Source organism: Lolium perenne, chromosome 2 (assembly GCF_019359855.2).
Source record: "Lolium perenne isolate Kyuss_39 chromosome 2, Kyuss_2.0, whole genome shotgun sequence".
Classification (NCBI taxonomy): Eukaryota; Viridiplantae; Streptophyta; class Magnoliopsida; order Poales; family Poaceae; genus Lolium; species Lolium perenne.
In genome coordinates, this window is record NC_067245.2 from 184,433,176 (window position 1) to 184,505,264 (window position 72,089).

The following is a 72,089-nucleotide window of genomic DNA, read 5'->3' on the forward strand; positions in this document are numbered from 1 at the left end:
AACTAGTGCACCTATTAGGTGTGTTGGGGACACAAGAGACTTCTTGCTTTGTGGTTGCAGGGTTGCATGAGAGGGATATCTTTGACCTCTTCCTCCCTGAGTTCGATAAACCTTGGGTGATCCACTTAAGGGAAAACTTGCTGCTGTTCTACAAACCTCTGCTCTTGGAGGCCCAACACTGTCTACAGGAAAAGGAGGGGGAAGTAGACATCAAGCTATTTTCTGGCGCCGTTGCCGGGGAGGAAAGGTAAAAGGTACTCACACTCCGGATCTCGGCTACTAAGCTATTTTCCGGCGCCGTAAGTACTCGAAGCTATTTCCTTTAGATCCTGCAATTGCAACTTTTTGTTTCTTGTTTACACTAGTTTGGCATAATGGACAACAGTGAGCTTCTTATTCTATTTCCTGATTTAAGACATGGATGGTTTGATCCGAAAATTAAAAAACCCATGGAACATGTTAGTATGAACACTTTGAATACCATTGTTGCTAATGCTATGGAAAATTCTAAGCTTGGGGAAGCTGGTTTTGATGAGCATGATCTTTTTAGTCCCCCAAGAATTGAGGAGAAAATTTACTTTGATGATACTATGCCTCCTATATTTGATGATGAGAATAATAATGATAGCTACTTTGTTGGATTTGCTCCCACTACAACTAATAAAATTGATTATGCTTATGTGGAGAGTAATAATTTTATGCATGAGACTCATGATAAGAATGCTTTATGTGATGGTTATATTGTTGAGTTTTCTCATGACACTACTGAAAGTTATTATGAGAGAGGAAAATATGGTTGTAGAAATTTTCATGTTACTAAAACACCTCTCTATGTGCTGAAATTTTTGAAGCTACACTTGTTTTATCTTCCTATGCTTGTTACTTTGCCCTTCATGAACTTGTTTATTTACAAGATTCCTATGCATAGGAAGCATGTTAGACTTAAATGTGTTTTGAATTTGCCTCTTGATGCTCTCTTTTGCTTCAAATATTATTTCTTGCGAGTGCATCATTTAAACTGCTGAGCCCATCTTAATGGCTATAAAGAAAGAACTTCTCGGGAGATAACCCATGTGTTATTTTGCTACAGTACTTTGTTTTTTTTGTGTCTTGGAAGTTGTTTACTACTGTAGCAACCTCTCCTTATCTTAGTTTTGTGTTTTGTTGTGCCAAGTGAAGCCTCTAATCGAAGGTTGATACTAGATTTGGATTTCTGCGCAGAAACAGATTTCTATCTGTCACGAATCTGGGCTGTTTTCTCTGTAGGTAACTCAGAAAAATATGCCAATTTACGTGCGTGTTCCTCAGATATGTACGCAACTTTCATTTGTTTTGAGTTTTCTGATCTGAGCAACGGAAGTATTTATTAAAAATTCGTCTTTACGGACTGTTCTGTTTTGATAGATTCTGCCTTTTATTTCGCATTGCTTCTTTCGCTGTGTTGGGTGGATTTCTTTGTTCCATTACCTTCCAGTAGCTTTGAGCAATGTCCAGAAGTGTTAAGAATGATTGTGTCACCTCTGAACATGTGAGTTTTTGATTATGTACTAACCCCTCTAATGAAGTTTATGAGAAGTTTGGTGTGAAGGAAGTTTTCAAGGGTCAAGAGAGGAGGATGATATACTATGATCAAGAAGAGTGAAAGCTCTAAGCTTGGGGATGCCCCGGTGGTTCACCCCTGCATATATCAAGAAGACTCAAGCGTCTAAGCTTGGGGATGCCCAAGGCATCCCCTTCTTCATCGACAACATTATCAGGTTCCTCCCTGAAACTATATTTTTATTCCATCACATCTTATGTGCTTTGCTTGGAGCGTCTGTTTGTTTTTGTTTTTGTTTGTGTTTGAATAAATTGGATTACATCATGCTTGTGTGGGAGAGAGACACGCTCCGCTGGTTCGTATGAACACATGTGTTCTTAGCTTTTAATTTTCATGGCGAAGGTTGAAACTGCTTCGTTAAATTGTTATATGGTTGGAATTGGAAAATGATACATGTAGTAATTGCTAAAATGTCTTGGATAATGTGATACTTGGCAATTGTTGTGCTCATGTTTAAGCTCTTGGATCATATACTTTGCACCCATTAATGAAGAAATACATAGAGCATGCTAAAATTTGGTTTGCATATTTGGTCTCTCTAAGGTCTAGATAATTTCTAGTATTGAGTTTGAACAACAAGGAAGATGGTGTAGAGTCTTATAATATTTACAATATGTCTTTTATGTGAGTTTTGCTGCACCGCTTCATCCTTGTGTTTGTTTCAAATAGCCTTGCTAGCCTAAACCTTGTATCGAGAGGGAATACTTCTCATGCATCCAAAATACTTGAGCCAACCACTATGCCATTTGTGTCCACCATACCTACCTACTACATGGTATTTTCCGCCATTCCAAAGTAAATTGCTTGAGTGCTACCTTTAAAATTCCATCATTCACCTTTGCAATATATAGCTCATGGGACAAATAGCTTAAAAACTATTGTGGTATTATATGTACTTATGCACTTTATCTCTTATTAAGTTGCTTGTTGTGCGATAACCATGTTCACTGGGGACGCCATCAACTACTCTTTGTTGAATTTCATGTGAGTTGCTATGCATGTTCGTCTTGTCTGAAGTAAGAGCGATCTACCACCTTATGGTTAAGCATGCATATTGTTAGAGAAGAACATTGGGCCGCTAACTAAAGCCATGATCCATGGTGGAAGTTTCAGTTTTGGACATATATCCTCAATCTCATATGAGAAAATTATTAATTGTTGTTACATGCTTATGCATAAAAGAGGAGTCCATTATCTGTTGTCTATGTTGTCCCGGTATGGATGTCTAAGTTGAGAATAATCAATAGCGAGAAATCCAATGCGAGCTTTCTCCTTAGACCTTTGTACAGGCGGCATAGAGGTACCCCTTTGTGACACTTGGTTAAAACATGTGCATTGCGATGATCCGGTAGTCCAAGCTAATTAGGACAAGGTGCGGGCACTATTAGTATACTATGCATGAGGCTTGCAACTTGTAAGATATAATTTACATGATACATATGCTTTATTACTACCGTTGACAAAATTGTTTCATGTTTTCAAAATCAAAGCTCTAGCACAAATATAGCAATCGATGCTTTTCCTCTATGGAGGACCATTCTTTTACTTTCATTGTTGAGTCAGTTCACCTATTTCTCTCCACCTCAAGAAGCAAACACTTGTGTGAACTGTGCATTGATTCCTACATATTTGCTTATTGCACTTATTATATTACTCTATGTTGACAATATCCATGAGATATACATGTTACAAGTTGAAAGCAACCGCTGAAACTTAATTTTCCTTTGTGTTGCTTCAATGCTTTTACTATGAATTATTGCTTTATGAGTTAACTCTTATGCAAGACTTATTGATGCTTGTTTTGAAGTGCTATTCATGAAAAGTCTTTGCTATATGATTCACTTGTTTACTCATGTCATATACATTGTTTTGATCGCTGCATTCACTACATATGCTTTACAAATAGTATGATCAAGTTTATGATGGCATGTCACTCCAGAAATTATCTTTGTTATCGTTTTACCTGCTCGGGACGAGCAGAACTAAGCTTGGGGATGCTGATACGTCTCCGACGTATCGATAATTTCTTATGTTCCATGCCACATTATTGATGTTATCTACATGTTTTATGCACACTTTATGTCATATTCGTGCATTTTCTGGAACTAACCTATTAACAAGATGCCGAAGAGCCAGTTGCTGTTTTCTGCTGTTTTTGGTTTCAGAAATCCTAGTAACGAAATATTCTCGGAATCGGACGAAATCAACGCCCAGGTTCCTATTTTCACCAGAAGCATCCGTAACACCCGGAAGGACCAGAGGGGGCACTGGGCCCCCGGACCATAGGCCGGCGCGGCCTGTGCCCCGGCCGCGCCGCCCTATGGTGTCATCGCCCCTTCGACCCTCCCGCGCCGCCTCTTCGCCTATTTAAAGCCTCCGTCGCGAAAACCCTGATACGTTCGACGAAACCCACAGAAACCTTCCAGAGCCGCCGCCATCGCGAGGCCAAGATCTGGGGGACAGGAGTCTCTGTTCCGGCAAGCCGCCGGAACGGGGAAGTGCCCCCGGAAGGCTCCTCCATCGACACCACCGCCATCTTCATCAACGCTGTTGTCTCCCATGAGGAGGGAGTAGTTCTCCATCGAGGCTCGGGGCTGTACCGGTAGCTATGTGGTTCATCTCTCTCCTATGTACTTCAATACAATAATCTCATGAGCTGCCTTACATGATTGAGATTCATATGATGATGCTTGTAATCTAGATGTCATTATGCTAGTCAAGTGAGTTTTACTTATGTGATCTCCGGAGACTCCTTGTCCCACGTGTGTAAAGGTGACAGTGTGTGCACCGTGTGGGTCTCTTAGGCTATATTTCACAGAATACTTATTCACTGATGAATGGCATAGTGAGGTGCTTATTTATATCTCTTTATGATTGCAATGTGTTTGTATCACAATTTATCTATGTGCTACTCTAGCAATGTTATTAAAGTAGTTTTATTCCTCCTGCACGGTGTAAAGGTGACAGTGTGTGCATCCGTGTTAGTACTTGGTTTATGCTATGATCATGATCTCTTGTAGATTGCGAAGTTAACTATTGCTATGATAGTATTGATGTGATCTATTCCTCCTACATATGCATGAAGGTGACAGTGTGCATGCTATGTTAGTACTTGGTTAGTCGAATTGATCTATCTTACACTCTAAGGTTACTTAAATATGAACATTGAATTGTGGAGCTTGTTAACTCCGGCATTGAGGGTTCGTGTAATCCTACGCAATGTGTTCATCATCCAACAAGAGTGTAGAGTATGCATTTATCTATTCTGTTATGTGATCAATGTTGAGAGTGTCCACTAGTGAAAGTGTAATCCCTAGGCCTTGTTCCTAAATACTGCTATCGCTGCTTGTTTACTGTTTTACTGCGTTACTACTGCTGCAATATTACCACCATCAACTACACGCCAGCAAGCTATTTTCTGGCACCGTTGCTACTGCTCATATATATTCATACCACCTGTATTTCACTATCTCTTCGCCGAACTAGTGCACCTATTAGGTGTGTTGGGGACACAAGAGACTTCTTGCTTTGTGGTTGCAGGGTTGCATGAGAGGGATATCTTTGACCTCTTCCTCCCTGAGTTCGATAAACCTTGGGTGATCCACTTAAGGGAAAACTTGCTGCTGTTCTACAAACCTCTGCTCTTGGAGGCCCAACACTGTCTACAGGAAAAGGAGGGGGAAGTAGACATCACACCACTAGTGAACTATGGACCCCGGTCCATTCTTTTACATCTGAAATACAACCTACTGCAATCATTGTTCTCTTTTGTTTTCTGCAAGCAAACATCATTTTCCACACCATACGTTTAATCCTTTGTTTTCAGCAAGCCGGTGAGATTGACAACCTCATTGTTAAGTTGGGGCAACGTAGTTTGATTGTGTTGTGCAGGTTCCACGTTGGCACTGGAATCCCTGGTGTTGCGCCGCACTACACTCCTTCACCAACAACCTTCACGTGATCTTCATCTCCTACTGGTTCGATAACCTTGGTTTCTTACTGAGGGAAAACTCGCTGTTGTACTCATCATACCTTACTCATGGGGTTCCCAACGGACGTGTGCTTTACCGTCACAAGCAGCTACTTTTCTGGCGCCGTTGCCGGGGAGATCAAGACACGCTGCAAGGGGAGTCTCTCACACCCAATCTCTTTACTTTATTTATTGTCTTGCTTTATTTTATTTTCTGTCTTGTTTGCTTTCTTTATATCAAAAAACACAAAAAAAATAGTTACTTGCATTTAATTTATTTTGTTATCATGTCTAGTCATGTACTTGTTACTCTGTCACCTGAGGAATTGATCTTTACTTTTAAACAAGGGGATGAGGAGAGTTTTAAAGAAGCTTGGTCTAGAATTTTTTATTCTTATGGTAAAACTGAACCTAAAATGACTCTAAGCCTGCTTCTTAGTAACTTCTATTTTGGGCTTATTCTTCGCTATAGATATGCTTTGGATGCTGTAGTGGGAGGAGATTTCCTTCACTGCGATGGGAATCAAGCTTTTAATGCCATAAAAAAATTGGTTGCATCATCTAGCTCAGCTAATAAATTTGATTCATCTCTTGCTAGCATTCATGATAGATTAAACACTTTCGAGAAAAATATATCTATTTTAAAAGAAGGGTATAATCAGATTTGTGAATATTATGATTATGTTCCAGTAAACTTTGAACCTTCAATGTGGGTCCCTACTATTAAGGTTGCTATTTGTGGTGAAACTTATGCCCGTTGTGATATCATGTCTTAGTTTTGCCTTATGCCTAAAAGTATTTATGAATCTTTGAAACTTTGGGGACTTACTGAAGGTGGAGAAGGAATAACTCTTGCTGATAATTCTGTTATAATTCTTAAGGGGATAGCAGAAGGTGTGTTCACAACCTTTCTTGGAAGAACGGTATCCACTGATTATCTCGTTATTGAATGTGTAGGGACAGGACAAATCACACTTGGAAGATCCCTGCTGAAACTCTTGGGAGCAACCATAGATGTGGGAAAAAGACACTCTAAATTTTACCGCTACACCCGGATGCGGTCATGTATTCCCTAGACCAAAGAGTAAGAGGGGTAGGCGTCAAGCCCTTGGTAATAATGTTAATGCTTCTTCTCTTGATGTTACTTGATTTTCACTTTCTGCGCCTAGCTGAAAGGCGTTAAAGAAAAGCGCTTATGGGAGACAACCCATTATTTTATTTCTGTAATTTTTGTTTTATATTTGAGTCAAGGTGCTTTCTACTACTGTAGCAATATCTTTGTATCTTTATTTTCTTGCATTGTTGTGCCAAGTAAAGTCTTTGATAGAAAGTTGATACTAGATTTGGATTTCTGCGTAGAAACAGATTTTTAGCTGTCACGAATTTGAGCTTTTCTATCTGTAAAAAAATCTAAAAATTCTGAAAAAATTCATGAGTTATCCTCAGATATGTACGCAACTTTCATTCAACTAGAGCTTTTCCATCTGAGCATCTTAAGTGCCTCGAAAAAATTCGTCTTTATGGACTATTCTGTTTTTGACAGATTCTACCTTTTATTTCGCATTGCCTCTTTTACTGTGTTTGAGTGGATTTCTTTGCTCCATTAAATCTCAGTAGCCTTGGGTAATGTCCAGAAGTGTTGGAAATGATTGTGTCCTTGCTGAACATGTGAATTTTTGATTATGCACTAACCCTCTAATGAGATTACTTTGAGTTTGGTGTGAATGAAGTTTTCAAGGATCAAGAGAGGAGGATGATATAATATGATCAAGAATAGTGAAAATTCTAAGCTTAGGGATGCCCCCGTGGTTCATCCCTGCATATTTCAAGAAGACTCAAGCGTCTAAGCTTGGCGATGCCCAAGGAATCCCCTTCTTCATCAAACTTATCAGGTTACCTCTAGTGAAACTATATTTTAATTCCGTCACATCTTATGTGCTTTACTTGGAGCGTCTGTGTGCTTTTATTCTCGTTTGTTATTTTAGTTTTCTTAATAAATCGGATTCTAACATGCTTATGTGGGAGAGAGACACGCTCTGCTTTTTCATTTGAACACTTGTGTTCTTCGTTTTATTTTTCATGTTCATGGCGAAAGCTGAAAGCCGCAGGACTTATTGTTATTTGGTTGGAAACAGAAAATGCTTCATGTGGTAGTTGGTATATTGTCTTGAATAATTTGATACTTGGCAATTGTTTTGAGCTCTCAAGAAGATCATGTTTAAGCTCTTGCATCATGTAGTTTAAACCTATTAGTGGAGAACTACCGTAGAGCTTGTTGAAATTTGGTTTGCATGATTGGTCTCTCTAAGGTCTAGATATTTTCTGGTAAAAGTGTTTGAGCAACAAGGAAGATAGTGTAGAGTCTTATAATGCTTGCAATATGTTCTTATGTAAGTTTTGCTGTACCGGTTTATACTTGTGTTTGCTTCAAACAACCTTGCTAGCCAAAGCCTTGTACTTAGAGGGAATGCTTCTCGTGTATCCAAAACCTTGAGCCAAAACCTATGCCATTTGTGTCCACCATAACTACCTACTATGTGGTATTTTTCTGCCATTCCAAGTAAATACTTCATGTGCTACCTTTAAACGATTCAAAACTTTATTACTCCTTATTTGTGTCAATGTTTTATAGCTCATGAGGAAGTATGTGGTGTTTTATCTTTAAATCTTGTTGGGCAGACTTTCACCAATGGACTAGTGGCATATACATCCGCTTATCCAATAATTTTGCAAAAAGAGCTGGCAACGGGGTGCCCAGCCCCAATTAATTAACTTTCATTAATAATTCTCTTCACATGTTTTGCCCTGATTTATCAGTAAGCAACTTAATTTTGCAATAGACACTCCTCCATGGTATGTGAAATGTTGGAAGGCACCCGAGGATTCGGTTAGCCATGGCTTGTGAAAGCAAAAGGTTGGGAGGAGTGTCATCTATAAATAAAACTAAAATACATGTGTAAACAAAAGAGAAGAGGGATGATCTACCTTGCTGGTAGAGTTAACGTCCTTCATGGGAGCCGCTCTTTGAAAGTCTATTTGACAAGCGGGTTAGAGTGCCCACTACCATTCGTTGACAACAACAAACACCTCTCAAAACTTTATTTTTATGCTCTCTATATGATTTTAAAACTTGAAAAGCTCTAGCACATGATTTAATCCCTGCTTCCCTCTACGAAGGGCCTTTCTTTTACTTTATGCTGAGTCAGTTTACCAACTTCTTTCTATCTTAGAAGCAAACACTTGTGTCAACTGTGTGCATTGATTCTTACATGCTTGCTTATTGCACTTATTATATTACTTTGCGTTGACAATTATCCACGAGATATACATGTTGAAAGTTGAAGGCAATTGCTGAAACTTAAATCTTCCTTTGTGTTGCTTCAAAACCTTTTATTAAGAATCTATTGCTTTATGTGTTAACTCTTATGCAAAACTTTTTGATGCTTGTCTTGAAAGTACTATTCATGAAAAGTTTTTGATATACGATTTAGTTGTTTAGTCATTATCTTTTTGTTAGCAAACTATAGACCATTGCTTTGAGTCACTTCATTCATCTCATATGCTTTACAATAGTATTGATCAAGATTATGTTGGTAGCATGTCACTTCAGAAATTATTCTTTTTATCGTTTACCTACTCGAGGGCGAGTAGGAACTAAGCTTGGGGATGCTTGATACGTCTCCAACGTATCTATAATTTCTTATGTTCCATGCTAGTTTTATGACAATACCTACATGTTTTATTCACACTTTATAATGTTTTTATGCATTTTCTGGGACTAACCTATTAACAAGATGCCACAGTGCCAGTTCCTGTTTTCTGCTGTTTTTGATTTCAGAAAAGTTTTTTTACAAATGTTCTCGGAATTGGAAGAAACAAAAGCCCACGGCCCTATTTTCCACGGAGTATTCCAGAAGACCGAAGAGGAGTCGAGGAAGGCCAGCAGGGGCCCCTCTCCATATGGCGGCGCGGGGGGCCCCACTGCCGCGCCGTGACGTGGGGAGGGAGCCCCCTGGCTCCCCCGACGCTGCCCCTTCGCCTATTTATTCCTTCGTTCCCGAAAACCCTAGTACGGAAAGCCAAAATACCAGAACAGTTATAGAGACGCCGCCGCCGTCAACCCTAACTCGGGGGTTCAGAAGATCTCCTCCGGCACCCTGCCGGAGAGGGGAATCATCACCGGAGGGCTCTACATCACCATGCCCCCTCCGGACTGATGCGCGAGTAGTTCATCCTTGGACTACGGGTCCATAGCAGTAGCTAGATGGTTGTCTTCTCCTATTGTGCCATCATGTTTAGATCTTGTGAGCTGCCTATCATGATCAAGATCATCTATTTGTAATGCTACATGTTGTGTTTGTTGGGATCCGATGAATATGGAATACTATGTCAAGTTGATTATTGATCTATCATATATGTGTTGTTTATGATCTTGCATGCTCTCCATTGCTAGTAGAGGCTCTGGCCAAGTTGATACTTGTAACTCCAAGAGGGGGTATTTATGCTAGATAGTGGGTTCATGTCTCCATTGAATCTGGGGATGCTGACAAAGAACCCCTAAGGTTGTGGATGTACTGTTGCCACTAGGGATAAAACATCAATGCTTTGTCTAAGGATATTTGTATTGTTTACATTACGCACAGTACTTAATGCAATTGTCTGTTGCTTGCAACTTAATACTGGAAGGGGTGCGGATGCTAACCCGAAGGTGGAATTTTTAGGCATAGATGCATGCTGGATGGCGGTCTATGTTCTTTGTCGTAATGCCCTAAATAAATCTCATAGTAGTCATCGATATGTATGTGCATTGTTATGCCCTCTATATTTTTCAATTGCCCAACTGTAATTTGTTTACCCAACATGTTATTTATCTTATTGGAGAGACACCACTAGTGAACTGTGGACCCCGGTCCATTCTTTTACATCTGAAATACAACCTACTGCAATCATTGTTCTCTTTTGTTTTCTGCAAGCAAACATCATTTTCCACACCATACGTTTAATCCTTTGTTTTCAGCAAGCCGGTGAGATTGACAACCTCACTGTTAAGTTGGGGCAACGTAGTTTGATTGTCTTGTGCAGGTTCCACGTTGGCACTGGAATCCCTGGTGTTGCGCCGCACTACACTCCTTCACCAACAACCTTCACGTGATCTTCATCTCCTACTGGTTCGATAACCTTGGTTTCTTACTGAGGGAAAACTCGCTGCTGTACTGATCATACCTTCCTCTTGGGGTTCCCAACGGACGTGTGCTTTACCGTCACAAGCAACGGGGTGTTCGGAGATGGCTGATACGTCTCCAACGTATCTATAATTTCCGATGTTCCATGCTTGTTTTATGACAATACCAACATGTTTTGTTCACACTTTATATCATTTTTATGCGTTTTCTGGAACTAACCTATTGACGAGATGCCGAGAGGCCAGTTGCTGTTTTCTGCTGTTTTTGGTTTCAGAAATCCTAGTAACGAAATATTCTCGGAATCGGACGAAATCAACGCCCAAGTTCCTATTTTCATCGGAAGCATCCAGAACACCCGGGAAGGACAAGAGGGGAGCCCTGGGCTCGGAATCGGACGAAATCAACGCCCAAGTTCCTATTTTCATCGGAAGCATCCAGAACACCCGGGAAGGACAAGAGGGGAGCCCTGGGGGCCCCACACCACACCCCGGCGCGGCCAGGGGGGGGGCCGCGCCCCCCTATAGTGTGGGCCCCCCAGAGACCCTCCGACTCCGATTCTTCGCCTATTTAAGCCGTCGTGACCTAAAACTTCGATACCAATTGACGAAACTCCAGAAAGACTCCAGGGGCGCCGCCACCGTCGCGAAACTCCAATTCGGGGGACAGAAATCTCTGTTCCGGCACCCTGCCGGACGGGGAATTGCCCCCGGAGCCATCTCCACCGCCGTCTTCACCGCCATCTTCATCACCGCTGCTGCTCCCATGAGGAGGGAGTAGTTCTCCATCGAGGCTCGGGGCTGTACCGGTAGCTATGTGGTTAATCTCTCTCCTATGTACCTCAATACAATGATCTCATGAGCTGCTTTACATGATTGAGATTCATATGAGTTTTGTATCACTACTATCTATGTGCTACTCTAGCAATGTTATTAAAGTAGTTCTATTCCTCCTGCACGTGTGTAAAGGTGACAGTGTGTGCACCGTGTTAGTGCTTGGTTTATGCTATGATCATGATCTCTTGTAGATTGCGAAGTTAACTATTGCTATGATAATATTGATGTGATCTATTCCTCCTACATATGCATGAAGGTGACAGTGTGCATGCTATGTTAGTACTTGGTTTAGTCTGTTGATCTATCTTACACTATAAGGTTACTAAAACATGAGCATTATTGTGGAGCTTGTTAACTCTGGCATTGAGGGTTCGTGTAATCCTACGCAATGTGTTCATCATCCAACAAAAGTGTAGAGTATGCATTTATCTGTTCTGTTATGTGATCAATGTTGAGAGAGTGTCCACTAGTGAAAGTCTAATCCCTAGGCCTTGTTCCTAAATACTACTGCGTTACTACTGCTTGTTTACTGTTTCACTGTGTTACTACTGCTGCAATACTACCACCATCAACTACACGCCCGAAAGCTATTTTCTGGCACCGTTGCTACTGCTCATATATATTCATACCACCTGTATTTCACTATCTCTTCGCCGAACTAGTGCACCTATTAGGTGTGTTGGGGACACAAGAGACTTCTTGCTTTGTGGTTGCAGGGTTGCATGAGAGGGATATCTTTGACCTCTTCCACCCTGAGTTCGATAAACCTTGGGTGATCCACTTAAGGGAAAACTTGCTGCTGTTCTACAAACCTCTGCTCTTGGAGGCCCAACACTGTCTACAGGAAAGGAGGGGGAACGTAGACATCAAGCACTTTTCTGGCGCCGTTGCCGGGGAGGAAAGGTAAAAGGTACTCACACTCCGGATCTCGGCTACTAAGCTATTTCCCGCCGTTGTAAGTACTCGAAGCTATTTCCTTTAGATTCTGCAATTGCATCTTTTTGTTTCTTGTTTACACTAGTTAGGCATAATGGAAAACAACAAAAAAATTGGTGAGCTTTTTAGTCTTTTTCCTGATTTAGAATTGTTTGATGCGAAAATTAAAAAACCTATGGAACCTTATTTGCATGCTAGTAGCGATGTTATTAGTATGAATGCAATTACTGCTAATGCTATGAAGAATTCTAAGCTTGGGGAAGCTAGTTTTTGTGATCTTTTTAGCTTCCCATCTTTAGGGGAGAAAATTTGTTCTGATAATGCTTCATCTTCCATATGCGATAACTCTAATGATGCTCCTGATATTTTGAATCCACCTGCTGAAAGTATTCCGTATAAAATACCTATGAAAATTATTGAACGTGTTATGGATAATCACTATAAAGGGGATGGAACTGTCCATCCTAGAGATCATTTACTGTTTTTGCACGAATTATGCGGGTTATTCAAGTGTGCAGGTATCTCTATGGATGAAGTGAGGAAGAAGCTATTCTCTGTTTCGCTGTCTGGTAAAGCGGCGCATTGGTATAAATTGTTGGAGAATAGACATTCTCTTGGTTGGAAGGAAATTGCATCTCTCTTTTATTCTAAATTTTATCCTCCTCATGAAGTGCATATTGATAGGAATTATATTTATAACTTTTATCCTCGTGATGGAGAGAGTATTTCTCAAGCGTGGGGAGATCGAAGTCACTAATGCTCAAATGTCCCATTCATGAGCTCCCCGTAATGTTATTGTTAACAATTTTTATGCGAGGCTTTCAGGACAACACAAGGACTATCTGGACGCGTGTTCGGAGGGATCTTTCACAAGCAAGGAGGTTGAAGCTAGGTGGGATCTTCTTGATCGGATTGAGGACAACGCTGAAGGATGGGAGAACAATGAAGGTAAAGAGTCAGGTATAAATTATGATTATGAATGCATTGAAGCTTTTATGGATACCGATAAATTTCGAAATATGAGTGCTACTTATGGTCTTGACTCTCAAGTTGCTGCAAATCTTTATAAAGCCTTTGCTTCTCATTTTGAATTGCCTAAAAATAATTTTGATAAGTATCATGAACCTTTTAAAGAGGATTGCATGAAGAATGAAATTGTTGTTAATTATTGCAATAAGCATGCTCAAACTCCTAAGAATGCCATTTCCTATAAGCATGTTAATTTTTGTGGAATACATAGACCTTGTGGAATTAATCAAATCAAAGATGAATATTGTATCCATCATGCTAATGAAAAAACTAGAAAGTGGTTTAGGGCTCTAGATGATCTTGGTAAAAAAGTTTGCGCCCTCTATCCTTTTATTTGTGAAGTTTGCCATGAAGTGGGTCATTTTAATTTTCAATGCTCCTCCAATGATAATTTGAACCCAATGAGTGCTGCAAATTTGTATTGTGATGATGAAATTACTCCTAATCAGCATGATGAACTTACTCTATTCTTGGGGTGTGAAGAACTGTCGAGAAAAATCTCTTTGTTACATATGAGTGATCTTGATATTGATGATGTCCTGCATGGGTGTTTTTCTTATTGCATTGATAATAGCCATACAAATACTTACATACAAAATATTTTAGAAGATGACACCTTGCCAAAATATGATAGGACCGCTGTGTGTTTTCAACTAATTAATGAAAAGGAGGGATCCTCCCAAGTTTCTTCTATTGTTTCTGAAAGTAAATCAGGTTATGCGGACAAGCCACCCTTCAAGCCTCTCACTCCTGAAGAAGGGAACGAGGAAAAGGAGAAGGAGAAGAAGAAGAAGGGAACGAAGAAGAAGAATAAGGGGAATAAAAAGAAAGAGGTAACAGCATATCCCCGCGTATATGAGATAACGATAGGTAACCGTAAGTATGTTGCTCCTGATGATTATTGTGATAATGAATCTGAATACGATGATCTTCCTATGCCCTTTACATACATTAGCAATCATGATTTGAATGAGCACACTACTTTTGATATTGCAAATCTCTGGGAAATTAATTCTGAAAATGATGATGATAATGATTGCCATAGTGTCAGTGCTATCCATGCTTCCTCCCATAATGATATAGAAAGCTCTAAGCTTGGGGAAGAGGTGTTTGCAAATCCTTTAGCTACTGGTCATTATGTTCTTGATACATCTCCTTCTAATAACAATAATGGCGTGGACACAGATAAACCGATTGTGAAGGATAACTATTCTATTTCTTATGATGACACTATGCCTCCGATCTCTAATGATTATTATAAAGAATGCTATGATATAGGTTCTAATTATCCTTATGAAACTTGTCATAGTCATGATTGGGTTACCAAAAACAATTCCCTTAATAGGCAACTTGTTTACCATGTTCAAATTCTTGATAATAATCTTGCTCCAATTACTACTAATGAGAATAACTCTTCTTATGCCAAATTTAATGATACTTCTATGCATATGAACCATGATAAGAATGTTTTAAGTGATGGGTATATTGTGGATTTTATCAATGATGCTACTGAAAGTTATTATGAGAGAGGGAAATATGGTTATATGCATCTTAATAATATTAAGTTTCCCCTCTTTATGTTGAGAATCTTGAAGTTACTCGTGTTTTATCCTCTTATGCTTGTCACTTTGTTCTTCATGAATTCATTTGTGTACAAGATTCCTCTTCATAGGAAGCATGTTAGACTTAAATTTGTTTTGAATTTGCCTCTTGAAGCTCTCTTTTGCTTCAAATACTATTTCCCGCGAATGCATCATTAAAACTGCTGAGCCCATCTTAATGGCTATAAAGAAAAGAACTTCTTGGGAGATAACCCATGTGTTCTTTTGCTACAGTACTTTGTTTTGTATTTGTGTCTTGGAAGTTGTTTACTACTGTAGCAACCTCTCCTTATCTTAGTTTTGTGTTTTATTGTGCCAAGTGAAGCCTCTAATCGAAGGTTGATACTAGATTTGGATTTCTGCGCAGAAACAGATTTCTATCTGTCACGAATCTGGGATTTTCTCTCTGTAGAAAAATCAGAAAAATATGCCAATTTACGTGCGTGTTCCTCAGATATGTACGCAACTTTCATTAGTTTTGAGTTTTCTGATCTGAGCAACGGAAGTATTTATTAGAAATTCGTCTTTACGGACTGTTCTGTTTTGACAGATTCTGCCTTTTATTTCGCATTGCCTCTTTTGCTATGTGGGATGGATTTCTTTGTTCCATTAAACTCCAGTAGCTTTGAGCAATGTCCAGAAGTGTTAAGAATGATTGTGTCACCTCTGAACATGTGAGTTTTTGATTATGTACTAACCCCTCTAATGAAGTTTATGAGAAGTTTGGTGTGAAGGAAGTTTTCAAGGGTCAAGAGAGGAGGATGATATACTATGATCAAGAAGAGTGAAAGCTTTAAGCTTGGGGATGCCCCGGTGGTTCACCCCTGCATATATCAAGAAGACTCAAGCGTCTAAGCTTGGGGATGCCCAAGGCATCCCCTTCTTCATCGACAAATTATCAGGTTCCTCCCCTGAAACTATATTTTTATTCCATCACATCTTATGTGCTTTGCTTGGAGCGTCGGTTTGTTTTTGTTTTTTTGTTTTGTTTGAATAAATGCTTGTGTGGGAGAGAGACACGCTCCGCTGGTTCGTATGAACACATGTGTTCTTAGCTTTTTATTTTTCATGGCGAAGGTTGAAACTGCTTCGTTAATTGTTATATGGTTGGAATTGGAAAATGCTACATATAGTAATTGCTATAATGTCTTGGGTAATGTGATACTTGGCAATTGTTGTGCTCTTGTTTAAGCTCTTGCATCATATACTTTGCACCTATTAGTGAAGAAATACATAGAGCTTGTTAAAATTTGGTTTGCATGAGTGGTTTCTCTAGAGTCTAGATATTTTCTAGTGAGCTGTTTGAACAACAAGGAAGACGATGTATAGTCTTATAATGCCTGTAATATGTCTTTTATGTGAGTTTTGCTGTACCGGTTTATACTTGTGTTTGCTTCGAACAACCTTGCTAGCCTAAGCCTTGTATCGAGAGGGAATACTTCTCATGCATCCAAAATCCTTGAGCCAACCACTATGCCATTTGTGTCCACCATACCTACCTACTATGTGGTATTTCCTGCCATTCCAAAGTAAATTGCTTGAGTGCTACCTTTAAACAATTCAAAATTTATCACCTCTGATTGGTGTCAATGTTTTATAGCTCATGAGGAAGTATGTGGTGTTTAGCTTTCAACCTTGTCATTTACTTTTGACGGACTTTCATATGGACTAGTGGCACATCCGCTTATCCAATAATTTTGCAAAAAGAGCTGGCAATGGGATTCCCAGTCCCAAATTAATTAACAAAAATAGACACTCCTCCATGGTATGTGATTGTTGGACGGCACCCGAAGGATTCGGTTAGCCATGGCTTGTGTAAGCAAAGGTTGGGAGGAGTGTCATCATAATAAAACTAAAATAAAAAGGCACTCCTTCATGGTATGAGATTGTTGGCAGGCACCCGAGGATTCGGTTAGCCATGGTTTGTGAAAGAAAGGTTGGAAGGAGTGCCACCCAAAAATAAAATAATTCATGGGAGCCGCTCTTGGAAGTCCGGTTGGCGAGGTAGTTAGTGTACCCATTACCATTCGTTGACAACAACAAACACCTCTCAAAACCTTACTTTTTATGCTCTCTATATGTTTTCAAAACCAAAGCTCTAGCACAAATATAGCAATCGATGCTTTCCTCTTTGAAGGACCATTCTTTTACTTTTTTTGTTGAGTCAGTTCACCTATCTCTCTCTACCTCAAGAAGCAAACATTTGTGTGAACTGTGCATTGATTCTTACATACTTGCTTATAGCATTTGTTATATTGCTCTGCATTGACAACTATCCATGAGATATACATGTTACAAGTTGAAAGCAACCGCTGAAACTTAATCTTCCATTGTGTTGCTTCAATGTCTCTACTATGAATTTATTGCTTTATGAGTAACTCTTATGCAAGACTTATTGATGCTTGTCTCGAAAGTACTATTCATGAAAAGTCTTTGCTATATGATTCAATTGTTTACTCATTGCATTTACATTGTTTCGAATCGCTGCATTCATCTCATATGCTTTACAATGGTATGATTAAGATTATGTTGGTAGCATGTCACCTCAGAAATTATCTTTTATCGTTTACCTACTCGAGGACGAGTAGGAACTAAGCTTGGGGATGCTGATACGTCTCCAACGTATCTATAATTTCCGATGTTCCATGCTTGTTTTATGACAATACCAACATGTTTTGTTCACACTTTATATCATTTTTATGCGTTTTCCGGAACTAACCTATTGACGAGATGCCGAGAGGCCAGTTGCTGTTTTCTGCTGTTTTTGGTTTCAGAAATCCTAGTAACGAAATATTCTCGGAATCGGACGAAATCAACGCCCAAGTTCCTATTTTCATCGGAAGCATCCAGAACACCCGGGAAGGACAAGAGGGGAGCCCTGGGGGCCCCACACCACACCCCGGCGCGGCCAGGGGGGGCCGCGCCCCCCTATAGTGTGGGCCCCCCAGAGACCCTCCGACTCCGATTCTTCGCCTATTTAAGCCGTCGTGACCTAAAACTTCGATACCAATTGACGAAACTCCAGAAAGACTCCAGGGGCGCCGCCACCGTCACGAAACTCCAATTCGGGGGACAGAACTCTCTGTTCCGGCACCCTGCCGGACGGGGAATTGCCCCCGGAGCCATCTCCACCGCCGTCTTCACCGCCATCTTCATCACCGCTGCTGCTCCCATGAGGAGGGAGTAGTTCTCCATCGAGGCTCGGGGCTGTACCGGTAGCTATGTGGTTAATCTCTCTCCTATGTACCTCAATACAATGATCTCATGAGCTGCTTTACATGATTGAGATTCATATGAGTTTTGTATCACTACTATCTATGTGCTACTCTAGCAATGTTATTAAAGTAGTTCTATTCCTCCTGCACGTGTGTAAAGGTGACAGTGTGTGCACCGTGTTAGTGCTTGGTTTATGCTATGATCATGATCTCTTGTAGATTGCGAAGTTAACTATTGCTATGATAATATTGATGTGATCTATTCCTCCTACATATGCATGAAGGTGACAGTGTGCATGCTATGTTAGTACTTGGTTTAGTCTGTTGATCTATCTTACACTATAAGGTTACTAAAACATGAGCATTATTGTGGAGCTTGTTAACTCCGGCATTGAGGGTTCGTGTAATCCTACGCAATGTGTTCATCATCCAACAAAAGTGTAGAGTATGCATTTATCTGTTCTGTTATGTGATCAATGTTGAGAGAGTGTCCACTAGTGAAAGTCTAATCCCTAGGCCTTGTTCCTAAATACTGCTGCGTTACTACTGCTTGTTTACTGTTTCACTGTGTTACTACTGCTGCAATACTACCACCATCAACTACACGCCCGAAAGCTATTTTCTGGCACCGTTGCTACTGCTCATATATATTCATACCACCTGTATTTCACTATCTCTTCGCCGAACTAGTGCACCTATTAGGTGTGTTGGGGACACAAGAGACTTCTTGCTTTGTGGTTGCAGGGTTGCATGAGAGGGATATCTTTGACCTCTTCCTCCCTGAGTTCGATAAACCTTGGGTGATCCACTTAAGGGAAAACTTGCTGCTGTTCTACAAACCTCTGCTCTTGGAGGCCCAACACTGTCTACAGGAAAGGAGGGGGAACGTAGACATCAATGGCACCCAAGACTTCGACGAAGAAGAATAAGACCAGGCCGACACCGAGGAGGAGGACGCGCCTAATCCTACAACGACTGGGAAGGGGAAGAAGAAAAGGAAGAAGAACTCGTCGACGACCAAGTCGCAGATCAATTGGACGGGCAAAGAAGAGGAGTGCCTCGCCGAAGCTTGGAAGACCGTCTCCATGAACGACATTACCGGCGCCAATCAAAACTATGAGACGTATTGGCAGCGGGTCAAGTTGGCGTTCGATGAACGCAAGATCGTCGATCCCTACTTCAACAAGATGGTGATGGTGCACATCGACAAGGCCATGGGCACCCATTGGAGGATCATGTAGGCGGCGTGCAGCAAGTGGCACGACATACAGGAGGAGATCGAAGCTCGCCTGGTGAGCAGCGCCGACTTTGAGCAAAATGTGATCTTACTCGCCTTGTCGTCCGTCGATCATGGATCACCGAGGTTTAATCTTGATTCGCCGGCCTGGCTCACCGAGGTTTAATCTTGATTCGCCGGCCTGTCCTGCAGATGCGTGGTGCTTTCGACATATACAACGACGACACCGACATCCAGACGTTCAAGTAGCTCAACGAATTCACCCGCATCGAGAATTGCGGCAAGTGGGCGGACGTACGCCGAAACCTCGCGAAGAACAAGGACGAGCAGTACAACCCCGACGCTCCAGCCCCTGCCGCGTCGGCGGGCCGCCCCGAGCCTGGCCAGAAGAAGCTAAAAGAATTGAAGAAGGCGGGCCATCCCGCCGAAAGGTTGCAGGCGTCTTTCGACAAGTGTTGGGCCGACGCGAGGGTGCACACCACCGATAGGGATGACAAGTACGACGTCAGGTGGAATGAGATGCTCGCCAACCAGGGCGTCCGGATTGCCTTACTGAACACAACCTCTGTGGCGAAGATGAGACTACATGAGTATAGGTCTCTTCGTTCCATCAACCCCAATGAAGCGGCAAGGTTTGCTCGGGTCCGCAATCCTCACTTCTACACCGACACTCAAGAGAGAATATTCAATGATGACTACCCTCGTCCCAAGACCAGAGTGGTTGATCAACGGTATATCAACATTGGCCATATGGAGAATGAGGCATATTTTCATGAAGCCCTGGAGATTTGTGGGGAGTTTGGATTGCTTCCCATTATGGCTCTCAAATGCAATTATGATGAATCTCTCGTGACTCAATTCTTTGCAATGATGTATTTTCATGAGGATAAATCTTGGTCCATTACCTGGATAACTCGTGATGTGGTGCTCATTGCCACTTGGAGTGAATTTGGATGTATTCTGGGTTATACTATTCCGGAAGAATGTGAGAAGGAAACTAGTGGTTGGAGGTTCCATGATGATCTGAATGCAAGCTCCAAGGATGTGCTAGCTCCTCTGTATATGCATGGTAAATGCAAGCTTGGGTACACTTCCCGTTTTCAGCCAGTATATGATATCATGCTACACATCTACCGTGAGACCATTACCGCCAAAGTAGGCAACCTTGATGAGATTCACTCTTTTGTCATTGACTTATTGCTTCAAACACACCTCCAGAGGGGCAAAGGGATGAAGATGGATGTGATGGATTGCTTGTCGAATCAGATTTATTTGTGTATGGTGGAGAAGAGGTCGCCTTCATTTGCTCCGTATATCATTAAGTTCATTTGCTCGTCTCATTTCCAAATCTAAGCTACATGCAATATAAGCTACATGCCTGGCTGGTGCTGCGGCATCGATGTTGGACGGCGGATCGAAGGCTGCGCTGCGGCTTGCCCACCCACACGTTGTGCCCCCTTTGTAATGTCGTCGAAGAAACTCTCGACCATCTCTCGCTCTATTGCTTGTTCGCCCAGGGGGTGTGGGACGGTTTGGTGGCTCGACTAGGTCTTCGGGACATCGTTCCCGCCGGGAACGATGGCATCAATGACTGGTGGCTCCGGGTGGTCCATCGGTTCCCGCCGGTAGATAGAAAGAAGGCTAACTCGCTCATCATGCACATGCTTTGGTTCGAACGCAACGCCAGGGTATTTGGTGAGAAGATGTCGCCGGTGAATGTTACTTTGAGCCTAGTCTTTGAGGAGTGGAGGATCTGGTGTGAGTGTAGAGGTAGGCAGCTAAGGCTGGTGCCAATGAATCACCGGTTATAGCCTCGCCACGTCAGCTTTTGCCCTCACTCTCACCCCACTCTCACCCCATGGTGCCAGTGCACGGGCTATAGTCCCAGCTCTCACTTCTCCCTCCTCCACATCACCCAACAGCTTGCTGACGTGGATGAATCAAATCGCGCCACCCGCTCTCGCCCCGCTACCGCCCCCACCCGCCAGCGCGCCGCTCCCGCTCTCGCCCCCTTCTCGCCCCCCTCTCGGCGCCAGCGCGGGCGGCAGCGGGCGCTACTGCCGGGCGGTGGATCCACCGCCCCGCGCTGCCGTCTCACCTCACTATCGCCCCGCTCTCGCCTCCGGGCGGGCGGTACCGCCCGCTCTAACGCCCGCGTTGGCACCAGCCTAAGAGATGTTCGACAGCTATGCCCTTGTTAGTTAGGGTGGTATGTGTGGTGGCCTCTCTTTCTTTGTAAGGGACATCATGGTCCGCTTCTTTATGCTTAATACAATGACACGCAGATCTCCTGCGAGTTCTAAAAAAAATAATTCCAAATCTAATAGCGCCATAATCAAAATAGCTAAATACAAAGTATTTAATTTTTTACAGCAGAAAAATCGAGGTCTAAATACCTGGCGGTAATTAGTTGTTGTGGTCAATAGGCTGAGGGAGCATCCTATGCATGATCGTTTTGGGGTAAAGTCGGTGACACGGCCTAGCTAGTGTGGATTATATCCATCCAATCCCAATCCTGTGTGGAGTAAAAACTAACTGCCTTCCATCTTCTCTGACCCGACTCCACAAGAGATTTCCCAACATTTCCAAACCCTCGTTTCCAAAACCCCAGCGACCGATTCCCCGCAGCAGCAGGAGGAGGAAACCCCACCCCCACGTCTCCTGCCGCCATGGACGCCACCCCCGTCGCCACCCGCCTCCGCCGCTCCATCCCCGACCACGACGCCTACACCGTCCGCGTCCTCGACCGCCGCGTCGCCGCCCTCGCCACCGCCCACCCGGGCGACGCGCGCCGCTGGATCTGCAAGACCCGCTGGCTCCACTACCCGCTCCTCCGCTCCGCCCGCCTCGTCGTCGGCCTCGGCGTCCAGTGGACCCCCGTCCGCGCCCGCGCCCGCGCCGACACGCCGCCGCCGGCCACCCTGCAGCTCTGCGTCGGCCACCGCTGCCTCGTCTTCCACCTCGCCCAGGTCCACCCCGACGACGTGCCCGCCGCGCTCCACCGCTTCCTCGCCGACCCGCGCGTCGTCTTCGTCGGGTACGGCTCCGCATACGACCGCCGGATGCTGCGGGACCACTACGGCCTGCACGTCGAGTGCGGACGCGACCTGCGCGCGCTCACCGGGATGGGGAACGCCTCCGTCGACCTCATGTCGCGGCGCTTCCTCGGATACCACGGGATCACCAAGCCCGTCAGCGTCGCCATGAGCGCGTGGCACGCGCCTAGGCTCTCCGTCGAGCAGGTGGAGTACGCCTGCGTCGACGCCTACACCGCCTTCCGCCTCGGCCTCCTCCTCTGCCCCGCCGCCCCTGGGCCTCCCCGCGCGCCTCCCGTGAACGTCCACGCGCATCCTCGCGCCCCCGCGACCCAGCTACACCGCGCACCGCCACGCGCGCCTCCACCTGCCCGGGAGATCGTCCACGCCGCGCGCCTCGTCGCTCGCGGCCCCGTGCCCCAGCCCCACCGCGCGCCGGGTCCTGCTCGGGTGCTCCCCCGCGCACCGCCTCCCGCTCCACGCGCTTCGGTGAGCGTCCCCGTGCTCGACCTCCACCGCGCGCCGGGTCCTGCTGTGGTGTTCCCCCGCGCATCGCCTCCCGCACCACGCGCTCATGTGCGCCCCTGCACGCCGCCTCCCGCTCCACGCGCTCCCGAGCCACACCATGCGGGCGGGAGCAGCAGCAAGATCTCGGACACGGACACGGACCGCGGCGGCCTCAGCTTGGTCCGCTCCAACTACGCTTCCCCAGGCTTCACAGCTGGTCCACTGGACACGGAGATCACGGAACGCGCCGGCCTCAGTTTGGTACGTTCCAACTACGTTTCCGACGACGACGGCGACCTCTCTTCCGACGACTTCGAGCTGCTGGTTCTGGGACGTGAAGCTGTCACCGACGACGACGAGGAAGAGGAAGAGGATGTCTACGACTACGTCGCCAGTACAGGACTTCTCAGCGATGGCGACTACGTCATCGGGCCCGGAGATCACAGCGGCGATGACGAGGAGGGTGCCTACGTCGTCGGGGAGCAGGGCTACGCCTACAAGGAGTACGCTGGGATTGGAATTCTCACCGTCGAGGACGACGACATCGAGGAAGGCGAGTACATCGGCATTCTCACCGTCGAGGACGACATCGAGGAAGGCGAGTACACCGGCATTCTCACCGTCGAGAACGAGGCCGCGGCTTGCGACAACCAAGTGTTCGTCACCAACGGACCCGCCACGGTTGCTTTCGAGGAGGAAGACAGCCTGCAGCTCGACGGTCACCATGCACCGCCGGAGCACTTGGGAGAGGCGGAGTACTACGGCGACAGCACCGGGGTGTTCCAGGGCGGCGAGGACGGCTATGGTCAGGAGGATGACAGCAGCGATTGCTATGATCAGGTGGAGGACGTGTATGTGCAGGACGAGGATGGCTATGACCCCTATGGCGCCTTCTACTAGCTTTGCATTGCATGGCATGGCACCACTTGTTTTCATGTCATCTCGATCGGTGGATCATGGCCTTGTTTTGGAAGGAACTAATTAGTGTCTGTGACGGATAGAGTTTGCTTAATTTGCACTTCTGCAACCAAGACTACCAAGTTCAAGGCGATCTTGGTTGGTAATACTCTAGTCTGCATTGTTACCATTGTTATCTACTTGCAACCGTCCAGACTGCTCTTGCATGAATTTCTGCTGTGAAGTTGTGATAATGGCGAGCTCTGGTTAATTTTCATTCAGTTAAGGCGATGCCAGTTTTAGTTTGGCATGTCTTGATTTCTCATGCATGGACGTTGGCTATCAGTTGTTTGAACATTTCATTTGCATGCGTAGTTCATGGATCCCTGCAACTTTGGGGTTTGGTATTTGGCATAGTTTGCATTCAGCTGTATGTTAATGCAATTAACAGACAGATTTATTCCAAGATCGGGGAGTACTATAGTAGTACAATTTCGCGTGTTTAGTCTTGGTTTGGTTTGCCAAACTAGTATTGTTACCTTTGTTATCTAATCATGTCTGAATTCTGCTGTCAAGTTGGGATAATGGCGAGCTCTGGTTAATTTTCATTCAGTTCACGCGATGTCAGTTTTAATTTGGCGTGTCCTGATTTCTCATGCACGAATGTTGGCTGTCGGTTGTTCGACCATTTCATTTGCATGCGTCGTTTGGGGATTGGTAATTGGCATAGTTTGCATTCAGCTGTATTGTTAATGCAACAGCGAGAGTATTACTGTACCAAGATCAGAGGAGTACTTTAGTATAATTTCGCGTGTTTAGTCTTGGTTTGATTTGCCAACCTAGTATTGTTACCATTGTTTATCTAGCAATCATATATGAATTCTGCTGTCAAGTCTTTTTTTAAAGATCATTCTGCTGTCAAGTTGGGATAATAGCTGAGCTCTGGTTAATTTTCGGCCGGTTCAGGTGATGGCAATTTTAATTTGGCATGTCCTGATTTCTCACGATGAACGTTGGCTATCAGTTGTTCGACGATTACATTTGCACGCATGGTTCATGGCCCTCTACAACTTCAGGGATTGGTAATTCACAGAGTTTGCATTCCGCTGTACTGTTGATGCAAAAGATATTATTCGGATTTAGTGAACTTTTTTTTGAGAGAAAGTGCGTACATTTATTCATAACTTAACATCAGTATAGAGAATTTGCCGGATGTACTCCGGGATTAGATCATGGAAACTTTAAAAAACAGAGTTCTCGCAATAGCGAGCTAACAAGTGAGCTGCACCATTCAAGCCACGAGAAATATGACGAAAAGTACAAGATGGTAACGAGGCCGCAATCAGCTTGATATCTGATTTTTTTTCCGAAATGGGGGTGTACCCCGGCTTCTGCATCATGACGATGCACACGGCTTGATATCTGATACCACCGCGCCCAACACTAACCGGTCCAACACAAGACAAGGGATAAATTGTCGAAAGCCACCATGATATGTTGATGGCCTTCTTCCTTCGCAAACTAGATCGCCCTTCTCATCGCCAAGGACTCAGCAAGTTCAGGTGAGGTGACATCATTCTGATGCTCACAGAAACCCGACAGGCAACATCCATGGTCATCAAGAATCACACCAATAGCCATCCTTCGAGAGTTCACAAAGATGGCGGTGCCGACATTAATCACAATAGTGCCGGCAGTGCTCGACCACCATATCCACATAAGCTTGACAATTCTTTTCGGATGCAGAAAACCTCATCATTTCTTGCGCCATTCCTTGCCTCCCATAAATGTCAGATTGTAATCGTTAAGGCTCAGCATAAATACTTGTCTCCAACGGTACTAAAAAAGAGGCTTGATGGTATCTAATCCATCATGGTTTAAAATGTTAATTGTTTGGTCTTCAGTATCTTACATCGACACGGTCATACTTGTCCTTTGTTGTCAACAAGGTATGTCAGTACTTCCATGAGCCTCGCACTCCTTATATGACTGCTGTTAAGCGCATTATTCAGTATGTGCGCCACACTATTGATAGTAGCCTACTGCTTCGGTCCTCCTCTTCGAATCTGCTTTCGATGTTTTCTGATGTTGATTGGGCTGGCAATATGGATGATCGGCGATCCACGGGAGATATGCTATATGTTATGGCGGTAATCTGATCTCCTGGAGTGCTCGTAAGCAGTCTACATTGTCTAGATCGAGTACTGTCGTTATTACAGGAGCTTAGTGTAACATAATCGCAACCTCCAGTGTTATGGTGTGACAACATTGAAGGGACTTACATTGAACCCGGTGTTTCATGCAAGGATGAAGCATATTGACGTTGATCTTCACTTCGTTCGTGAGCGCGTTGCTCAGAAACAACTTCAGATTTATCTCTTCTAAAGATCAAGTTGTAGATATCTTCACTAAGCCACTCCCGTTGCTTTTATATGAGCATTGTAGATGCAATCTCAATCTTTTGTCACCGATTGAGATTGATGGAGGGTGTTAGAATACGTGTTTCCATTGGACACATATACGTTTTGTACCTTGTATTGTAACTCTGTTATCTTCTATTCCTAAATAGGAGACCCCCACTACATTATTTCTCTCAACATGCAAGCTACCCACATCAGCAAGGCTCTGATTGGTCCACATCATATTGTCAACATTTGTGATGCTACGTCATCTTCTGACTCCATAGATTCAAGGGAGCCGTTCAGTCCGTGTTCTGTAAGTTTTATCTTCCGTACATGCTCCATATTGATTACCATCTCCCTCTTCATATTCCACCAAATCATGTTGCTTTAGTGGCGGAAGAAACGGATTTCCATTTCCTTCATATTCCACATTGAATAATGGCAGCACTAATTAGTGCAGAGTTGCTCTCCAGTTTAAATACCGCAGCAGCTCCGTTCCCGTCCTCCCCACACCTGATGCACGCCTCCTGATCAAGAGCTATTCCGTTCCCCTCCTCTGCTGGTCGAGATTTCGCCGTGTTAAACCGTTGCTCTTGAATAGACGAATTTGAAGTTCAGTCATCTCTCCTCATGGCAGATGGGTGTCCGATCCTTTACTTCGTACTGCCTTTTCATGGTTTACCAGCTCTGGCCTGATCTTCAAATGAGGACAACGCTGCAGACCTGCAATATAACTTGGTGGTTAACAACATCATCTTTGGTCCAGCTGAATCTTAAGTATCAACGGTAATAGTACCCTGCGAGGCTCCAAAAAGGTACGCGTTTACAGATGTGTGTTTCTCTCCTTCTGTATGTTTTGCGATCGAATATTTAGTTTCATCTCTCTTTCTGTTTTGTCACTCATTCTGAGTACTGATCATCCTTCTGCCTTGTAGGTACTCATCAAGATACCACTTAGTAAATCTACCTGAAGTTCTTTTTTCTACCAGGCAATTTGATCTTTCTTGAATTGAAGGTTAACCAGTGTTTCCTGACACTAGCTTCTTTGCTGTCCCCTTACATCAAACCTCAGTTTTTGCTGAAATTTGTCTGCTACGTGACCATGTAACGATGTCGAATTTCTTATTTAGAAAAGTTAGGCTGTGCCCTGGACTGCATTTCAGAAACCATACGATCGAGTATCAATATTCACAGCAGTTTAACACTATCGATTTTGGCAAAAGAGATGTTTTTTCTACTGCCATACGTGTGTATTATATCTCCATGGTAGTGATCTAAATCTGTGTCATTCTTCTATATTCCGGGAGAGGAATATGCATGGCTGGTTACATTTAATGCGTCTACTTCCTTTTGTACGTATCTCATAAAATTTCAGATATTTTACTGGGCTCTCAGATGCCATGTGTATTGCTGGGAAATAAACTGCATTGTGTTGTTCTTGCCTTTCTAGAAGAGATTGTTGAATATACCAATCGCATGGAAATTGGTACCATATAAGAACAAATCAGATCAGCAATTTATATGTATTATTATTATTATTATTATTATTATTACTTTGTAATGGTAATGGTGCAAATAACTCTCACTGCCTGAGTAATCTCAGTACAGTTAAGACTATCTCCAACACACTTTATCATTAGCATAGTATATAGCCTATCACAAATGGAACTGTATTTGACACATTGCACTGTCACTTTCCAATGCTAGATTTAAGAGAAGTTATTAAAAATGCTTTATATTATTTTCATTAATTCCCGCAGCAAAGCGCGGGGTATTATCTAGTATATAATACAAGAACAGCCGGCCCATGTGCTGAGCTATCCCGCATAATCTCTTATGTATTCGTTTATGGGGGAGCTAGACTTTGGAGGGGGGCGGCGTGTGGGAGATATATGACGGAGGCGGGGGCAGCAAGGGCGAGCTATAGGCGACGTTCATCGGCGGAGGGAGAGCAATGCCGTGATCCAAGCGGGGCGAAGAGAGCGGTGTGAGGAAGGAAGAAGAGCGTGTGGATGGCGCGTTGTGTTGGAAATTCTATGAACTTGTTTTTGCAAATTCGCCCGTCCCACATCCTCGGTGTGATGGAGGGAGTAATAAAATCCGCGGTGATGGCTTTTCCTAAAAAAAAATCAAACAAAATCTCCTACCTGGGCTTCGGCTTCAAACTGACTAGTTTATTACAGCCCTACACTATTCTAAAAAAGAAAAATTTACAGCCCTACACGCGCAATAGGCTCGTATCGCCACCTGAACGCCGTAGATCCAGGCCAGGTTACCGAATCGCCCTCCCCAGCTCGCCGCCCTTTCCTGTCTCGCACTCGCAGCTCAGCAAGGAGGCCAGCCAGCCAGCGCCATGGTGAGGCCCTGAACCCTCTCCCCTCCCCTCCCCTCCCCGCGTCTCATCACCTCCTTCCACTGATTCCGCGGATCTGCCTGCCCATCTAATCGTCGTTTCTTCGCGTGATTTCAGTCGGCGCTCTTCAACTTCAACTCCTTCCTCGTCGTCGTGCTGCTGGTGATCTGCACCTGCACCTACGTCAAGATGCAGTTCCCTGCCATGCTCAACGACCGAACCGGGTAATCTTCTACGCTTCCCGTCATTGAAAAGTAATTTAGGGGTTTCTTCGTGCACCCTCTGCTCTATGCGATTTGCCTTTCCTTTGTCGCCAAGGCAAATACCTTTTTCTGTACCGTCAAAATCAGTAGGAACAAGTGCTGTATTGCTTCCTTTGCACATGGATTCTCGGTGTGGCTAGGGCAACGCGACATGTAGCTATTGGGTCTAGGGTATATTAATTTGGATTCGTAAACTTATGGTTGTTCGACCACATATATACTCTGATTCAGAGTGAATTGCAACTCTGATTGTAGCTTCAGATGAAGCTTGATGTGGAAGAATTCTAAAAACCCTATTCCTTTTTTTTTTTGAATATATAAAATGAGGCTCATTTGCTAATTCTAGGGAACAAGATATTCCGGTTCTCTTTTATCCATTGGATTCTACAAAACACATAAACCTGCCATTATAGTGTTATGTATTTTTTAAGTTTATATGGTGAATTTGCATAGTTGGAGTCTTTCCAGGAGGTTTTAAGCAATGCAAATGTTTCTATGAGGTATGGTGCCAACGAATCCTTAGGCCTCTGAATGCTATTTTGTATGTTACTATGATATCTCTGCTGGCAACTACTTTTGTATGCAATTTGCCCTTAAAATTTGTTACTAGGTTTGAAAGGCCCTGGCCAAATTCAGCGCAAACATACGACCAGAAGGACAAATTGCAAACACTGTTTTATTTTCTACTGTTTGCCATTTTCTGACATGAATTTCTTTTTGTAGATTTCGTGGTTTCTTTTGGAAAGCAGCCAGAATACGTATGCTCCTTTCTCTCCTTCTGGCTCAAATACTCTGCTAGCTCGTTCAATTGCTCACAAACCTGATGTATCTTAATTTGAAGCATTGATTTCTGTCAGTGTATATGCACTTAGTTTCATCTGTCAAACTGTTTTCTAAACGTTGGCTGAGGATCAAGGTGCTAATTGCTTAAGTTCTGGTACTTTGTGGCTATCCTTTTTCTTGGTGAAGAATGAAGACTTACTGTTTCTTTATACAAAAATACGCTTAAGTGCTTTGTGTTTTGTTTATCTTGTTACACCTTTAAATAAATTAAGGAAATGAAAAAGCTGTAATATCTCTACATTCTATACCAATGATTGTCCAATGAATGTTCATGAACTTCGTAGATCATTTAATCTTGTTAGGTTCTTTTATTTGAAATATACCTAGAGGCTGAAATGTCTGAACTCGGTTTGGCCTGGAAAATGGACTTGTATATAATATTAAGATGGATCAACTTAAGAATAGTCTTAATCATCCACAATCAATTACACTTTATTCCCTTCAAGTTTCTATATATTAGCGGAAAATCGGCAGGGAAGGCCATATGGTAGCTGTCAGTTGGAAATTCAGAAATCATCACTTGGTTTCTGTTTTCTGAATTTTTTTATTTGAATATGTGTTCATAGGTTATTCGACTGTTTCTATATTAGTAAATTTTCCCTTCAGCACAAAAGTCAACATCGCCATGCTTTCATTTGATTCATAGTGGCTTTGTGCAGCAATTGTTGATTAGTACTTATTATTTACTTAACGAGATGTTATCAACCTCATGCGATGAAAAGCATAAACTACCCACAATCTTTCGAAAGAACAAGGTATTCCATAATTTTTTTTATTTCAAGCATTCAAGATTAATCTTTCTCGTGTTGGTTAAACAGGTGAGCGGTTGAGCCCATGGGTAGCGTTTGGGTGCTTTGCTATGGGGATATCAACCATCTTCTTCTGAAGAACCGATCTGGCATCTAGGTTGCTGAGTTATATAGGAAGGATCATCTACGCTGCATTTCTGTTCATATCTTAGGAGAAGCCTTTTGCTTCAGTTTAACTTGGGATGGAGAGGGGTGCTCTCGTGGCAAAAGCTGCATGTTTGCTAGGGATTGCACTCAGGTCGGTACACGCGTTGAAAAGACAGATATGATACTGTGATTGTACTGTTGTATGCTAAGTGTTAAGCTAATACTACTTGCAAATTATTAGCATTGAACTGATGGTGGATTATGTTGATATGGAATGTTCTCTTGACCATGTAAAACCAATTGGGAGTTTCTGGTTGTGTACCTGTTTTATCTCTCATTCCTAGTATTTTCATGGCACTAACAATGCACCACATAGAATGGCTCAAACTGGTGCCTGAAAGATTAGAGCCCCTGATATGATATGTTGATTCAGATAAACCCAGTGTTTGCTTGAAACAGAACATGGCAAACCTCGAATCTGTAATATACATGTCTTTAATTTATCATTCTTGGTGTGTACTCATTCTCAAGATGTTGAACTAACATCTTCAGTGTACTCTTGAGCCTAAGTAAATTTCTGAAGCTAAACCTGACAAGCCACCCTCCACCACCACCTACATGCACTCCATCATAATAATCTCTATCTATCATTACAGGACGATCGATAAGTCAAGATTCACAGGGTACGCTGCTTCGCTTGCTCATGGGGGGTCCTTAGTTGGATCCGCTACAAGCAGAATCAAGGAATGAAGGGCAAACAATCAAAATTCACGCATGAGCCATAAAACTGCTCTCATTCTTCATGTTTTGCACTCTAACGAACTAGCAACAGTTCTAAATTAGGGCATCTCCCATCTCTACGCAGGTTTTCCATCTACCTGCAGATCAAATCGTCCGGTCTGGATGAGTTCTCAAAACTTCAGTTCAGTTTTACAGATAAGCATCATCTATTTGCCGCGAACAAAACATTTTGCTCACTGGACCATTTCATTGAGTTTAACAGTTATTTCCTCAGCCCTTATTTACACACAGCACACGTGTATTTCGAGTGTCAGTTTTGACCATCAATTTGGCTAAGAGACTTGATGTAGAAATCTAGTTAAAATTCAAATCATAGACTAAATATATATACAAAAATACGAAGATCTACAATATCAATCCGTACCAATAGATTCAGTAAAAGATATATTTCCAATTTTTTATCGAATGCACACAAGCTTTTATTAGAAGCATCAACTCTGGCAGTGCATCGATTGATGCACACCCCCTTTTTTTTCTTCCAAATGACGGTAGCTACTCAGGCAGTGCATCGTGGCCTTCAGTTGACGAGAAGCTTAGCCATGGCCTGCACATCAACTTCAATGGCGGCCGTATCTTTCCCAGCCACAGTTTGATCGTCTTGAGCCTGGGGTGGAGCAGCTAAGCTGTGCCATCTCTGCAGGCCCTTCCGGACGTTGTCGCTGTCGTCGGTTCGGTCGCGGAAGTTCTCCATGTCCTCGTTCAGTCCCGCGATGCACGACAGGATCAGCTCCCTCTGCCAGTTCTCGATCCGCGGGAAGTCGCAGTACTTCTCCCCGAACTCGTACATCTTCAGAGGTTCCACGCCGCCGATGTCATGGGTGTACTTCTTGGGCACGCCGGCGGCCTCCCTGGCGCGGTAATGCTCCTCCACGGACCGCAGCATCTCCTCCACCGGCGGCAGCGCCCGCCGGCCAGACAGCACCTGCGCGACCCACTTCCCCTGCGCCTCGAAGAACCACGGTATCAGGACCTTCCTCGGCACGCCCACGAAGGAGAGCGACGGCGCCAGGGACGGGGGGAACACGTGCTCGAACAGCGGGCCGACGCGGTTGTCGTCCACGGTCACCGCGCCGTCCGTGTCCAGGAACGGGAACGAGTAGGTGTACCCCGTGCAGTACATGACCGTGTCCGCGACGACGCTTGAGCCGTCCGCGAACACCACGCGCCCGTCGCCGTGCAGCTGGTCTATCTGCGGGTGGAGGTGCAGGTTGGCGTGGTTGGCCAGCATCTTGGACATGGCCGGCGTCATGGCCTCCTCCGTGGACTTGGCGGTGAGGTGCACCTCCTTGGCGACGCGGCGCAGGTCCAGCGCGATGTCCTTGCCGCTGTCCCCGCACCCGACCATCACCACCACCTCGCCGCGGAACGGATCCGGCGTCCGGTACGAGTGGCTGTGCATCTGCCTCCGCAGCCACTCCTCCATGCCTTTGATGCGCGGGAGCTTCGGCTGCGAGTAGTGGCCGGTAGCCACCACGACCGCGTCGAACACCTCCTCCTTCTCATCGCCGTCGCAGAGCTGCACGGATCTCACCGCCCATTGTCGCGTCGACGACGCCGGCATGGTCTCGGCGACGCGCAGGACGCGGGTGTTGAGCCTGACGGCGTCCATGAGCCCGAACACGTCGCAGAAGTCCCGGAGGTAGCAGTACATCTCCCGGTGAACGGGGTAGCGGCGCGGGTCGCGGCCGGCGACGCCGTGCCTTGGCAGGAACTGGAAGTCGGAGAACCCCATGGCCTCCCGTGGACTGATGAGGCGGAGGCAGGCGTACATGCTGCCGGGCACGCGCACCGGCACCGCGGCCCCGAGCGGGTCGTCGCCGTCGGTCCTCGGGTCGTACAGCCACTGCCCGCCGACGTCGGCGCTCTGCTCCATGACCGTGACGGCGTGGCCCTCCCGCCGCAGCTCGCGCGCAGCCGCCATGCCAGCCATGCCGGCTCCCACCACGCATACATTCTTGGACTGCAGCTGCAGCGGCTGCTCGCCATCGCCAGCCGAAACCATGGCAGCCACGGAGCGCGCGCGATCGATGGAGCTAATGCAGAGTCGTTGGAGACGAGAGAGGATTGTATGTTTTCCGTTTTTTGTTCGAGCTGTAGAACGATAGAGAGGGAGGGAGATTGACTAAATATGGTGTATATTGAGCCCCTCGCATGAGTACATATAGAGTACAAGTCTTTGAGATTAAGAAAGCTTTTCCAGAGATAAGGTAGGTTTAGATTACAATCCTACACTACCAAATATATCTCTAGCACTTCCCCGCAGTCGTAGCGGTAGTAACGTGAATAATGGAAACGTCATGGACGGTCAGACTAAAGAGAAATCGAAAGTAGGCGTAACGGGAGTGTCGTGAACGATATCGCGTCGAGGATGCTTTGACTGTAGAGGAAGCCGAGGTGCTCATGCGAGGCGGTAGCCCTTTGTGCCGATGTCGAGGTAGCCGAGAGCATGGGTGTTGCAACCTTGGTCGAGGTAGCCGCCCGAGGGGGTGCCGTGGTCGATGTCGTGGTCGGGTGCCGGTGTCGAGGTATGCACACATGAAGCTGCTGGCGCCTAGTGCGCATGGAGACAGATGGAAAGGCGTCGAGGCAATTGTCGAAGAGGGGTGTCGATGCCGAAGTCGATGCAGTCGGAGCCGTCGAGGACGAGGTGCTGCCCTAGTTTTGCCAGAACTAGGTGCAAGTTGGGGACGAAGGCATAATCCGTTTTGCCAGAACTATGTACGCAAAGACGAAGTCGATGAAGACTAGGCGCCGATCTGGGTTTTCCAGACCCGGGGACGCGTCGGGGACGAAGACACGGACCGGTGTTGCCAATACCGGGCGTGCGAGGGCAGGAACCATAATGGACCGTGTGTTAGTGTCAGGGGAACAATAGAGGAGGCCTCTAGAAAGCTGGCGAGTCGCAGAGCGGCGAAGAGGGAGAGGTGCCAATGCAGTATGTGGTTGTCGCAGTAGATGAAGTAGTCGGGGAAGAGACGATGATGATGGCGACGAGGTCGTGGTGGACGGAGACGTAGAAGGCGGCGAAAAACCAGCGGCTTGCCATGCTGGACGCCTAGACTGTCGAAGAGGTAGACAGCGAGGCCTGCAATGACCGGAAGTTGTCATGCAGGTTACCTGTGCTGGTGCGGCGGCGGTACTCGAAATAGGCGAGAAAGATACCGATAGCGTGAAGAAGACCATGCGTGGACGGTGGCGACCCGCGCCTAGGGAGGTGATACGTTGCAAACGTATCTATAATTTTTGATGCTCCATGTTTGTTTTACACCAATTAATATATGTTTTATTTACACTTCGTTGCACATTTATACATTGTCCGGCGCTAACCTATTGACAAGATGCCACAATGCCAGTTCCCTATTTTCTGCTGTTTTGTATTTCAGAAAAGTTGTACAGGAAATATTCACGGAATTGGATGAAACAAAATCCAAAGTTCTTATTTTACCGTAACGAAGACGGAGTCCAGAGGAGAGACGAAGATGCACCATAGGGCGGCCTTGTCGCGGCCTGGCCCCTGGCCACGCCATGGGGTGGTGTGGGCCCCCAGGCATCCACCGACCTCACCCTTCCGCCTATTTATTCACGATCTCGGGAAAAATCTAAATACCCGAGCCTTCATCGACGAAAAGTTCCGCCGCGGCCGCCATCGCCGACCCTAGCTCGGGAGGGTTCTGAAACTCTTCCCGGCACCCTACCGGAGGGGGAGATCATCACCGGAGGCCTCTACATCGCCATGCCCGCATCCGAAGTGATGTGTGAGTAGTTCATCTCTGGACTACGGGTCCATAGCAGTAGCTAGATGGTTGTCTTCTCCAATTTATGCTTCATGTTTAGATCTTGTGAGCTGCCTATCATGATCAAGATCATCTTTATGTAATGCTACATGTTGTGTTTGCTGGGATCCGATTGTTGGAGATATGCCCAAGGGGCAATAATAAAATGATTATTATTATATCTTTGTGTTTATGATAATAGTTTGCATCTCATACTATAATTGTATTAACCGGAAACATTAATACATGTGTGTTATGTAAACATAAAAGAGTCTCTAGTAAGCCTCTTGTTAAACTAGCTTGTTGATTAATAGATGATCATAGTTTCATGATCATGAACATTGGATGTTATTAATAACAAGGTCATATCATTAGGTGAATGATGTGATGGACATACACCCATAGTAAATGTAGCATATGATCAAGTCATTTAGTTCTTTGTGCTTCAAGCTTTAATATGCATAGTAACTTAATCCTTCGACCATGAGATCATGCTAATCACCTACACCGGATGGATGCTTTGATGACACCAAACACCACTGTGTAAATGGGTTCTTATAAAGGTGGTATTAAGTGTTCGGAAAGTATAGGGTTGAGGCACTTGTATCAATAGTGGGATTTGTCCATCCTAATGACGGATATATATACTCTGGGCCCTCTCGGTGGAATGATATCTAATTAGCTTGCAAGCATGTTACTGGTTCACAAGGGATATCATATCACGGTACGAGTAAAGAGTACTTATCGGTAACGAGGTTGAACTAGGTATGGAGATACCGATGATCAAACTTCGGATAAGTAAAATATCGCGAGACAAAGGAAATTGTTATTTTATGTGAATGGTTCTTTCGATCACGAAGTCATCGTTGAATATGTGGGAGCTATTATGGATCTCCGGGTCCCGCTATTAGTTATTGATCAGAGAGGAGTCTCGATCATGTCCGCATAGTTCTCGAACCGTAGGGTGACACACTTAAGGTTTGATATCGTTTTAAATAGATATGGAATATGGAATGGAGTTCGAATGTTGTTCGGAGTCTCGGATGGGATCCAGGACATCACGAGGAGTTCCGGAATGATCCGGAGAATAAGATTCATATATAGGAAGTCACTTTCCAAGTTTGAAAATAATCAGGTGCATTTATGGAAGGAGCTAGAATGTTCTAGAACCTTCCGGAAGAAATCACCATGGAAGGTGGAGTCCCGGATGGACTCCACCAACCCTAGCTGGCCGACCAAAGGGGAAGGTGGAGTGCATGGTGGACTCCACCATCATGGCCGGCCATAGGGGAAGGAAAGGGAGGAGTCCCACTTCCCCTAGGTTTCACCAATATGGAAGGTTTTGAGTTGGACTCTTATTCGGATTTTGGGCAAACCCTAGGGGGTTCCACCTACATAATGTGGGGGAGAGGGAGGGGACCGACCACCACACCAGCCGCACCACCCGAGGGCACCAAGGCCGGCGCCCCAAGTGCCCCCTCTCCCCAAACCCTAGTCACTCCCCTCCTCCCAATACTCCCGCAGTGCTTAGGCGAAGCGCTGCCGGAGATCTCCATCACCACCGCCACCACGCCATCGTCCTGGCGGGATTCTGAGGAGGATCTACTACATCCGCTGCCTGCTGGAATGGGGAGAATGTCGTCTTCATCAACACCGAACGTGTGACCGAGTGCGGAGGTGCTGCCCGACTGTGGCACCGTCAAGATCTTCTACGCGCTTTTGCAAGCGGCAAGTGATCGACTACATCAACCACGAGAACTAATCTCGTTAATGCTTAGCGATCTTCAAGGGTATGATGATCTTCACCTTGTTGCTACCATCTACTAGATTAGATCTTGGCTTGTTGTTCGTTCTTGTGGTAGGAATTTTTTTGTTTTCTATGCTACGAATCCCTACAGTGGTATCAGAGCCGTGTCTATGCATAGATTGGTTGCACGAGTAGAACACAATGGTTTTGTGGGTGTTGATGCTTTTGTTATCTTTTGTTATGTGTACTTTGCTGTAGTTATTCGTAGCATAGAAAACAAAAAATTTCCTACCGCGAGAACGCAATCCAAGCCAAGATGCAATCTAGAAGATGGGAGCAACGAGGGGATGAACGAGACTAACCCTTGAAGATTTCCAAAGCCTACAAGAGGAGGCTCTCGTTGCTGCGGTAGACGATCACTTGCCGCTTTCAAAAGCGCGTAGAAGATCTTGACGGTGCCACAATCGGGCAGCACCTCCGTACTCGGTCACACGTTCGGTGTTGATGAAGACGTCCTTCTCCCCGTTCCAGCGGGCAGCGGAAGTAGTAGATCCTCCTTGGAATCCCGGCAGCACGACGGCGTGGTGGCGGTGTCGATGGAGAACTCCGGCAGGGCTTCGCCTAAGCGTATGCGGGAGTTGTATGTGGAGGAGGTGTGCTAGGGTTTGGGGAGAGGGGTGCCTTGGGCGCCGGCCATGAAGGGGGCAGCCAAGCTTGGAGGCAAGAGTGGCCGGCCACCCTCCCCTTGTCCCTCATTATATAGGTGGAAGCCCCAAGAGTTGTAGTCCAAGTCTTCGAATAAGACCCCAACACTAAAACTTCCCAAAGGTGGGAAACCTACTGATGGCGTGTAACTCACACGTTCGTTGGGAACCCCAAGAGGAAGGTATGATGCGCACAGCAGCAAGTTTTCCCTCAGAAAGAAACCAAGGTTTATCGAACCAGGAGGAGCCAAGAAGCACGTTGAAGGTTGATGGCGGCGGGATGTAGTGCGGCGCAACACCAGGGATTCCGGCGCCAACGTGGAACCTGCACAACACAACCAAAGTACTTTGCCCCAACGAAACAGTGAGGTTGTCAATCTCACCGGCTTGCTGTAACAAAGGATTAACCGTATTGTGTGGAAGATGATTGTTTGCAGAAAACAGTAGAACAAGTATTGCAGTAGATTGTATTTCAGTATAGAGAATTGGACTGGGGTCCACAGTTCACTAGAGGTGTCTCTCCCATAAGATAAACAGCATGTTGGGTGAACAAATTACAGTTGGGCAATTGACAAATAAAGAGGGCATGACCATGCACATACATATTATGATGAGTATAGTGAGATTTAATTGGGCATTACGAGACAATTGCATTAAGTATTGCGCGTAATGTCCACCTTCAGGTTATCATCCGAACCCCCTCCAGTATTAAGTTGCTAACAACAGACAATTGCATTAAGTATTGCGCGTAATGTAATTAGAAACTACATCCTTGAACATAGCACTAATGTTTTATCCCTAGTGGCAACAACACATCCACAACCTTAGAACTTTCTGTCACTGTCCCAGATATCAATGGAGGCATGAACCCACTATCGAGCATAAATACTCCCTCTTGGAGTTACAAGCATCTACTTGGCCAGAGCATCTACTAGTAATGGAGAGCATGCAAGATCATAAACAACACATAGACATAACTTTGATAATCAACATAACAAGTATTCTCTATTCATCGGATCCCAACAAACGCAACATATAGAATTACAGATAGATGATCTTGATCATGTTAGGTAGCTCACAAGATCCGACAATGATAGCACAATGGGGAGAAGACAACCATCTAGCTACTGCTATGGACCCATAGTCCAGGGGTAGACTACTCACACATCACTCCGGAGGCGACCATGGCGGCGTAGAGTCCTCCGGGAGATGATTCCCCTCTCTGGCAGGGTGCCGGAGGCGATCTCCTGGATCCCCCGAGATGGGATCGGCGGCGGCGGCGTCTCTGGAAGGTTTTCCGTATCGTGGCTCTCGGTACTGGGGGTTTCGCGACGGAGGCTTTAAGTAGGCGAAAGGGCAAGTCAGGAGGGGGCACGAGGGCCTCACACCACAGGGCCGCGCGGCCAAGGGGGGGGCCGCGCCGCCCTAGGGTTTGGGCACCTCGTGGCCCCACTTCGTCTCTTCTTCGGACTTCTGGAAGCTTCGTGGCAAAATAGGACCCTGGGCGTTGATTTCGTCCAATTCCGAGAATATTTCCTTACTAGGATTTCTGAAACCAAAAACAGCAGAAAACAGCAACTGGCACTTCGGCATCTTGTTAATAGGTTAGTTCCAGAAAATGCACGAATATGACATAAAGTGTGCATAAAACATGTAGATAACATCAATAATGTGGCATGGAACATAAGAAATTATCGATACGTCGGAGACGTATCAGCATCCCCAAGCTTAGTTCTGCTCGTCCCGAGCAGGTAAAACGATAACACAGATAATTTCTGGAGTGACATGCCATCATAACCTTGATCATACTATTTGTAAAGCATATGTAGTGAATGCAGCGATCAAAACAATGTATATGATATGAGTAAACAAGTGAATCATATAGCAAAGACTTTTCATGAATAGTACTTCAAGACAAGCATCAATAAGTCTTGCATAAGAGTTACTCATAAAGCAATAATTCAAAGTAAAGGTATTGAAGCAACACAAAGGAAGATTAAGTTTCAGCGGTTGCTTTCAACTTATAACATGTATATCTCATGGATATTGTCAACATAGAGTAATATAATAAGTGCAATAAGTATGTAGGAATCAATGCACAGTTCACACAAGTGTTTGCTTCTTGAGGTGGAGAGAAATAGGTGAACTGACTCAACATTGAAAGTAAAAGAATTGTCCTCCATAGAGGAAAAGCATCGATTGCTATATTTGTGCTAGAGCTTTGATTTTGAAAACATGAAACAATTTTGTCAACGGTAGTAATAAAGCATATGTATCATGTAAATTATATCTTATAAGTTGCAAGCCTCATGCATAGTATACTAATAGTGCCCGCACCTTGTCCTAATTAGCTTGGACTACCGGATCATCACAATGCACATGTTTTAACCAAGTGTCACAATGGGGTACCTCTATGCCGCCTGTACAAAGGTCTAAGGAGAAAGCTCGCATTGGATTTCTCGCTATTGATTATTCTCAACTTAGACATCCATACCGGGACAACATAGACAACAGATAATGGACTCCTCTTTTATGCATAAGCATGTAACAACAATTAATAATTTTCTCATATGAGATTGAGGATGTATGTCCAAAACTAAAACTTCCACCATGGATCATGGCTTTAGTTAGCGGCCCAATGTTCTTCTCTAACAATATGCATGCTTAATCATAAGGTGGTAGATCTCTCTTACTTCAGACAAGACGAACATGCATAGCAACTCACATGAAATTCAACAAGAGTAGTTGATGGCGTCCCCAGTGAACATGGTTATCGCACAACAAGCAACTTAATAAGAGATAAAGTGCATAATTACATATTCAATACCACAATAGTTTTTAAGCTATTTGTCCCATGAGCTATATATTGCAAAGGTGAATGATGGAATTTTAAAGGTAGCACTCAAGCAATTTACTTTGGAATGGCGGAAAATACCATGTAGTAGGTAGGTATGGTGGACACAAATGGCATAGTGGTTGGCTCAAGTATTTTGGATGCATGAGAAGTATTCCCTCTCGATACAAGGTTAGGCTAGCAAGGCTTATTTGAAACAAACACAAGGATGAACCGGTGCAGCAAAACTCACATAAAAGACATATTGAAAACATTATAAGACTCTACACCGTCTTCCTTGTTGTTCAAACTCAATACTAGAAATTATCTAGACCTTAGAGAAACCAAATATGCAAACCAAATTTTAGCATGCTCTATGTATTTCTTCATTAATGGGTGCAAAGCATATGATGCAAGAGCTTAAACATGAGCACAACAATTGCCAAGTATCACATTACCCAAGACATTTATAGCAATTACTACATGTATCATTTTCCAATTCCAACCATATAACAATTTAACGAAGAAGAAACTTCGCCATGAATACTATGAGTAGAAACTAAGGACATACTTGTCCATATGCTACAGCGGAGCGTGTCTCTCTCCCATAAAGTGAATGCTAGGATCCATTTTATTCAAACAAAACAAAAAACAAAAACAAACCGACGCTCCAAGCAAAGCACATAAGATGTGATGGAATAAAAATATAGTTTCAGGGGAGGAACCTGATAATGTTGTCGATGAAGAAGGGGATGCCTTGGGCATCCCCAAGCTTAGACGCTTGAGTCTTCTTGATATATGCAGGGGTGAACCACCGGGGCATCCCCAAGCTTAGAGCTTTCACTCTCCTTGATCATGTTGCATCATACTCCTCTCTTGATCCTTGAAAACTTCCTCCACACCAAACTTAGAACAACTCATTAGAGGGTTAGCGACAATAAAAATTAACATGTTCAGAGGTGACACAATCATTCTTAACACTTCTGGACATTGCATAAAGCTACTGGACATTAATGGATCAAAGAAATTCATCCAACATAGCAAAAGAGGCAATGCGAAATAAAAGGCAGAATTTGTCAAAACAGAACAGTTCATATTGACGAATTTTATCGAGGCACCCGACTTGCTCAAATGAAAATGCTCAAATTGAATGAAAGTTGCGTACATATCTGAGGATCACTCACGTAAATTGGCATAATTTTCTGAGTTGCCTACAGGGAAAACAGCCCAGATTCGTGACAGCAAAGAAATCTGTTTCTGCGCAGTAATCCAAATCTAGTATGAACTTTACTATCAACGACTTTACTTGGCACAACAAAACACTAAACTAAGATAAGGAGAGGTTGCTACAGTAGTAAACAACTTCCAAGACACAAAATAAAAACAAAGTACTGTAGGTAAAAACATGGGTTGTCTCCCATAAGCGCTTTTCTTTAACGCCTTTCAGCTAGGCGCAGAAAGTGTGTATCAAGTATTATCAAGAGACGAAGTGTCAACATCATAATTTGTTCTAATAATAGAATCAAAAGGTAACTTCATTCTCTTTCTAGGAAAGTGTTCCATACCTTTCTTGAGAGGAAATTGATATTTTATATTACCTTCCTTTATATCAATGATAGCACCAACAGTTCGAAGAAAAGGTCTTCCCAATATAATGGGACAAGATGCATTGCATTCAATATCCAAGACAACAAAATCAACGGGGACAAGGTTATTGTTAATGGTAATGCGAACATTATCAACTTTCCCCAAAGGTTTCTTTATAGAATGATCAGCAAGATTAACATCCAAATAACAATTTTTCAGCGGTGGCAAGTCAAACATATTATAAATTTTCTTAGGCATAACGGAAATACTTGCACCAAGATCACATAAGGCATTACAATCAAAATCTTTAACCTTCATATTAATGATGGGCTCCCAACCATCCTCTAGCTTTCTAGGAATAGAGGCTTCGCGCTCTAGTTTCTCTTCTCTAGCTTTTATGAGAGCATTTGTAATATGTTGCGTGAAAGCCAAATTTATAGCACTAGCATTAGGACTTTTAGCAAGTTTTTGCAAGAACTTAATAACTTCAGAGATGTGGCAATCATCAAAATTCAAACCATTATAATCTAAAGCAATGGGATCATCATCCCCAATGTTGGAAAAAATTTCAGCAGCTTTATCACGAGCGATTTCAGCTTTTAGCAGCTTTCAAAGCAGTTTCTCGCGCTTTGCATTAGAAGTGGAAACATTGCTAACACCAATTCTTTTATTATTAATAGTAGGAGGTGCAGCAACATGTGTAGCATTAGCATTACTAGTGGTGGTAATAGTCCAAACTTTAGCTACATTATTCTCTTTAGCTAGTTTTTCATTTTCTTCTCTATCCCACCTAGCACGCAGTTCAGCCATTAATCTTATATTCTCATTAATTCTAACTTGAATGGCATTTGCTGTAGTAACAATTTTATTTTCAATATCCCTATTAGGCATAACTTTCAATTTTAAAAGATCTACATCAGCAGCAAGACTATCGACTTTAGAAGCAAGTATATCAATTTTCCCAAGCTTTTCTTCAACAGATTTGTTAAAGGCAGTTTGTGTACTAATAAATTCTTTAAGCATGGCTTCAAGTCCAGGGGGTGAACTCCTATTATTGTTGTAAGAATTCCCATAAGAATTACCATAGCCGTTGCCATTATTATAAGGATATGGCCTATAGTTGTTACTAGAATTGTTCCGGTAAGCATTGTTGTTGAAATTATTATTTTTAATGAAGTTTACATCAACATGTTCTTCTTGTGCAACCAATGAAGCTAACGGAACATTATTAGGATCAATATTAGTCCTATCATTCACAAGCATAGACATAATAGCATCAATCTTATCACTCAAGGAAGAGGTTTCTTCGACTGAATTTACCTTCTTACCTTGTGGAGCTCTTTCCGTGTGCCATTCGGAGTAGTTGATCATCATATTATCAAGAAGCTTTGTTGCTTCACCAAGAGTGATGGACATAAAGGTACCTCCAGCAGCTGAATCCAATAAATTCCGCGAAGAAAAATTTAGTCCTGCATAGAAGGTTTGGATGATCATCCAAGTAGTCAGTCCATGGGTTGGGCAATTTTTAACCAGAGATTTCATTCTTTCCCAAGCTTGAGCAACATGTTCAGTATCTAATTGTTTAAAATTCATTATGCTACTCCTCAAAGATATAATTTTAGCAGGGGGATAATATCTACCAATAAAAGCATCCTTGCATTTAGTCCATGAATCAATACTATTCTTAGGCAGAGATAGCAACCAATCTTTAGCTCTTCCTCTTAATGAGAAAGGGAACAATTTTAATTTTATAATGTCACCATCTACATCTTTATACTTTTGCATTTCACACAATTCAACAAAATTATTAAGATGGGCAGCAGCATCATCAGAACTAACACCAGAAAATTGCTCTCGCATAACAAGATTCAGTAAAGCAGGTTTAATTTCAAAGAATTCTGCTGTAGTAGCAGGTGGAGCAATAGGTGTGCATAAGAAATCATTATTATTTGTGGTTGTGAAGTCACACAACTTAGTATTTTCAGGGTTGGCCATTTTAGCAACAGTAAATAAAGCAAACTAGATAAAGTAAATGCAAGTAACTAATTTTTTTGTGTTTTTGATATAGCAAACAAGATAGCAAATAAAGTAAAACTAGCAACTAATTTTTTTGTATTTTGATTTAGTGCAGCAAACAAAGTAGTAAATAAAACTAAGCAAGACAAAAACAAAGTAAAGAGATTGAGAAGTGGAGACTCCCCTTGCAGCGTGTCTTGATCTCCCCGGCAACGGCGCCAGAAAAAGAGCTTGATGGCGTGTAACTCACACGTTCGTTGGGAACCCCAAGAGGAAGGTATGATGCGCACAGCAGCAAGTTTTCCCTCAGAAAGAAACCAAGGTTTATCAAACCAGGAGGAGCCAAGAAGCACGTTGAAGGTTGATGGCGGCGGGATGTAGTGCGGCGCAACACCAGGGATTCCGGCGCCAACGTGGAACCTGCACAACACAACCAAAGTACTTTGCCCCAACGAAACAGTGAGGTTGTCAATCTCACCGGCTTGCTGTAACAAAGGATTAACCGTATTGTGTGGAAGATGATTGTTTCCAGAAAACAGTAGAACAAGTATTGCAGTAGATTGTATTTCAGTATAGAGAATTGGACTGGGGTCCACAGTTCACTAGAGGTGTCTCTCCCATAAGATAAACAGCATGTTAGGTGAACAAATTACAGTTGGGCAATTGACAAATAAAGAGGGCATGACCATGCACATACATATTATGATGAGTATAGTGAGATTTAATTGGGCATTACGACAAAGTACATAGACCGCCATCCAGCATGCATCTATGCCTAAAAAGTCCATCTTCAGGTTATCATCCGAACCCCCTCCAGTATTAAGTTACTAACAACAGACAATTGCATTAAGTATTGCGCGTAATGTAACTAGTAACTACATCCTTGAACATAGCACTAATGTTTTATCCCTAGTGGCAACAGCACATCCACAACCTTAGAACTTTCTGTCACTGTCCCAGATATCAATGGAGGCATGAACCCACTATCGAGCATAAATACTCCCTCTTGGAGTTACAAGCATCTACTTGGCCAGAGCATCTACTAGTAACGGAGAGCATGCAAGATCATAAACAACACATAGACATAACTTTGATAATCAACATAACAAGTATTCTCTATTCATCGGATCCCAACAAACACAACATATAGAATTACAGATAGATGATCTTGATCATGTTAGGCAGCTCACAAGATCCGACAATGATAGCACAATGGGGAGAAGACAACCATCTAGCTACTGCTATGGACCCATAGTCCAGGGGTAGACTACTCACACATCACTCCGGAGGCGACCATGGTGGCGTAGAGTCCTCCGGGAGATGATTCCCCTCTCCGGCAGGGTGCCGGAGGCGATCTCCTGGATCCCCCGAGATGGGATCGGCGGCGGCGGCGTCTCTGGAAGGTTTTCCGTATCGTGGCTCTCGGTACTGGGGGTTTCGCGACGGAGGCTTTAAGTAGGCGAAAGGGCAAGTCAGGAGGGGGCACGAGGGCCCCACACCACAGGGCCGCGCGGCCAAGGGGGGGGCCGCGCCGCCCTAGGGTTTGGGCACCTCGTGGCCCCACTTCGTCTCTTCTTCGGACTTCTGGAAGCTTCGTGGCAAAATAGGACCCTGGGCGTTGATTTCGTCCAATTCCGAGAATATTTCCTTACTAGGATTTCTGAAACCAAAAACAGCAGAAACAAAGAATCGGCACTTCGGCATCTTGTTAATAGGTTAGTTCCAGAAAATGCACGAATATGACATAAAGTGTGCATAAAACATGTAGATAACATCAATAATGTGGCATGGAACATAAGAAATTATCGATACGTCGGAGACGTATCACCTACTCAAGGGGGGAGTCCTACTCAAGGTGGGACTCCCACCTTTCCTTGAGGTGAGGCTGGCCGGCCACCAAGGTGGAGCCCACCTGGGACTCCTCCCCCTTAGGGTTTGGCCGGCCATACTAGTGGAGTCCCTCCGGGACTCCACCTTCCATAGTGCCATTCTTCCGGACTTTTCTAGAACCTTCTAGAACCTACCATAAATGCACCGGATCATTTCCAAACTTGGAATATGACTTCCTATATATGAATCTTATTCTCCGGACCATTCCGGAACTCCTCGTGATGTCCTGGATCCCATCCGAGACTCCGAACAAAACTTCGAACTCCATTCCATATTCCATATCTACTTAAACGACATCAAACCTTAAGTGTGTCACCCTACGGTTCGCGAACTATGTAGACATGGTTGAGACTTCTCTCCGACCAATAACCAATAGCGGGATCTGGAGGTCCATAATGGCTCCCACATATTCAACGATGACTTAGTGATCGAATGAACCATTCACATACGATACCAATTCCCTTTGTCACGCGATATTTTACTTGTCCGATGTTTGATCATCGGTATCACTCTATACCTTGTTCAACCTCGTCTCCTGACAAGTACTCTTTACTCATACCGTGGTATGTGGTCTCTTATGAACTTATTCATATGCTTGCAAGATATTAGACGACATTCCACCGAGAGGGCCCAGAGTATATCTATCCGTCATTGGGATGGACAAATCCCACTATTGATCCATATGCCTCAACTCATACTTTCCGGATACTTAATCCCACCTTTATAACCACCCATTTACACAGTGGCGTTTGATGTAATCAAAGTACCTTTCCAGCATAAGTGATTTACATGATCTCATGGTCGAAAGGACTAGGTAACTATGTATCGAAAAGCTTATAGCAAATAACTTAATGACGTGATCTTATGCTAAGCTTAATTGGGTGTGTCCATTACATCATTCATATAATGACATAACCTTGTTATTAATAACATCCAATGTTCATGATCATGAAACTATGATCATCTATTAATCAACAAGCTAGTTATACAAGAGGCTTACTAGGGACTCCTTGTTGTTCACATAACACACATGTATCAATGTTTCGGTTAATACAATTATAGCATGGTATGTAAACATTATCATAAACACAAAGATATATTATATTAACAACTTTTATTATTGCCTCTTGGGCATATCTCCAACAGTCTCCCACTTGCACTAGAGTCAATAATCTAGTTTACATATGTAAAGATATAACACCTTGGCCTTCCGGTGCTTTATCATGTTTTGCTCACGGGAGAAGTTTTAGTCAACGGATCTGACATGCTCAGAAACGTATGTATTTTGAAATTCATTTGCGTCTTCACGCATCACTCATTTTCCAAATGAGTCGGCATTAAATATTTTTGGTCTTCTGGTGGAACCTTAATTCCGCGGTCTGAAATATGTCACTAATATTGTCACACACAATATAGCTTCAAATTCTGACACTATCGGAACTACACCAAGTTCTCAAAGAACCTCTTGACTTAACATCCTCAGTCATTGTCAAAACAATGACATACTCTGCCTTTGTTTGTAGAATCCGTCACAATATTTAGAACTCTTCTAAATCTAGCATTGTGTTACCTTTTAAACAATACTTAGCCTAATTGAGATTTGAATTTCATTTTTATATGTGATCAAACAAATATCAGTGCAACACCTTACATCGATTTGTTTGACATTACCCCATATAAAATTATATATATATCCTTGGTTCTTCTAAAGTACTCAAGGATATTCTTACTGTCTTTCAATGATCATTACATGAATCATTCTGGTACATGCTTGATACGTCTCCGACGTATCGATAATTTCTTATGTTCCATGCCACATTATTGATGATATCTACATGTTTTATGCACACTTTATGTCATATTCGTGCATTTTCTGGAACTAACCTATTAACAAGATGCCGAAGTGCCAGTTCCTGTTTTCTGCTGTTTTTGGTTTCAGAAATCCTAGTAACGAAATATTCTCGGAATCGGACGAAATCAACGCCCAGGTTCCTATTTTGCCCGGAAGCATCCAGAACACACGAGAACCGCCAGAGAGGGGGCACAGGGCCACCAAACCCTAGGCCGGCACGGCCAAGGGGGGGGGGCCCGCGCCCCCCTATAGTGTGGGCCCCCCAGAAGTCCACCGACCTTGCCCTTCCGCCTATTTAAAGCCTCCGTCGTGAAAACCCTGACGTTCGACGAAACCAGAGAAAACCTTCCAGAGCCGCCGCCATCGCGAAGCCAAGATCTGGGGGACAGGAGTCTCTGTTCCGGCACGCCGCCGGGACGGGGAAGTGCCCCCGGAAGGCTCCTCCATCGACACCACCGCCATCTTCATCACCGCTGTTGTCTCCCATGAGGAGGGAGTAGTTCTCCATCGAAGCTCGGGGCTGTACCGGTAGCTATGTGGTTCATCTCTCTCCTATGTACTTCAATACAATAATCTCATGAGCTGCCTTACATGATTGAGATTCATATGATGATGCTTGTAATCTAGATGTCGTTATGCTAGTCAAGTGAATTTTACTTATGTGATCTCCGGAGACTCCTTGTCCCACGTGTGTAAAGGTGACAGTGTGTGCACCGTGTGGGTCTCTTAGGCTATATTTCACAGAATACTTATTCACTATTATGAATGGCATATTGAAGTGCTTATTTATATCTCTTTATGATTGCAATGTGTTTGTATCACAATTTATCTATGTGCTACTCTAGCAATGTTATTAAAGTAGTTTTATTCCTCCTACACGGTGTAATGGTGACAGTGTGTGCATCCGTGTTAGTACTTGGCGTATGCTATGATTATGATCTCTTGTAGATTATGAAGTTAACTATTGCTATGATGGTATTGATGTGATCTATTCCTCCTACATAGTGTGAAGGTGACAGTGTGCATACTATGTTAGTACTTGGTTTAGTCGAATTGATCTTTCATGCACTCTAAGGTTATTTAAATATGAACATTGAATTGTGGAGCTTGTTAACTCCGGCATTGAGGGTTCGTGTAATCCTACGCAATGTGTTCATCATCCAACAAGAGTGTAGAGTATGCATTTATCTATTCTGTTATGTGATCAAAGTTGAGAGTGTCCACTAGTGAAAGTGTAATCCCTAGGCCTTGTCCCTAAATACGCCATCGCTATTTGTTTACTGTTTTACTGCGTTACTACTGCTGCTGCGTTACTATCGCTTGTTTATCGTCCTGGGCAAAGCACTTTTCTGGTGCCGTTGCCACTGCTCATATATATTCGTACCACCTGTATTTCACTATCTCTTCGCCGAACTAGTGCACCTATTTGGTGTGTTGGGGACACAAGAGACTTCTTGCTTTGTGGTTGCAGGGTTGCATGAGAGGGATATCTTTGACCTCTTCCTCCCTGAGTTCGATAAACCTTGGGTGATCCACTTAAGGGAAAACTTGCTGCTGTCCTACAAACCTCTGCTCTTGGAGGCCCAACACTGTCTACAGGAAAAGGAGGGGGGCGTAGACATCAAGCTATTTTCTGGCGCCGTTGCCAGGGAGGAAAGGTAAAAGGTACTCACACTCCGGATCTCGGCTACTAAGCTATTTTCCGGCGCCGTAAGTACTCAAAGCTATTTCCTTTAGATCCTGCAATTGCAACTTTTTGTTTCTTGTTTACACTAGTAAGGCATAATGGAAAACATCTGTGAGCTTTTTATTCTATTTCCTGAGTCAAGACATGAATGGTTTAATGCGAAAATTAGAAAACCTATGGAATCTTATTTGCATGCTAGTAGCAATGATATTAGTATGAATGCTTTGAACACTATTGTTGCTAATGCTATGGAAAATTCTAAGCTTGGGGAAGCTGGTTTTGATGAGCATGATCTTTTTAGCCCCCCAAGAATTGAGGAGAAAATTTTCTTTGATGATACTTTGCCTCCAATTTATGATGATTATAATGATAGTAGTCTTTTGTTGCCGCCTGTTATGGAGGATGAATTTGATTATGATTACAATATGCCTCCTATATTTGATAGCTACTTTGTTGAATTTGCTCCCACTAGTACTAATAAAATTGATTATGCTTATGTGGAGAGTAATAATTTTATGCATGAGACTCATGATAAGAATGCTTTATGTGATAGTTATATTGTTGAGTTTGCTCATGATGCTACTGAAAGTTATTATGAGAGAGGAAAATATGGTTGTAGAAATTTTCATGTTACTAAAACACCTCTCTATGTGCTGAAATTTTTGAAGCTATACTTGTTTTATCTTCCTATGCTTGTTACTTTGCTCTTCATGAACTTGTTTATTTACAAGATTCCTATGCATAGGAAGCATGTTAGACTTAAATGTGTTTTGAATTTGCCTCTGGATGCTCTCTTTCGCTTCAACTACTATTTCTTATGAGTGCATCATTAAAACTGCTGGGCCCATCTTAATGGCTATAAAGAAAGAACTTCTTGGGAGATAACCCATGTGTTATTTTGCTACAGTACTTTGTTTTATATTTGTGTCTTGGAAGTTGTTTACTACTGTAGCAACCTCTCCTTATCTTAGTTTTGTGTTTTGTTGTGCCAAGTGAAGCCTCTAATCGAAGGTTGATACTAGATTTGGATTTCTGCGCAGAAACAGATTTCTATCTGTCACGAATCTGGGCTGTTTTCTCTGTAGGTAACTCAGAAAAATATGCCAATTTACGTGCGTGTTCCTCAGATATGTACGCAACTTTCATTAGTTTTGAGTTTTCTGATCTGAGCAACGGAAGTATTTATTAAAAATTCGTCTTTACGGACTGTTCTGTTTTGACAGATTCTGCCTTTTATTTCGCATTGCTTCTTTCGCTGTGTTGGGTGGATTTCTTTGTTCCATTACCTTCCAGTAGCTTCGAGCAATGTCCAGAAGTGTTAAGAATGATTGTGTCACCTCTGAACATGTGAGTTTTTGATTATGTACTAACCCCTCTAATGAAGTTTATGAGAAGTTTGGTGTGAAGGAAGTTTTCAAGGGTCAAGAGAGGAGGATGATATACTATGATCAAGGAGAGTGAAAGCTCTAAGCTTGGGGATGCCCCGGTGGTTCACCCCTGCATATATCAAGAAGATTCAAGCGTCTAAGCTTGGGGATGCCCAAGGCATCCCCTTCTTCATCGACAACATTATCAGGTTCCTCCCCTGAAACTATATTTTTATTCCATCACATCTTATGTGCTTTGCTTGGAGCGTCTGTTTGTTTTTGTTTTTGTTTTTGTTTGAATAAATGCTTGTGTGGGAGAGAGACACGCTCCGCTGTTGCATATGGACAAGTATGTCCTTAGTTTCTACTCATAGTATTCATGGCGAAGTTTCTTCTTCGTTAAATTGTTATATGGTTGGAACTGGAAAATGATACATGTAGTAATTGCTATAATGTCTTGGGTAATGTGATACTTGGCAATTGTTGTGCTCATGCTTAAGCTCTTGCATCATATGCTTTGCACCCATTAATGAAGAAATACATAGAGCATGCTAAAATTTGGTTTGCATATTTGGTCTCTCTAAGGTCTAGATAGTATCTAGTATTGAGTTTGAACAACAAGGAAGACGGTGTAGAGTCTTATAATGTTTTCATTATGTCTTTTATGTGAGTTTTGCTGCACCGGTTCATCCTTGTGTTTGTTTCAAATAACCTTGCTAGCCTAAACCTTGTATCGAGAGGGAATACCTCTCATGCATCCAAAATACTTGAGCCAACCACTATGCCATTTGTGTCCACCATACCTACCTACTACATGGTATTTCTCCGCCATTCCAAAGTAAATTGCTTGAGTGCTACCTTTAAAATTCCATCATTCACCTTTGCAATATATAGCTCATGGGACAAATAGCTTAAAAACTATTGTGGTATTGAATATGTACTTATGCACTTTATCTCTTATTAAGTTGCTTGTTGTGCGATAACCATGTTCACTGGGGACGCCATCAACTACTCTTTGTTGAATTTCATGTGAGTTGCTATGCATGTTCGTCTTGTCTGAAGTAAGAGAGATCTACCACCTTATGGTTAAGCATGCATATTGTTAGAGAAGAACATTGGGCCGCTAACTAAAGCCATGATCCATGGTGGAAGTTTCAGTTTTGGACATATATCCTCAATCTTATATGAGAAAATTACTAATTGTTGTTACATGCTTATGCATAAAAGAGGAGTCCATTATCTGTTGTCTATGTTGTCCCGGTATGGATGTCTAAGTTGAGAATAATCAATAGCGAGAAATCAAATGCGAGCTTTCTCCTTAGACCTTTGTACAGGCGGCATAGAGGTACCCCTTTGTGACACTTGGTTAAAACATGTGCATTGCGATGATCCGGTAGTCCAAGCTAATTAGGACAAGGTGCGGGCACTATTAGTATACTATGCATGAGGCTTGCAACTTGTAAGATATAATTTACATGATACATATGCTTTATTACTACCGTTGACAAAATTGTTTCATGTTTTCAAAATCAAAGCTCTAGCACAAATATAGAAATCGATGCTTTTCCTCTATGGTGGACCATTCTTCTACTTTCATTGTTGAGTCAGTTCACCTATTTCTCTCCACCTCAAGAAGCAAACACTTGTGTGAACTGTGCATTGATTCCTACATACTTGCATATTGCACTTATTATATTACTCTATGTTGACAATATCCATGAGATATACATGTTACAAGTTGAAAGAAACCGCTGAAACTTAATCTTCCTTTGTGTTGCTTCAATGCTTTTACTTTGAATTATTGCTTTATGAGTTAACTCTTATGCAAGACTTATTGATGCTTGTTTTTAAGTACTATTCATGAAAAGTCTTTGCTTTATGATTCATTTGTTTACTCATGTCATATACATTGTTTTGATCGCTGCATTCATTACATATGTTTACAATAGTATGATCAAGTTTATGATGGCATGTCACTCCAGAAATTATCTTTGTTATCGTTTACCTGCTCGGGACGAGCAGAAACTAAGCTTGGGGATACTGATACGTCTCCGACGTATCGATAATTTCTTATGTTCCATGCCACATTATTGATGATATCTACATGTTTTATGCACACTTTATGTCATATTCGTGCATTTTCTGGAACTAACCTATTAACAAGATGCCGAAGTGCCAGTTGCTGTTTTCTGCTGTTTTTGGTTTCAGAAATCCTAGTAACGAAATATTCTCGGAATCGGACGAAATCAACGCCCAGGTTCCTATTTTGCCCGGAAGCATCCAGAACACACGAGAACCGCCAGAGAGGGGGCACAGGGCCACCAAACCCTAGGCCGGCGCGGCCAAGGGGGGCCCCGCGCCCCCCTATAGTGTGGGCCCCCTAGAAGTCCACCGACCTTGCCCTTCCGCCTATTTAAAGCCTCCGTCGCGAAAACCCTGACGTTCGACGAAACCAGAGAAAACCTTCCAGAGCCGCCGCCATCGCGAAGCCAAGATCTGGGGGACAGGAGTCTCTGTTCCGGCACACCGCCGGGACGGGGAAGTGCCCCCGGAAGGCTCCTCCATCGACACCACCGCCATCTTCATCACCGCTGCTGTCTCCCATGAGGAGGGAGTAGTTCTCCATCGAGGCTCGGGGCTGTACCGGTAGCTATGTGGTTCATCTCTCTCCTATGTACTTCAATACAATAATCTCATGAGCTGCCTTACATGATTGAGATTCATATGATGATGCTTGTAATCTAGATGTCGTTATGCTAGTCAAGTGAATTTTACTTATGTGATCTCCGGAGACTCCTTGTCCCACGTGTGTAAAGGTGACAGTGTGTGCACCGTGTGGGTCTCTTAGGCTATATTTCACAGAATACTTATTCACTGTTATGAATGGCATATTGAAGTGCTTATTTATATCTCTTTATGATTGCAATGTGTTTGTATCACAATTTATCTATGTGCTACTCTAGCAATGTTATTAAAGTAGTTTTATTCCTCCTACACGGTGTAATGGTGACAGTGTGTGCATCCGTGTTAGTACTTGGCGTATGCTATGATTATGATCTCTTGTAGATTATGAAGTTAACTATTGCTATGATGGTATTGATGTGATCTATTCCTCCTACATAGTGTGAAGGTGACAGTGTGCATACTATGTTAGTACTTGGTTTAGTCGAATTGATCTTTCATGCACTCTAAGGTTATTTAAATATGAACATTGAATTGTGGAGCTTGTTAACTCCGGCATTGAGGGTTCGTGTAATCCTACGCAATGTGTTCATCATCCAACAAGAGTGTAGAGTATGCATTTATCTATTCTGTTATGTGATCAAAGTTTAGAGTGTCCACTAGTGAAAGTGTAATCCCTAGGCCTTGTCCCTAAATACTGCTACTGCTGTTTGTTTACTGTTTTACTGCGTTACTACTGCTGCGTTACTACTGCTTGTTTACTGTCCTGGGCAAAGCACTTTTCTGGTGCCGTTGCCACTGCTCATATATATTCATACCACCTGTATTTCACTATCTCTTCGCCGAACTAGTGCACCTATTAGGTGTGTTGGGGACACAAGAGACTTCTTGCTTTGTGGTTGCAGGGTTGCATGAGAGGGATATCTTTGACCTCTTCCTCCCTGAGTTCGATAAACCTTGGGTGATCCACTTAAGGGAAAACTTGCTGCTGTCCTACAAACCTCTGCTCTTGGAGGCCCAACACTGTCTACAGGAAAAGGAGGGGGACGTAGACATCAATGCTCATAACACATTTAGAGCACAGGACATCTGATTGTGTACATATTATTCGTGATCTATAATCACTCATGTGTTTTTACTCATTGAGTGTCAGATACACTCAAGTCTTGTTAAACCTTCACATGACAAGAACATTTTCTTAATATTTCTATATTGAACTACTTCAATATCTATTCTATGTACTTTGACTTAAACTTATTATGTGTTTCAATCTATCTTCATAGATCTTGACTCTAAATTTGTTTCAGTCCATATCCTTTCATTGAAGTTAATTTCTCAATGAAATCTTTTAATCAAGTATATAATTACATCATTTATAACCAACTATATGTCATCTACATAAAGTATTATAAATATGTCTCAGCGCTCCCACTTAATTTCTTGCAAATGCAAGCCTCTTCATCGTCTCTGATGAAATCAAAAACTCTTTGACTATTTCATCTGGTGAAGATTCCAACTCCGTGATACTCACTTCATCCAATTGAAGATTGTATACCTATCTAGTATTCCACGGACTAGCAAAACTCTTGGTTGTATCTTGTATACACCTTTAATACACACTTCTGTTAAGTAATGTATTTTGCCATCCTACTAGCATATCTCATAAAAGAAATATGTAGCGATTACTAGAATAATCCACATAGACTATAAGCATTGCTACAGAAGATCTAATCTTATCGTAGTCAACTCTTTGAACTTTGTCGTAAACAACTTTTCGACAAGTCGAGTTTTTTCAAGGATATATCATCCAAGTCCATCATTTTTATAGATCCATTTACTTTCAAAAAGTATTCACCTATCTTGGATTTCATGGCGCATAGCCATTTTAACGGAGTCAGGGCCCATCATAACTTCTTTGTTTGTAGTTGGTTTATCATTGTTCAAAATCAATCCTTTGTCCACAAATCATTTATTTGATCACAAAGTAAACCATACCTACAAGGTTCAATATGTACTTCGATCTCCATGGCTAAAACACTTTGTAGTCATGGGAGCCATGATCGTCGTGGCCGCTTCCTAACCAATTCCAATGCTGCGCTACTCTGATCATTATGCTCAGGTTCATAAACCTTATCGAGTTATATTGTCCTCCCACTCAAAATACTTCACTAGAAACAATTTCTTGGAAATAAGTAAGAAACATCGACAAACACTTTTGTCTTTGTTTCCATGGTGGAAGAATTCCCAATTAATTCTTTGGGATAACCAACAAAAACATTCATCCGATTTTGGTTGTAAACTTATTTACCTTATGCTATGCATACCAAAATTTAAGAGATGACTATTAGGTTTCATACCCATGCCATAACTCGTATGGTGTCATTTCAACGGATCATGATGATGCTCTATTCAGTGTAAAAGCGGTAGTCTCTAAAGCATAATCCACAAAAATATAATGGCATCAATATTTTATCTCATCATTGATCCAACAAGGTTTGGATACATCTCTCGGATACTCCATCATCATTATGATACTCCAAGAAACGTGAGTTGTAGAACAATTTCATAACTCTCTTAGATGTTCGCTAAAACTCGTAATTCAAATATTTCCCCATAATCCAATCATAGATATTTGACTTTTCTATTACGATGATTTCCACTTCATGCTGAAATTTATTTGAATCCATTCAAATGTTTCAAACTTCTTCCTTATCGAATATATCCACATATATACTCAATTCATTGTTGGAAGTTTTCATGAAGTAGAAGAATCTCCCGCACACAACTATGCCCAGTGAACCACATATATCATCATGTATGTTTCCACTAAGTTAGTTGCCCGTTCAACTCTTGGCCTATGAACGGTATTTCAGTCATTCTCTTTAGAAAAGATTTGCAAGCGTCAAACGATTCAAAAATCAAATGACTCCAAAAATCCATTTGCATGGAGTTCCTTCATGCGTTCCTCTCTAACATGACCTAAATGGTGGTTCCATAAACAAGTGGAATTCAAATCATTTGCCTTATGGCATTTTAGCGTCAGTGTTTATGTATGTGTGTTTTACCATTAAGATTTATAATAACTTATCCATCGTACATGGAGTAATGTCATAATTTGAACAACTCATTGTTTTCATTTGACCAGAGCAAAATAACAATTATTAAGTTCTTTATTATAAAATCTAAGGGCTAGATAGAATGCCAATGACGAACATAATAACACTTTATTTTTGTTCCAGAAGTGCATTCCTATCATATTCCTTGTCAGTCACTTAGGCCATTGTATTCTTGTATTGCGTTGTTTTGTATGACACTTCATACCAACCAATATGGTACTTATACCCAAGAATTTCATTGTGTGATCAAACTAGGAATACAACCATAACATGTATATCATTTATATACACCTGAGCTAGACTTTCTAGTCTTTTCTTTTCTTTTTGCCAAAATATCTTTTGTAGTTTCTCTTTTAGCTTTCCTCATTATTCAGGAAAACACTTCAACATCAATAACTTCTAGGTTTGTTGGTCAAATACCAATAACCTTGAGGTTCTGAAGTTAATCATCTTATGACAAGTGTTGCAGATTTTACTATTAGTAGCTTTGTAATATGATGAACAATTTCACTCATAATTTTATCCATCAATTCATGACGACTTTCCGAGACCATGTTTGTACATGCTAGGCTCGTAAAGTTTAACCTTAGTATTCGCATGTGCAAATCTGGCTTGCACCCGTTGTATGCACACGTAGAATCTATAACACCCGATCATCACGAGATGCTTCGAAACGACGAGTCTTAGCAATGGTGCATACTAAGGATGATTTCTTCATGGATATGCGAATATCGTTAGTGCCCCAATAGTTGGAGGATTGGGACGCCTTGCGTCTTCAACCTTCCTACATTCCCATAAAACTTATGAGTTTATGTAGTCTCACCAAATTATATTCTATCATCTTGCAATAAGGTCTTAGATATCACATATATCTCATACCTTGATTATTTCTGAAAACTAAATTTTCAGCTCCTTACTTTTCAAACAGATTTGAACTTCAAGTTTCATGGAGACAAGATAACTTTAGGTACTAATTGAAACCATAGCTCTTTGAATCAACAATGTGAGGTTTACTAAAAGTTTGCAATAGGACTTAATCATTTCTTGATTCTTTAACAATACGGTACCAGTCCGTAAAGTTTCTTGTCAGATTTTAACAGGATTTCTATCTCAATTACAAGACTAGCGCTTGGTAGAAAACGGATGCCAATACTACAAATTAATTCAAAATACTACTCAGACTATGTTTATGATAATTAGTTCATGTTTTAATCTAATTACTAATGAACTCCCACTTAATACAACATCCCTCATAGTTGTTAAGTGGTACACGATCCAGATCCACTACACCAAAACTGATCATCACGTGAGATGATGTAGCTTCAATGGTGAACATCAACATGTTGATCATATCATCCATATGACTCGTGTTCAACCTTTCGGTTTCCGTTGTCCCGAGGCCATGTCTGTACATGCTAGGCTCGTCAAGCAAACCCAAGTATTCCGCGTGTGCAACATGGCTTACACCCGTTGTATGTGAACGTTGAGTCTATCACATCCGATCATCACGAGATGCTTCGAAACGACGAACTATATCAACGGTGCATACGAGGGGAGAACACTTTATTATCTTGATATTAATGTGAGGGATCATCTTATAATGCTACCGTCGCGTTCTAAGCAAAATAAGATGCATAAAGGATTAACATCACATGCAATTCATATGTGATATGATATGGCCCTTTAGTCTTTGCGCCTTCGATCTTCATCTCCAAAGCACGGACATGATCTCCATCATCAACGGGCATGATCTCCATCATCGTCGGCGTAGCGTCAAGGTCCATGGTGCCGTCTTCATGGTTGTTCACCGCATGTAGCAACTATTACAACTACTTTGAAATAATACTCAACATGAAATATAAAGACAACCATAAGGCTCCTGCCGGTTGCCACAATACAATAATGATCATCTCATACATATTCATCATCACATCATGGCCATATCACATCACCAAACCCTGCAAAAACAAGTTAGACGCCTCTAATTTGGTTTGCATATTTTACGTGGTTTAGGGTTTTCGAGTAAGATCTAATCTACCTACGAACATGAACCACAACGGTGATACTAATGTTGTCAATAGAAAGAGTAAATTGAATCTTCACTATGGTGGGAGAGACAGACACCCGCAAAGCCACTTATGCAATACAAGTTGCATGTCGAACGTGGAGCAAGTCTCATGAACGCGGTCATGTAAAGTTAGCCCGAGCCGCTTCATCCCACCATGCCACAAAGATGCAAAGTACTCGAACTAAAGACAACATAAGCATCAACGCCCACAAAACCATTGTGTTCTACTCGTGCAACCATCTATGCATAGACACGGCTCTGATACCACTGTAGTGATTCGTAGCATAGAAAACAAAAAATTTCCTACCGCGAGAACGCAATCCAAGCCAAGATGCAATCTAGAAGATGGGAGCAACGAGGGGATGAACGAGACTAACCCTTGAAGATTTCCAAAGCCTACAAGAGGAGGTTCTCGTTGCTGCGGTAGACGATCACTTGCCGCTTTCAAAAGCGCGTAGAAGATCTTGACGGTGCCACAATCGGGCAGCACCTCCGTACTCGGTCACATGTTCGGTGTTGATGAAGACGTCCTTCTCCCCGTTCCAGCGGGCAGCGGAAGTAGTAGATCCTCCTTGGAATCCCGGCAGCATGACGGCGTGGTGGCGGTGTCGATGGAGAACTCCGGCAGGGCTTCGCCTAAGCGTATGCGGGAGTTGTATGTGGAGGAGGGGTGCTAGGGTTTGGGGAGAGGGGTGCCTTGGGCGCCGGCCATGAAGGGGGCAGCCAAGGTTGGAGGCAAGAGTGGCCGGCCACCCTCCCCTTGTCCCTCATTATATAGGTGGAAGCCCCAAGAGTTGTAGTCCAAGTCTTCGAATAAGACCCCAACACTAAAACTTCCCAAAGGTGGGAAACCTACTCAAGGGGGGAGTCCTACTCAAGGTGGGACTCCCACCTTTCCTTGAGGTGAGGCTGGCCGGCCACCAAGGTGGAGCCCACCTGGGACTCCTCCCCCTTAGGGTTTGGCCGTCCATACTAGTGGAGTCCCTCCGGGACTCCACCTTCCATAGTGCCATTCTTCCGGACTTTTCTAGAACCTTTTAGAACCTGCCATAAATGCACCGGATCATTTCCAAACTTGGAATATGACTTCCTATATATGAATCTTATTCTCCGGACCATTCCGGAACTCCTCGTGATGTCCTGGATCCCATCCGAGACTCCGAACAAAACTTCGAACTCCATTCCATATTCCATATCTACTTAAACGACATCAAACCTTAAGTGTGTCACCCTACGGTTCGCGAACTATGTAGACATGGTTGAGACTTCTCTCCGACCAATAACCAATAGCGGGATCTGGAGATCCATAATGGCTCCCACATATTCAACGATGACTTAGTGATCGAATGAACCATTCACATACGATACCAATTCCCTTTGTCACACGATATTTTACTTGTCCGAGGTTTGATCATCGGTATCACTCTATACCTTGTTCAACCTCGTCTCCTGACAAGTACTCTTTACTCGTACCGTGGTATGTGGTCTCTTATGAACTTATTCATATGCTTGCAAGACATTAGACGACATTCCACCGAGAGGGCCCATAGTATATCTATCCGTCATCGGGATGGACAAATCCCACTATTGATCCATATGCCTCAACTCATACTTTCCGGATACTTAATCCCACCTTTATAACCACCCATTTACGCAGTGGCGTTTGATGTAATCAAAGTACCTTTCCAGCATAAGTGATTTACATGATCTCATGGTCGAAAGGACTAGGTAACTATGTATCGAAAAGCTTATAGCAAATAACTTAATGACGTGATCTTATGCTACGCTTAATTGGGTGTGTCCATTACATCATTCATATAATGACATAACCTTGTTATTAATAACATCCAATGTTCATGATCATGAAACTATGATCATCTATTAATCAACAAGCTAGTTATACAAGAGGCTTACTAGGGACTCCTTGTTGTTCACATAACACACATGTATCAATGTTTCAGTTAATACAATTATAGCATGGTATGTAAACATTATCATAAACACAAAGATATATTATAATAACCACTTTTATTATTGCCTCTTGGGCATATCTCCAACATTTGCATCTTGCGGTATGGTGGGATGAAGCGGCCCGGGCTAACTTTACATGACCGCGTTCATGAGACTTGCTCCACGCTCGACATGCAACTTGTATTGCATAAGTGGCTTTGCGGGTGTCTGTCTCTCTCACCATTGTTAAGATTCAATTTACTATTTCAATTGACAACACTAGTACTAGCGTTGTGGTTCATGTTCGTAGGTAGATTGGATCTTACTCGAAAACCCTAAACCACGTAAAATATGCAAACCAAATTAGAGGCGTCTAACTTGTTTTTGGAGGGTTTTGTGATGTGATATGGCCATGATGTGATGATGAATATGTATTATATGATCATTATTATATTGTGGCAACCGGCAGGAGCCTTATGGTTGTATTTATATTTCATGTGGTAGTATTATTTCAAAGTAGTTGTAATAGTTACTACATGTGGTGAACAACCATGAAGACGACGCCATTGACCTTGACGCTACGCCGACGATGATGGAGATCATATGCCCGTTGATGATGGAGATCATGTCCGTGCTTTGGAGATGAAGATCTAAGGCGCAAATACAAAAGGGCCATATCATATTACATTATGAATTGCATGTGATGTTAATCCTTTTATGCATCTTATATCGCTTAGATCGCGACGGTAGCATTATAAGATGATCCCTCTCACTAAAAATCAAGATAATAAAGTGTTCGTCCTTAGTTAGCACCGTTGCTAAGACTCGTTGTTTTGAAGCGTCACGTGGTGATCGGGTGTGATAAACTCAACGTGTGCATACAACGGGTGCAAACCAGTTTTGCACATGCAGAAACTAGGGTTTGACTTGACGAGTCTAGCATGTACAAACATGGCCTCGAAACACGAAAGACCGAAAGGTTAAGCATGAATCATATAGATGAGATGATGAACATGTTGATCTTCGGCATTGAAACAACATCATCTCACATGATGATCGGACTTGGTGTAGTTGATTTGGTTCATGTAATCACTAAGACAATCTGAGGGATATTGTTTTGAGTGGGAGTTCACCTCTTTAATTTAAATTAATAGTAAACTAAATTTGTCATAAACTTAGTCTGAACTCTTTGCAAATATGTTGTAGATTATGGTGACCCCTACCATCAACTTTAATTCGTTCCTATAGAAAGAAAAGTCGAAAAAAATGGAAGCAACTTTACGGATTGGTTCTGTAACTTGAGGATTGTCCTCACGGCTGGACAACTGCTCTATGTGCTCAATGCACCGCTGGGTGACCCACCTGCAGAAACAACTACCGATGAGGCTAAAGCTGTTTACCTCACTCGGAAGACACATTACTCCACAGTTCAGTGTGCCATCCTCTACGGTTTAGAATCGGAGCTTCAGAAACACTTTGAGACCCACGACCCTCATGATATAATCAGTGAGCTCAAAATGATATTTGAAACTCATGCGGTCGTGGAAAGCTATGATGCTTCTGAAAAGTTCTTTAACTGTAAGATGGAAGAAGGCATCTCCGTTAGTGAGCACGTGCTCAAGATGTCTGGGCACGCAGAGAAACTCCAAAACTTTGGAATAACGAGTCCTAACGCCTTGGGGATTCATCGTGTTCTTCAATCACTGCCACCTAGTTACAAGAACTTTGTGATGAACTACAACATGCAGTGCATGGACAAGACGTTACCTGAACTCTTCTCAATGCTGAAAACTGCTGAATTGGAGATAAAGAAAGAGCACCAAGTGTTGATGGTCAATAAGACCACCAAGTTCAAGAAGCAGGGTAAGCCTAAGGAAAAGGATAAATTCAAGAAGGGCGGCAAGAAAGCTGACGCGCCTCCTAAGAAACCCAAGGCTGGCCCTAAATCTGATACTGTGTGCTATTACTGCAAAGAAGAGGGACACTGGAAGCAGAACTGCTCAAAGTACCTGGTAGATCTGAAGAGTGGTAACATAAAAAAGAAAGGTATATCTTATATACATGTTATTGATGTCTATCTTACTAGTAATCATAGTAGTGCCTGGGTATTTGATACTGGTTCGGTTGCTCATATTTGTAACTCGAAACAGGAGCTACAGAATAAATGAAGACTAGCGAGGGACGAGGTGACGATGCACGTTGGAAATGGATCCAAGGTCGATGTGATCGCCGTCGGCACGCTCCCTCTACATCGACCATCGGGATTAGTTTTAAATCTGAATAATTGTTATTTGGTGCCTGCGTTGAGCATGAACATTATATCTGGATCTTGTTTATTGCATAGCGGTTATTCATTCAAGTCTGAGAATAATGGTTGTTCGATTTATATGAATAATATCTTGTATGGTCATGCACCTGAGATGAATGGTTTATTTCTGTTAAATCTCGATAGTAGTGATACACATATACATAACATTGATGCTAAACGAAAGAAATTAAATGATAATTCTACATATATGTGGCAATGTCGTCTTGATCATATTGGAGTGAAACGCATGAAGAAACTCCATTCTGATGGACTACTTGAATTACTTGATTTTGAATCACTTGATAGATGTGAGGCATGTCTGATGGAAAAAATGACTAAGACTTCATTCTCTGGTATTATGGAGCGAGCTACAGACTTGTTGGAAATCATACATACTGATGTATGTGGACCAATGAGTGTAGCACCGCGCGGTGGTTATCATTATGTTCTTACTTTCACAGATGATTTGAGTAGATATGGGTATATCTACTTGATGAAACATAAATCTGAAACTTTCGAGAAGTTTAAGGAATTCCAAAGTGAAGTAGAAAATCAACGTAACAAGAAGATTAAATTTCTACATTCTAATCGTGGAGGTGAATATCCGAGTTATGAGTTTGGCATGCATTTAAAGAAATGCGGAATACTTTCACAGTTGACACCGCCGGGAACACAACATCGCAATGGTGTGTCCAAACATCGTAATCGAAATTTATTGGATATGGTTCGATCTCTGATGTCTCTTACAGATTTAGCGTTATCTTTTTGGAGTTATGCATTAGAGACAGCATGATTCACTTTAAATAGGGCATCATCTAATCCGTTGAAACGACACCGTATGAATTGTGGTTTGGAAACAAACCTAAGTTGCCGTTCCTTAAAGTTTGGGGCTGCGAAGCTTATGTAAAGCAGTTACAACCTGACAAGCTCGAACCCAAAGCGGAGAAATGCATCTTCATAGGATACCCTAAAGAAACAATTGTGTATACTTTCTATCACAGATCCGAAGGTAAAATCTTTGTTGCCAAGAACGGATCCTTTCTTGAGAAGGAATTTCTCTCGAAAGAAGTGACTGGAAGAAAAGTATAAATCGACGAGGTTATTGAACCTTCTCTTAAAAATCCGAGTAGCGCAACACCGGAAGATGTTCTTGTGCCGCCTACACCGATTAGTTTTTTTGTCGAAATGGGGGACATATCGCCCCAGCTTCTGCATCCAAAGGATGCACATGGCTTTTTTTATTAGATTATTCACAAAACCTTACAAGAACAATACAAAAGATCAAACTCGAAGCCACCTCACAAAACCTACAGTGGGATGAAGGGGGTGACAATACACCAACTCACATCATCCAAAAACCAAATGCCTTCCCAAACCGCCCAATAGTAGGTGAGAAGCACATCCAGTCAAGCAGACTCTCCGCGCACGCCAACGCACACGCCACAGAAGTTGCTACCGCCGTCTTCCTTGATTCCATCTTCAAGAGAGATCATCGCATTAACCTTGCAAGACCTGCCGTCGATGCCACCATGACGCCAGACGGCTCCACCATCCTGCACGCATACATCATCCCGCATCTGTCATTGATGCCCTGCAGCACCATGCCACCGAGACTCAACGCCAACAATGTGGTAGATGAATACCACTCCACCAACATCTGCCAACATCCAGCAGCTGCTCCAAAAACGATGCCCCAAAAGGTAGAACGACGCAGGGCGCGCCGCCATCGTCCGATCCGGGAGACCCAAACCTAGGGTTTCCCCCGGAGCAGCACGAGTGAGAGACCGCAGACTGCGACGACGATGCCTTCAAGAAGGTAGCGGCGCGACACGTCGCCATCGTCCGCCAATCGAGGTCAGAGCACGGTTTTCACCGGCAGCCACGCATCCCCAACTCGATGAGTGTAGTGCCAAGACGGGCAAAGATGACGCCTTCGACAAGGTAACGACGTCGACCGACGTCGCCATCATCCGCCAAGACCGAGGTCGAGGCTCAGTTTTCACCAGCCGCCATGACACCCCGGACTAGATCTCGCCGCCACCCTGCCGCCCACACGGCCAGGGCCACGGGCCACCACTCGCAGCGAAGAAGACGACACCGCTGCCACCATCCGGAGCCGCCGCTCCGGCGTCCAGGGCCCCCGCCGAGACCACCACCAGCAGCCCCTCCAGCACTGAAGGCCGCCGCCACCAAGCCGCCAGATCCCGAGAGCCACCCACCGCCACGGACGAATGAGCGGTTGCCGGAGTCGCCGACCAAGGGGGAGACGCGTCGGGGGTGGAAAGCGCCGCCTGGCAGCGTCCTCTGCCCCGGCAAGCCCATCCCGGCAACCTTCCTTCCATGCGGCTGTGCCAGGCGCCGGGGGCCGCAACCGAGGGCCAAATCCCCGCCGCCCCCTTCACCGGTGCCGCGGCCTTCGGCCAGCAGCACCTTGGGGGGGGGGGGGGGTGAACGAGGAGGGAGAGAGGGGGGAGGAGGGACGGGGCGGCGGCTAGGGTTTGCCCCTCTCGGTCGCCTGGAGGAGCGACACTGCTAATGATAATGATCATGAAACTTTGAACGAAGTTACTACTGAATCTCGCAGGTCGACGAGGGTTCACACCACTCCTGATTGGTACGACCCTTGTATAAATGTCATGATTGTGGACAACAATGATGAAGACCTTGCAACATATGAGGAAGCAATGATGAGCCCAGATTCCAACAAATGGAAAGAGGCCATGAAATCCGAAATGGGATCCATGTATGATAACCAAGTATGGGCTTTGGTAGACTTACCTGATAGCCGCAAGGCTGTCAAGAATAAATGGATCTTCAAAATAAAAACAGATGGTGATGGTAATATTACCGTCTATAAAGCTCGACTTGTCGCGAAAGGGTTCCGACAAATTCAAGGAGTTGACTACGATGAGACTTTCTCACCTGTAGCGAAGCTAAAGTCCGTGAGGATATTGTTAGCAATAGCAGCATTTTTCGATTATGAAATTTGGCAGATGGATGTCAAAACGGCACTCCTTAATGGTGACATTGAGGAAGAGTTGTATATGGTACAATCCAAAGGTTTTGTTGATCATAAAAATGCTGACAAGGTATGCAAACTTCAGCGTTCAATTTATGGACTGAAGCAAGCATCCGGAGTTGGAACCGACTCTTTGATAAGGTGATCAAAGACTTTGGATTTATACAAACCCATGGAGAGGCTTGTATTTACAAGAAAGTGAGTGGGAGCTCTATAGCATTCCTGATATTATATGTAGATGTCATATTATTGATTAGAAATGATGTAGAACTTCTGAGTAGTGTAAAAGGTTATTTGAATAAGTGTTTTTCAATGAAGGACCTTGGAGAAGCAGCATACATTTTAGGCATCAAGATTTATAGAGATAGATCAAGACGCCTAATAGGGCTTTCACAAAGTACATACCTGGATAAGATTCTAAAGAAGTTTAGAATGGATGAAAGCAAGATAGGGTTCTTGCATATGTTACCAGGTAAGACCTTGAGTAAAACTCAAAGTCCAGCTACGGTCACTAGTAACATATGGGTCTTCTATAACGATTTTAGTTTGTCAGCGAAAGGGCCAAATCCGTCATGGAGGCCTCATACAGACGGTTTGCAGGACCGTGGCGGATCTCGCGTCATAGATGGCCCGGATGACGGTTAGGGAGGCGCGTCACAGATCCATGATGGCAGTGCCCAAGCACGAAGCCCACCCGGCCCAGTCCATCGTGACAGACATATCCGTGATAGCACTGGTCCCTTCTGCCAGCGACCGTTGTGTCAAGCTGTCAGGTCAATGATTAACATGTCAGTCCGGTCGAGTGACTGTCGTTTTTGTCGTCTCGCGAGGAGATCATCACCCAGCTTCCTGCGCGTGGACTAATAAAATGCAAACACGTGGTCCGTTGAAAGAGCAGCCACGTGGACCAATAAAACATTTGATAGCTGCAACCTGCACCATACGAGATGTCCATCCGGCTTTTGACACGTGCATGTATGTGGACGTATCGCAACGCGACACGTGTCGCATGGTTAGGTGCCACTTGGCACACCATAAATGTGCCATCTACGGCCCATCGATCCAACTTGGATATGATTTCCAAGGCCCATGTTACGGCCTTAACTGCTACAGGTTAAGCCAGCCCATAAAAGGCGACCCATGATGTTGTCGGTTTTTGTTGGGCCATCTACAGGCCGCGAAGGAAGGCCTATCATTATTCTTTATGATTTCCAAGGCCCATGTTACGGCCTTACTTCCACAGGTTACGCCAGCCCATAACGGGCAGCCCACGATGTTGTCGATCGTTATTGCGCTGTCTACATGCCGCCAAGAAAGGCCTATCTTTATTCTTCTTATTGGGCCCATTATAACATCATGCGTCCACTTACAATTTGGCCCAAGCAAGGATTCGATGGTTTACAGCCCCAATTTTGGGCTTGTAAAGGCTAGACATATAACACCTGTTAAGGCCCAGATAAAAAGTACTGGCTAAATTTGTTTCAATGCATCCGACAACGGCCCAGTGGGCTTTACTTCACACCACTACGGCCTACTCGTCAAAATGAAAATTACAAACGACATAATACATGACATAATTACAGGTATAATTACAGGCAAATAATTTAATCATAAATCACCATCGGCTCTGTCTAAAGCTACCTATTGTGGTGGACCATGGCAGCGCCAGTCCGCAAATAGAAATAACAGTTATCTGGCACCAGCGAAAATATAACAGTTCAATTCATGACCATGGCACCACCAGATCAACAAGTTTCTGAGTTCGAATCTCTAGCTTCGCTGCTGTATAATTTTAGTCAACGTATCAATTGTTCCTTCCATGTCTGCCTGCTTTTTTTTCTACTTCTTGTACCTGGTTGGTCAGGTCAACCATTTGATCATGCTGGTTCTTAACAACATCTTGTAGCTTTGCACTACCCCTCTTCTCTCTCTCTAATTCTGCAGCCAGATTCCTTATTTTCAATCCAGAAGGAATAATAAGTCCCACATTCCGAAGAAAGTTAGGTTTTGCTGTATTTTTTGAGAGGACCTCAGATAAAACCTGGATCTTAGTCTTGCGTCCTCCATCTGCCGTAGGTATAGTTAGCTGCTTTTCCATCTCAGCCTTCATTTGCAATGAAGCAAACAGGTTACCACATACACCAAGATACAACAAATTAAAAAAGTTTACCCTATGAAAGTTGACTTACAGTTGCATCTTTTACAGCGGAGGAGAAGCCATTTTTCCGGCTGAAGTGGCATTCCTTGAATATATCTAGAGGATTGGGTTCTTTACCTTTGTACTTGTCTCCCTGAAATCAAACACATACATGAAGCTAGCTTACATGTTCTATGGGGATCTGGTCACAAAGTTTCATATAATTCTGGTTTCTCATGTGGATAACTATCAGGAGTGGTGCACTGCAAAGCATCAAGCTTGTAGACATAACATACAGATTTGCAGGGAAGCAATGATGCGACCGAAAGTTCATACAAATAGGTACCGATTAAAACAGAAGTTTAGTTCAATGGAAACATGTACATCACAGTATTAAACCAAGAACTCGATACAATAACACAGAACGGTCATATAAATGAGCACATGCACTGAGCGAAATAAAAATCAAAATGGCCACCAAAACTATAAACATCCATCACTTCTTACCAAATTTTGCAAGTGCACTTCGTAGCTTCGTGACCCAGTTGATTGATGGTATTGAACCTTAGAACGATTTTTTTTGTTGGCAGCACATTTCTGCAGGAATTGTAGAATTAGTAACTGTGTACATTACAATGTAAAAGGCAAAAACTTTGAGTTCAGAAAGGAACTGACCACCGTTTTGGGATGCCTCCAGTGGTCTACTAGCGCCTTCAAATAAAGATTATAGGTGGTGCAAATGTCGTACTTGCCGCAACTTTACTGTAATAGTTACAGAGAAGCCCAGCGTCCCCCTTGTACTTACTCCAATGCGAACGAACAAGCACGAATTTCCTCACTGCCTTGTTGCATTCAGTCGCAATGTTTGCAGCAATTTGAGCTAACACGGGCCCGGTCTTTCCTTTCGGAATGACGGCAATAAGTGTGGCATCCGGAGATTCCAACAACCTGCTGGGTCCTTTTCCCACTCTCTCTAAAATTTCCAGAACATCATCTCCTTCGACGTTTGGATCAACATATAAAATACCACTATTTAGTATATCACAGTATAAAGGTCTTACTTCTGGAGGAAACAGGCAAAGAAATACATGAAACATGCCTTCAGCAACATTTTCAACCTGAGTAGAACTACTAGAGACTTCAATAACCATAAGGATATGTGCAGTAGGATCATTAACTGTGCTATAGCCTAGAAAGGAGAAGTCAGCAAAAATACCATCGTGCAGCTAACCAAAATGCAAGTAAGCAATTCGTATTAGAACTTACCTGGAGCAAAAGAGTGTTCTGGACGCAAGGATCTGCATAGCGTTGAGCTAAGATCCGTTTTTCATCGTTTATATTTTGGCGAGGCACTTCCAGAACTACTTGTTTCACATCAACATGTGTTCCCACTGATAATTCTCTGGTGGGACTCATGCTAGGACAAGTGGAAGCTGGCAGGCCAGGAGATAATCTTTCCGTTCCTGGCTGGATTGCTGTTGCATCTGAAGGCGTTTGGTCAGCCCTCTGATTTTTCCTGGCAGTAGGTTTCTCCATCCCCTTGTAAGAAGCACGACATGGATTGATCAACCAAGTATAACAACATATATGATAAGGCAAGACATAATGGACGAACGAGAATCTTAGCTTTGAAGATAGCGGGTAAGTTCTTAAGTTTCTCGTGAAATAAGGGTTCAAAATATGTATCTCCTTCGTGGGGCGGAGACAGGCTGGTAAAATTGAAGCCGGCAGACCAGAAGATCTGTTCATTCTTGGCTGGATCATGGTTCCATCTGAAGGCATCCATTTATCCCTCTCATTGTTCCTGGTAGTAGGATTCTCCGTCCACTAGTAAGAAACACAATAGGTATTGGTCAAGCAAGCATTACAAAAATTAATTTGCATTTTCAATCAAGCAACATATGTGATAGGTAGGACAGGATGGACGAACTAGCACCTTAGTTTTTAAGATAGCGGTGCAATTCTGATGATTCTCGTGAGCTCAGGGTTCAAGATAAGTATATTCTTCGTTGGCAGCGACGGGATAGTACAACTGGCAGCTGGCAGGCCAGGAGATGATCTATCCATTCTTGGCTGGATCATGGTTCCATCTGAAGGCATCCGTTTATCCCTCTCATTGTTTCTCGCAGTAGGATTCTCCGCCCCCTTGTAAGAAACATAATAGGGATTGGACAAGCAATCATTACAAAATTAATTTGCATTTGCAATCAAGCAACATATATATGATAGGTAGGACAGAATGGACGAACTAGCACCTTAGTTTTTACGATAGCGGCGATGGTCTGATGCTTCTCATGAGCTAAGGGTTCAAGATACGTATATCCTTCGTGCGGCAGAGACGAGCTGCTGCAACTGGCAGCTGGCAGGCCAGGAGACTGGATCATGGTTCTATCTGGAGGCATCTGCTTAGCGGCCCTCTCCTTGTTGATGGCAGTACGTTTCTTCGTATCCTTGTAAGAAAACCAATACGGATTGATCAAAACAAGCATGGCAACAATTAATTTGCGTATTCAATCAAACAACATATATGATACAGCAGAGCTGAAAGGACGAATTAGCACCTTAGCTTTTAAGACATCAGGTGAGGTCTGAAGATTCTTCTGAGGTAATAAGGGTTCCAGATATGTATCGCCTCGGTGTGCCTTGGATGCCGATATTGTCTTGATGTGCTTAAATGCTTTGTCTACTTCCTTACCACTATTTTTCGGGGAATGTTGGGGTGCAAGCAACATTTCTACACGAGAAGTCGTCAGTTGGGTACCTGATTATTTGGTCTCATTAGAGGATTTCTTTTAGCTGCATTTAAGATAACGAGCACAAACATAAGATGTGTATTAATTATGTAGGATGTGCGCTTGCTGGTGTGAGTGATGGATAGAAAAATTAAATCAAAAAGATACACTGGTGTTGGAACCACAAACCAGGAACCAGTGAATCAAGGGACATCCACATGCTAGTTCTTTCAGAGAAAGAAGCTGATAGGTATCCCCATTATAAACTCAATAGTTTGCACAATACAAAAAGGGCTAAATTAAAAAGATTGCATGGAGCGATGACTCTAGCATATATGGTAGGAGGGAATACCTCTACTCATAACAGTTGACTGAGACGACGCTCCTCGTACATAATCCAGCTAAATGTAACAAACTACATCAACCTGCACGTAGGCAGACACGGAACCAGCTAGAACAACTAACTAACTTCTTGCAACTTCTATACGAGCAGGCAGTTGAAACCCCATCAGCTAGTCCATGGCAAATCGACCAAACAATCATGTGCATATAGAGAATACAGAAATAACTCGGCTTGTACAATAGTATACCCAATGCAGGATAATTGGTCTGCATTATTGCTAGCGCAACAAAGACGGTATGCTTGCGGAATAGCGCTTGAACTGCACCGGCGGGCGGACGCGGCGCGGCAGACGATTTGGGCGAGACGTTGTCTATGTGGCCAGGGAGGATGGACGACACACGTGTGACTGTAGCGCAGCAACGGTGTGGAATATGGGGGGTGGGGGTGGTGGATCTGGCCGGAGAGGCGGAGCCAGATCTAGGGTTCGTCCAATTGGGGAAATGTAGCTCGGGGTAATGCTCGGCTGGCTGCAGGCGTGCAGCTGTGCGTGTGGGTTATCCTGAAATTGGGTAACAATACTAGAATACCCTTGTTGTCATAACATGTCATAAATAAAATTTCGCCAGATTCATGGTTTGAAGGGACATTTCAATTGCTTCAAATTTCCCAGAATGACC

At 43.3% G+C, this 72,089-nt stretch overlaps 3 protein-coding genes across 3 annotated transcripts; 2 read left to right on the plus strand and 1 right to left on the minus strand.

The window, feature by feature from the left end:
* Positions 1–22,179: 22,179 nt before the first annotated feature.
* Positions 22,180–24,368, plus strand: LOC127334100 (uncharacterized). The gene has a single exon (XM_051360514.1). The coding sequence runs from the start codon at positions 22,274–22,276 to the stop codon at positions 24,044–24,046; it is 1,773 nt and encodes a 590-aa protein (XP_051216474.1). The 5' UTR covers positions 22,180–22,273; the 3' UTR covers positions 24,047–24,368.
* A 4,281-nt stretch (positions 24,369–28,649) lies between these two features.
* On the plus strand, positions 28,650–31,121 carry LOC127334101 (uncharacterized). The gene is made up of 4 exons (XM_051360515.2): positions 28,650–28,801; positions 28,916–29,022; positions 29,785–29,819; positions 30,723–31,121. Exons 1-4 carry the CDS (start codon positions 28,799–28,801, stop codon positions 30,788–30,790), a joined length of 213 nt encoding a protein of 70 aa, XP_051216475.1. The 5' UTR covers positions 28,650–28,798; the 3' UTR covers positions 30,791–31,121.
* Positions 31,122–31,972: 851 nt separating this feature from the next.
* On the minus strand, positions 31,973–33,696 carry LOC139835243 (flavin-containing monooxygenase FMO GS-OX-like 8). The gene has a single exon (XM_071825158.1). It carries the CDS (start codon positions 33,601–33,603, stop codon positions 32,119–32,121), a length of 1,485 nt encoding a protein of 494 aa, XP_071681259.1. The 5' UTR covers positions 33,604–33,696; the 3' UTR covers positions 31,973–32,118.
* Positions 33,697–72,089: the final 38,393 nt, after the last annotated feature.

Coding starts and splice junctions, on each gene's coding strand:
- LOC127334100 (XM_051360514.1), top strand. CDS start 22,274: ATGGACGCCACCCCCGTCGCCACCCGCCTCCGCCGCTCCATCCCCGAC.
- LOC127334101 (XM_051360515.2), top strand. Junction 29,023..29,784: donor ATGCTCAACGACCGAACCGG/GTAATCTTCTAC, acceptor TTCTTTTTGTAG/ATTTCGTGGTTTCTTTTGGA. Junction 29,820..30,722: donor TTGGAAAGCAGCCAGAATAC/GTATGCTCCTTT, acceptor TTGGTTAAACAG/GTGAGCGGTTGAGCCCATGG.
- LOC139835243 (XM_071825158.1), bottom strand. CDS start 33,603: ATGGTTTCGGCTGGCGATGGCGAGCAGCCGCTGCAGCTGCAGTCCAAG.